Source organism: Symphodus melops, assembly GCF_947650265.1.
Source record: "Symphodus melops genome assembly, chromosome: 18".
Lineage (NCBI taxonomy): Eukaryota > Metazoa > Chordata > Actinopteri > Labriformes > Labridae > Symphodus > Symphodus melops.
The window spans coordinates 4,742,165-4,814,253 of record NC_136708.1 but is presented as its reverse complement, the minus strand read 5'-3'; the positions used below and the strand labels follow the sequence as shown (position 1 = coordinate 4,814,253).

General features: G+C 42.2%; 1 protein-coding gene across 5 annotated transcripts; it reads right to left on the bottom strand.

Annotated features, from left to right (window-relative positions):
- Nucleotides 1-35,319: 35,319 nt before the first annotated feature.
- On the bottom strand, nucleotides 35,320-71,334 carry phactr4a (phosphatase and actin regulator 4a). 5 transcript variants are annotated; one of them, XM_079368518.1, is made up of 17 exons: nucleotides 70,954-71,334; nucleotides 66,584-66,684; nucleotides 65,061-65,156; nucleotides 62,212-62,255; nucleotides 52,079-52,249; nucleotides 51,918-51,998; nucleotides 49,799-50,887; nucleotides 47,424-47,813; nucleotides 44,975-45,106; nucleotides 43,170-43,740; nucleotides 41,902-42,137; nucleotides 40,984-41,146; nucleotides 40,694-40,749; nucleotides 38,478-38,539; nucleotides 38,228-38,365; nucleotides 36,650-36,726; nucleotides 35,320-36,498 (listed from the first exon to the last, which is right to left on the bottom strand). In XM_079368518.1, exons 4-17 carry the CDS (start codon nucleotides 62,222-62,224, stop codon nucleotides 36,483-36,485), a joined length of 3,195 nt encoding a protein of 1,064 aa, XP_079224644.1. In that variant the 5' UTR covers nucleotides 62,225-62,255; nucleotides 65,061-65,156; nucleotides 66,584-66,684; nucleotides 70,954-71,334; the 3' UTR covers nucleotides 35,320-36,482. The 5 variants fall into 5 exon arrangements, with proteins under 5 accessions (XP_079224644.1, XP_079224643.1, XP_079224642.1 ...); XM_079368517.1 differs by lacking the exon at nucleotides 66,584-66,684; XM_079368516.1 differs by lacking the exons at nucleotides 62,212-62,255; nucleotides 65,061-65,156; nucleotides 66,584-66,684; nucleotides 70,954-71,334 and adding an exon at nucleotides 61,708-61,816.
- Nucleotides 71,335-72,089: the final 755 nt, after the last annotated feature.

Sequence of the window (72,089 nt, the reverse complement as noted above, 5' to 3'; positions counted from 1 at the left end):
TGTCAAACACCTGATGGTGTAAAAATGAGTAATGTGTTCAATTTATATTGTATATTAAATCTATATTCTGTTAATTTGAAGAAAGGCTCTTTTGTATTTTGAAACTGGATGGATTGTGAAAGACTGAGCTGTCAGCAAAAACTTGTCGGTAAGCTAATTCAGCTCATGGTTCTGGGTCTCTTCTTACTGCAGAGCTTGTATTTGTTGACAGTGATGTTGTGGCGCATTTCTGTATCAGCAGTACTTACCAAAAGGGTTTAGGAGACTGATGGTTTAGATGGTTTAGACAATCCTTGTTTGACTGATGCAAAATCTATTATTTATTTGGATACTCGTTAGCCACTATACTCTGTGGGTCTGTTCCTGGGGTCCATTCATGCAAACATGAAATAACAGATAAATCTCCTCAGTGTTGTCCAAAATGGAAGAGCTATTATGTTTGGTGAAACCCCACCATGCTGAAGCATCCGCTCTCCTCGAGTGAAAGAACCTCCAGCCCGCCTCTCCTTATTTTTATTGTCCTTGGATCGAGCTGCAGTTGCCTGTAGCCTCCATTGTTGTGTTGGCAGGCTACTGTTAGTGCTCCTTAGTTACATCGTATCTTAGCCTTGCATATAAATCTACAGGAAATGACTGTGAACTTAAAAACACTTCCATGACAGTGAGTATTTTATTTTTCTTCTCTGTAGTCCTTGACTAAATTAGTTTTTACGCAAGAGGAGTTGGACATCCTGCCCATATAAACCTGATGCACACACAGCTCAGGCGCTCTACTGAGTGTTTAATACAGCTTCATGGTGTACGTGGGATCATGTCAAAATAAATTACAGCCTGTGTTTGAGTGCTTAATAGTCCTATTGTGCTGCTTGTTGATTTGTTCTAATGTTTGGCCATCAATGAAGTATTTTGCACAGGGGATGGATATATTTTATATTACTGTAAGCAGTTTGAGATTTATGAAGTGCTATACGGTGAAAATGTATTATTTCTAATTATTATTGTTATTTCTGGCTTTTGTGGAAAGCTCAGTCTGTTTTTTCTTTAATGATAAGCATCTAAACAAAACAAACACAACATATTACCAAATGTATTCTTGACCAAGACCTTAAGTTTAATTTGTTCTTATGTATAAAAATGTGTACAATAAGTTTAAAGCGCAGAGAAAAATAAACTTGTGTTTCAGTCAAGGAATCCATGGAGGGAGAGAAGCTTTTGTCTTCCCTAAAGGGCATTAAAAGGTTTTTACAGAGGTGATAATCGCTTCAGTGTTTTATAACTGTAATATTCCAAAGCTGCAAAGGCCAGAGTCAATGAAACTTTGCTTTGAGGCTATAATCCATTAAAGGTTATTAGTATGCACATAAAAGAAATATATGTTTTGGTTTTGTTGTGGAATTTATGAAGGAGGTATGTAATGAGGTGCTTACCCATTATCAAAGGTTTTTTAATGAGTTTGGAAATCGTTAACCCTAGAACACTACGGCCGGTTGATTCACTTCAAAATCATTTCATGATTTTTATTATGTTGCGTTTGTCTGAGTGTCATGGGTCCCTCGGTAGATTCAGCATTGTCTTTGACGTATTTGAAGGTGTTTCCCTTCTCCAAAACATACTTTTCCTACAGCCACGTGTTAGGGTGATTTTCACCCACCAATAGTTTCTTTCTCTTGCAGCTGTTCATGTATCAAGCAGACTTCACTAAAGAAGTCTTGAATGTCCCAGGAATGGGTGGACCACAGTTTCCAGTTTCTAATTTTTTCTTTTTAAGATTTTTTTTTCCCCTAATTTTTTGGTAATTTTGGAGCGTGTTTATAGGGTTCCCCCATGGTACTTCTTTTCATTTCGTTAGGCATGGCATAGATAGTGAAAAAAAAAAAACACTACACTTATTTATTATGTATTGTAATATTTTGATATATTTTGATGTCACATGCTTTTTATTGGGCATATTATATCAGGTAAAAACAACCCAGCATTAGTGATAGTGTTAGTAATTTAATTTCATTCTTCTATTAAGTATATTTTCACCTCATAAAATCTTTGGAATCACAACATATTTTGTGTATAAATGAACTGGCAAGGCAGGAGGAAGGCCCCGGACTTGATTTAAACCTGTGTAACCAGGTGCTATAAGCATTACCGCCTGCAGAAGAGGCTGGGCCCCAGTAAGGCTCCTGAATGTGACTTCGCAGGATATCATTTGGGATATGACTGGGAATGGGGAACAGCTGGCTCATATCAGTTTTGGAAGAGTGGGTTTACATTTTGAAACGTGGTAAAATTGACAGAGGTGATGATAAATAAGAGGTAAGAGTGAATATTTAGATGTAAACATTTGATGCTTGAAGATGGACCATGTTTTCGCTTACCTCCATGGGCTCTCCCCATGCAACTGAGTCCCAGAAGGCTTTCCACTTACCCCCAATTATGGACAACCTTGGGTTTAGGGTATGTTCCAACACCCATCTTGAAAACAGCAGGACACACTTCAATTCCTGACAAAACCAGAATTAACAGGTATATGCAGTGAACATATGTGACTGCAGCTCTGATGATTATTAACAGCCTATCAGTGAATAATGAAAATGTGTGGCTCTTTGCAACAAATGTAGATGGCTGGCCTGTTAGCAAAGACATCTGATTAATGTAGACAGGAGGTAAGAAATGACTTCTTCACAGTCTGAAGGTTTTATCACGAGCCTTTAAGCTATGATAAAGAGTTTCATTTGTGCTGCTAATTTGAATAGCAGAAACACACATCAGTCAGTATATATGGAGTCATTTACCTTGGCACAATGCATTCTTTATTCTAATATGTCCCTGCACATATGGATTTAAAACAGCCTGGTAAGTGTCTAATGATTTTTCACTGTGACATATATCCATCAATTAACACACTAACACGCTCGGAATCCTTTAAACTAATCTGTCAGGTGTTGTCAGGCAGGTTGAAGAGGGGTTAATGCACTATGAGGGGAAAAGTATTGTAATGTACATTCACAATATTGTTATAAAAGAGATAACAGCATAAATGCTACATATAACGTGATAGCAATTAAAGCCCTTTCCACACATGCTCTCCTGAAAGTACATCCAGAGCAGCTAACCAGAGGAAGGTCTCAGGAGGCAAGGATAAGATTAGAATGACAACAGGAAAATTACAGCTTCTTCCTTTAAATCAGCACTATGTGTGTTTAGATGTATTCAAAGTTTAAAAAAAAACCCCAACAAGTTTACCACTTGTTCTGGAAAGCATTACATTCTGGAAAGCCGAAAAGAGTATATGACACAGCCTCATATATGATGACCGTACTAGTTGCTCGCCGGTCGCGGGATGAAAACATTGCAGAATTTTTCGTAATATTTTCTGCTGCTTTTACATGTTCATGCAGAAATGTTCCTCCTCTAAAAGCCACCTCTCTTCAATCACTGCCCCCTGCAGCCGCTTTGAATAACATTTGAAGATCCTCCATCATTGCAAAGGAATCATGGATGCATAAGCCCACTGCTGACTCTGTGTTTCTCTTCTTTACCCTATGTTCTTACTCTGTGTTTCTCCTTGTTCACTGACTTTATGTGTAATGGACCCTGCTTTAGACTTAGCAGACTTTCATTTTGCATCCTGTCTCTGAGGCTTGCATTTGGGTCCTCACATTATTTCACTATTGACACTTAAATGCACGTCAATGTTGGCTTCACGACATTGCTCTCTTTTATTGCAGAATAGCAAAAAAATTGCAATCAGTTCTTATCACCATCAGTTCCTCTTATGAGAAAAGAAATGAAAAATGTTAAAAAAGAGAAAAACAAAAGCAAAGGGAAACCCTGTAATAGTGTTACAACTTCAGCACAAATGTCAAATGAATTTCGCCTCAAGACCTGTAAAAGCTGTGCACACAGAATGTGTACAGTAGGAGAGGAGATGTTTTTAAAAGCTACCTGGGAAAAGAGGCCAGACAAACTGAGGGGATGTGCACTGAGCAGTTGCGGCTTCTTTAATAAAGGTTATGTGAAGGTGAACTCTCTGAATATGTAAACAGACGATCACAGAGAGATAATTCTTTGTCGTGTTCTTCCTTGTTTATTCCCAATTAACACATGTGATATAACACATTCACAGCACTGAAGACTTAATAGATGAAAGTTCACTTCAAAGCTCTCCTCTTGAAAGCTCTTCATTTGTTCCCTTGGTGTTTGCTGCTCTAATTATTATTCTGTAATAATCCCAGATGTATCACTGAGTGGAACCCCTTAACTTTTATGAAATGCAAAATCTTTCACCATTATTTTTCTCTTTTGCAACACTTACCCATTTACAGTAATATATTTTATGACTCCAGAATAGATTTACATGGGTTTTTCTTTTCTTTTTTTTAATCTCAAGAGATAGCAGATTTTAGGAAGGATTCACTTGTTTCTGTCACACAAACTGTGTCGGTCAGTTGCCCCATCTCACTTTAAGTGCAGATCACATTTCTTTTTCTTCTTGAGCTTTTGTACAAGATTACCAGAGCTTGAGCTGAAAAACCCCACACAGCAGGAACAGCTTGCCTGGCCCTGCTCTAGTGCCGGGGGGGTTGAATATACTGTTATTTCAATATATCCAGGCAATGGCGGCTGGTGTATTGTTCTCCAGGGTGGGCACAATTTCGCACAGATGGACCAGGAAGTTTATCTTAGATGGATAGCCTGATTCGAACACATAATCACAAATGCCTGTAACTGTCTAAGAGAATTAGCATTCATATTATTTTCATATATAAGATCTATTTTACCCAAACAAACGGCGCTATTTGAAAACTGCTGACTCATGCTGGTCTATTTGTCTTCATAAACAGCCTGTGCTCTGATCCAGTGACATGGCCCGCTCTTTTTGTTTTGACTTTTGTTCATTCATTGCATTTTTAGTGTATGCCTCCATTTGCCATATATTTTGTTTTTAAGAGCAGAAAAAGAAGCGTGTGCACCTTATAAGTCAATGGAGGTCCGGATCACTGAAGTCTATTTCCTAAGACTGGAAGTCACGCCACCATTCCTTAGACAGGCAGAAAGTTGTTGCTAAAAAATGTATTTAGTGAAGGTCTGAATTTTGAATTTTTCAATATGTACAGTTGACGAGTACACATCAATAAATCCCATTTAACACTAGTAGGAATTGAATGCTATTGAACTATCAAACAAACTGCAGCAGAGAGTTTTGACAAACCCCACAGGCATTAGGAATAATATCCTCAGGCTAAAAGACTAACCGCTGCTGTCTTTTCTGTTACATTAAGGTATCTGGGGAGCCCAGCAGCTCCCAAAGCCCTTTTAGCAGTCGTCCTCGGCATGGGGGCTGCAGCTCAGCACGCATGGAAGGTGAAGAGCTTATAGAGCTGGCAATGAGCCGCAATCGAGTCAGTCTGTCTTTTCAGTGTCCTTCACAGCTAGAGTAAATGCACCAACCCTGATGAAAGTAGGCTCAATTTTCTTTTTTCATACAGTACTGTGCGCATTGTATTGACCCTGTTCATGGTTTTAAAGTGTGAGCACATTGATCACCTGGAGGTAGAATGGAACAGGGCAGATGCTGATGAAAACTATCTGGTGAAAAGTTATTGTTTTTTTTATTAACCTTGTAGCCTAAAACTGTTGTTTCTGCTTAAGCTGATGAAAGAAATTTTACCTCAACAAAAATCTTGTTCCCTTTAAGTATCCCTTATGTTATGTTTGATGGTTTTGATGAAAATATTCGCCCGCCAAATGTTCCCCCATTCATTCTTGAAATCTCTCAGGCCAAGATAATCGAGAACGACACACACAAAACGCTACACCGAATAATTTTTTTGCTATCAATTTCTTGCCCAGATGATAACGTTTTGATAACAACTGTACGTGCACTCGCACTATATTCCCATCCTCTCTCAGCAGAGAGGTGAGGTGAAAACATACAGAAATGTCAAATGGCTAATTGCCTTTTGGCTGCCCTTTGCTGACGTTTGGTTGGATTCGGTAATTGGTGCAATTAAAGTGATAGGGCAGTAAATCAATACTTGTTAAATTCAGTAGCATGAACAGCACAAACAGAATTCCAACATTGTTGTTGTTGTCCACCTACATGTGCATGGCTATTTAACAACACCATAATGATTAAAACCTCAGCACAGTTTATAGAGAAACTGCATATTGTAAGTTTACACAAAGATGGTGTGCTGGTAAAGTTTACATTTTGTAACCTGTTCTTTAAGTTTCTAGCACCCCAATGTCAGTGCACTGTGTAAATGCACTGCCAAAGGTCATCGTTTTCAGCTGAAACCATCATGTGATCAGGTCCTCAAGGTACTATGACTTTCTCCCTGTTTGTCTACGGTGTCTCTAAAATGGATCATGCATAGATGTGCGTGTTAGACTGAAAGGATGTGTCAGCCCTGTGATTGACAGACGATCTGTCCAGTGTGTACCTAGCCTCTTGCCCAGTGACAGCTGGGATCAGCTCCAGCTCCCCCTGGGACCCTGAATGGGAGAAGTAGTAGTAGTAGACTGCCTGCTTGCTGAAGCAAACTCTCTGGCCTCTTTCATGTTTTTTTGCACTTAGTTAGTAGTAATCTATGAATATTAAACCAATCAATCAATCAGTCATCAGTGTTGATTCATAACAGGTGTTATCTCGAGACACTTTACAAGAGCAGGTAGAGGACCTTACTAGCAAACTGCATTTATTTGCAGTTTAAACTTTCATTACAAACTTACCATTCAACCAAAGCCAGTTTGTTTACACTTAGCATCGTGTTAAGTGTGAAAAACAGGGAAACAGCAAGCATGGCTCCATCCACGCATTTAAAGAAGCATGAATCCATCCCTTTAGCTCAAGAGCCGTTAACTTTGTCTATGAGGGAGAGAAATGCAAAGGAAGTCCAGTACCAGTCAGGCCATTTAAAGGGTGCTAATGATTAGGAGACGCAGGCTTATTTGGGAAGAAAACTTGTGCACTAACTTAAGGCTTGAAATTTTCGTTATGACTGGTGAGTCAGCGGATCATCTATTTTACAGAACTGACAGTTCCCTGGGAGGACTCTGTGGAGAACGCATGTACAAAGACAAAGCTTAAATAAGCAGAAGTAGGAGCAGAAGCTGAACAGAGAGAAAGTCAGGGCTTATCTGATAGAAGTGGAATATAGAGGTTTTAATTAAGAAAAAACTTTATATATCCCCAACAGTCAATTCAAATGATTCATGACAAGGTCTGCTTTGTCATAATGGGGCAGCTGAAAGTGCAGGGACAAGTTTCCAAAATTACAATCATATCATTTGCTCTTCTCTCAAAGGAAGCACCAGGAACAGTTTTGCTTGTTTAGTTTGTGGGGGACGTACAGAAATTGGGTCTGAGTCTGTTAAAGGTGGCTATGCTGTTTGGGCTGTGACGACCATGCCGTGATACGTAAGTATGGAAGTTCTGCGTGTGTGTCTGGTGGTCAGCGAGAGCTAGCATGAAGATATTTGGCTCTGTCCCTGAGCTGTCATGGGACTAATTAGACTGTAAAAATGGAGGTTCCAACTACAAACCCTGTGATGTTCTGGCTCTGGCTGCCCTTTGATCAACACAGTTGAGTTGTGTTGGCTAGATTGGCCATTTGGTAAAAAGTGACTAGAATCATCATTATCACCTGGCTGATATACAGAGTCGAGGTAACTGACAGGAAACGTATCAGAAATACCTCACAATGTTGAATTTTAAGAACTGTTGAATGTAAATGACATATTGAAGGCTTCCTGACAAACTCAATACTGCCTCATATGCAAAACACAAATATATACATATCAAAGCATATTTAAACTGGTGGATAAATGGACAATCTGTGTCTATATCAAAAATAAATGGAGGAAGTTATTCAAGCGCACAGGTTAAATGAGCCACATTTGTTAGTGGTTGTAGTTTGAGCAATTTAGGTTTGTTCATGCATGTACTAACTCATATAATGAAGCAGAGTATTTCTTTGAATTCCTGTTCAGTCCCATGTGGTTTTATGTTTTTGTGGCGATGACCTTTAACCCTAGTATTCAGTAATAACTTCTGTCTTGAATAGCTAGGAGGGGAAACCTTTTTGCTCTCCTCTTTTCATATTTGCATCTAAAAAATAACCAAGAATTACCACACTCTATTGCCTCTAAGGGCCTGATTTACTAAACGTTTGTGTGTAGTAAACTTGTGTGTGCAAACTTGATACCACCAGCAAAAAATGTGCTATCTGATTTACTAACAGCGTGCAGTGAGGATTGCGTCTTTCATATGAGCAAAATAACACGTATTGTCCAAATACGTTTGCCTTAATGAATATGCAACACGAGGCGTTTCTGCCTCTTCGTGCAAAATACTGGGAGGAGAAAATGCAAAGAAGTTAAGTTAGTACAAGCAATGTGATTTACCAAGCCAGGCAAAAATTGCGGTGATTGTGACGGTGTCTAAATTTAGCACCTTTGAAAAGAACGTGCTAATCCAAGAGCCCCAGTGTTACACACTGCAGGCTGCAGTTAGGAGGAGACATAGGCACAATAAAAGACGTGTTAATGTGTTTAAATGACAGAAAAATAAATGGTATGCCTTTTTTTTTTATCTTGCTTCAATAATAGTTTAAAAGAAATGCCATGATTAAACTATAACTGAACATTCACAGCGTCTGCATTGACTTTCAACATTGACACTTATGTCGTCCTATTTCCCTCTTCTCGCCAACATTACATTTTAAACTGGGCATTTCCTTTTCTCGGGCTGCGTGTCTCTGGTGAACTCCAGAGCGCGCTCGTCTCTTCACTCTACAGCCCGCTCCCCTGCTGCTGCGCTGTGGGACGCTTGAATGGGGGAGCTCACCATGCTTGTACCCCCAACTTCAGTACCTGTCGCCATGGCATTTATGTCAGATCAGAGCACCAGTGCCACAGAGGACTCGCACCTCCTGCGCAATGTATTACAATTCATTCAAAAGAGATAGGGAAGAAAAGAGAGGCTGTGTTTAATACCGAGATTTTCTTATAAGCCACGTTTTCGTTTTGTTATATTCATATTATTACTTGAAAATACTGGACGTTCATTTGCCTCTCACTAATAGCTATTTTGTGCTTACAGTCGTCCAGCTTTCCGTCCAAACTCTCTGTGACGTAAACCAGTAGAACACGCAAAAGCCTGACTAAAATACTACCGCCTCCACAAGGTTTGCACCTGACGTCATTCACGCAAATGTTCTTAGTAAATCACCCGCAAAACGGCCACAAGCCAAACGTGCAAAGTTTTGCAATGAACACGCAATTTAGTACTCTTTAATTGAGATCTTAGTAAATCAGGCCTCAAGTGTTCGGCACATTCACAACTATTTTGCACTTTGTTTATTGTGCTGCTCCCATCCATCCAGATCTCGAGTTTTTATTTTTATATTTTGAGATTTCCATCACTTCTAGGGTCTAGATTAATCAGGGATACGCTCCAGTGTGGCTCTTGCTGTGACTACTCACATGATGTATAATCATTTCATGATGAGATCTAATCACATCTGTTCAGCTTATATATCTTGCAGCTTAAATGTCACATAAATTCACTCCTTGCTCCAAGAGTATTTTTTTTTTGTTCAGCTTGGCTGATTGAAGAACAAAGAACTGTGATTGCAAGAACATTTCACAGTGTAATACAGTCCAATCCAACATGACCTTTTTAAGAGGGGAGTAAATCCAAAGTAGGTGTTTAAAGTAGCTGTTAAAGTATTAAAGTTGTTTTGAGGATCGACACCTACTTTCTCCTTAATGCCGCGGCTACTTGAAGAAGCCTTGTTAGTTTGTTCAAAGTGCTGATGCAATGTTTAAACCAGAGGTTCCCAACCTTTTTCCACCTGAGAAAACCTGAGTCCCTCCAGGAGCTACAAGTATACAAGTTTGTATTTCTAAAATGTTATTGATTGATTGATTGTTTGTCATTTCGAAACAAGTAACAAATAACATGAACAAAAATATATTAAAAAAGAGTGTTTATTAGAACAAGTCTACACACACTTGTTGTTACTTAAAGACCATCCCACTAAACTTCCTTCTATGTGTTTTTGGTCAATATGCTTTTATCTAATTTTCACAACCTAAGGGGGCCAACCAGGTTTTAAAAAGCATTATTCCCCTTCAACTAATGGAGAAGTTGGCTACCACTAAGCCTCTTCTTTATTAACTTTAACTTCACTGCCCAGCACTGTTGGAAATTATAGCCTCCTTTAAGCAGCCAAAGTGTCATCGATCAGTCAGCAATCTCTAATCTTGGTTGAGAACATGAGCAACAAAGTAGCCAGGTTTAAAGCCTATTCTTTTTAGGGGGTCACACTCATGAGAACATTATGCAGACAGATAAAAAACAGCCAAATTCTTTTGTAGAAATCTAAGAGCTGGAGAGTGCACAGCGGTGCAGTGATTGATCATGAGGAGTGTCGCTGTGAGCAGATGAGTAGAAACACCAATCAAGTCTCTGGCTGCATCAGTCTGCTGCGTCTCCACTCTCATTAATGTCACGCTGCTTCACGGCAGTCTGTCTCAGCTTAACTGACTGCACACTCCAGATAAGACCAGATGTTGAGGAATCCCCGTGTACATACATTGTATGTTAATTGGTATTTTTTTAATTTTATTTTTTGATTAAAAAGTGGCTTCTTGGCATCTGTTTCTTATATTCTATTTCTTGACTTATAAAAGGTGATAAAGCAAATAGATCTAAAACATTTTGGGTTGAACTGTCTGACAAAAGTTCAAGAATTCAAGGCCAGGTGGAGTCATGAACACAGTTTAATAGACTCACCTCTGAACTACTAATAGCTTAAGAATTTTCCCTGTGACTTCAGTGAGGAAAAAGTTTTCTTTTGCTCTGAGGTCACATTCTGCTGCCCACCAGTTTGTTGCATTGCTTTGCAGCCTTTGAGTTTGTGTCAGCGTGGGCTTCCTTCAGGTGATGCATTCTTCTCCCACAGTCGGGTTAAAGGTGATCAGCACCGATTTTTGTACTGCATTTATATAAAGTTTCAGGACTTTGGAGAAAATTAGAAGAAGAAAAAAAAGATAGAAATCAAAGCATCAGGTGCCAGTGAGAGACCTTTCAGGCCTTTCTATTGGCTACTTTTTTTTTTTTTTTTGAAGATAGGTTCAGGAACAAAGACCATGCCTTATAATCTTCCTATTTCCATGCAATATGTATTTTACCACACCTCATCTGTTTCTCACCCCTTTGATTCTGCATTCACCCCCTTACCCCCAAACCATCTCTCTTTATTGTATTCTCCTTCATATTCTATATACAGGATCCACTGGGGGCTCCAGACATCAGACCATGACGAGACGGTTCCTCAACACTGACTCTTTGTCGCGTAGGTCCTATCAACACCACCGCTACAACTTTGTTTTTTACATTTAACCCCTACCTTCTTCCCCCAAAATCTACCTTCATCCCTCATCCTTTATTCCTCAACCCCTATCCTTATCCTAACCTCCTACCCTCAACCCCTAACCTCATCTCCTCTTCCCTCTTTCCGTGACCTCTACCCTCACCCTTTTGTGCCAAGATCCCCACCCTTTACCCTTTTTCCTCATCCAGCGACCTCTACCCTCGTCTATTCATCTACTGTTCATCATTTCTATCCATGTATTTCATCCGATGCAATCTAATATTCAAAATCTATTCCTCAGGGGTGCCTGAAGCGCAGTGGTAGCACTCGTGTCACCATGTATGGAGGCTATAGTCCTCGCGCGAGCGGTCCGGGTTCAACCCCGACCCGAGGCCCTTTCCCGCATGTCATTGCCCTCTCTCTCCCCATTTCCGACTCTGTCCACTTTCTCTCCTCTCCCAATAAAGGCAGAAAAAGCCAGAAAAAATGATTTGAACAAAAAAAAAAAATCCATCCCTCACCGTGTGATGGGTTGAATAATATAACTGTCCCTAAAGCTGAATCTATCAACAGACTGGAAAATACTAATGCAGCATAATCACGGCCGTGGTTCTATTCTGACAGATACACTGAGACGTTGTGCAGGCTGAGGAATAGACGTTTATTGATTGGAGGTAGAGCCCTTATATACAGTACAACAGATGCCACAAATTCCTTCCCACTTTAGATACTTCTGTACATGGTATGAAGAAACACATGACCTTTACTCTTTAAATGTCATTCCTATATTTGAGGAACACTTTAACATTGAACTGTCTACTGAGGCAAAACCTTATACTTTCATGATACCTCGTGTGTCTCTCCCAATATGGTCATGTCTTCTCTAAATAGATCATGGTCTGCTCACAGCAAAGTTTTCTCTACAAGATATATCCAAACTGAACGTATCAACAGAAATTCGTACTATCACCGTGTTAGTGAATCAAGGAAGTAAGGATGCTGCATCACACATCTGTTAAGTGCAATATATTGAAACATCTTTTAAAACGACACAAACCCACTTCTTCATTCAAAGCCCTTAAGTGGCCATACAGGGAAAAACAAACACTGTTCTCTGAAGTTATTGCACCGAACAATCGAAATGGTATTGCATGCAGGAGGTAAATGCATAGAGTAGAAAAAACTGCGACCTTAACCCAAACTTGACCTGCAGACATCCATCTGTAAGTACATATGAGAGGGTATAGGGCGCTGTCCAAGGTGCTGATCTCACTGCTGGACGATGTACTGGACACAATGCTCCACAGAAGGAGAAACTCTAGATCAAATGTTTATCATTTAAAGAGTGTTCTTTAACACAACTTAAAGAGAAGAACACACACTCAGACAGATCTTCCAAGGTCCGATTCACGTGGTGTAGTGAGAAGCAATCGCAAATTAAAAGTAACGATGCAAGTCATGCAGATGATGATTATCATTGCGTCTCTTATTTATTTATTTTTGCATACTCAGATATCTCTTTACATGATGATTTACATTTTAATGAGCAGGAAAACTAATGATGCCTCATGAGCTAATTATAAGTTTAATTTAATAATAATTCAGACAGATTCGCTGCACTTTAAGCTCGTAATACATCACCAGCCGTCAATGCAGTGTGCATGTGTTTTTTTGTCACTCTGTGGGTCTCCAGGCTTTGTGCAAATTGCTGGCAGTTCATAAAAAGATCTTGGAGTCCCAACATGTGAGACAACCCTTGGGATGTCAGTATGACACTCTCAGATAGAAAAACTCGAGCCGGTTAATTATTTCAGACTGATTGACTGGATGAATTACCTGCCTGTCTCCTTCTTTTGCCCTCTCTGCACCCTTTCTGTGTGTGAATTGTGCATAAAGTCAAATTAGCAAAACAGACAAAGAAACAAAGAAAGGGAATGATTAGTCACGTAGCAGCTGTCATGACTCCTTCTTGTTTGTTTTTTTGTTTATTTCAGTGTTTTGATGGTATTTCCTGTTGTGTCATTTTCATTGTGCTTCTGTCTCTGTAAGGGTTTTAACTAAATGTCCCGAACGCTGAATCTATAAAACAGACTGGATGATAGAAGACGGCATAACCCCCAGGGATCTGACATACACACTGAGACTTAATGCAGGTTGTAAGACAGACAAGTTTAATGATCTCTGTGCATCCGTTAAATACCTTTCACAGCATGCGTCACAAATTCCTTCCAGCTTTAGATTCCTCTGTACATGGTGTGGAGAATCATATTACATTTACTCCAAAAATGTCAAGCATCAATTTAGAACAATCTCTCATTACATTGCTGATCGAGTCAGTACATTTTGCTTCAGAGACATTATATACGTTTCTTCAAGTATGGTCATAACTACTCAGAATAGCTTGTAGTTTGCTGACATCGAGATCACTTCTTCAGAGTGTACCCATACTGAACGAATACAGAGAGATTCGTACTATCAGTCTCCCTGTGTGTCTTATTATTATCTTCACATGTAGGGTTAGTTTTTGTGTTTTCTGATTCCCTTGTATGCAATTTTATTGTATTGTTTCCAAGATTAGTCCTCAGTACGTCCAGTTTTATTTAGAGGCAGATTTCTAAAACTCTTCTATTATTTCGAACAGTTTTGGCACAATATGGCGACACTGGCATAGAAAACGCACAGGAAATGTAGAGGAAATGATTTCTCAAATAATAAGTCAATCAGTCAATCAATTAATCATTATTTGTATCGCACCAATTCATAAGAAGTGTTACCTGAAGAGGCTTTACAAAAATACATAATGGGATAATATGCAGAAGAGGATTTCTCATCTTCTTCTTGAAATAAAACCTCTTTGACAGGACCAAGCTACATGTGTTAGACTAACTTTAAAAGCTGACTGACGTACAGTCCAAGCCATGACAAATAACCGGAGAATATAATACAAAAGCTGTCTGCATGACCGATAAAAGGCTGTGTTGAAAAGTTGGACTTCTTTATGAGACATTTATTTGTCTTAGTGAGGACATTTCCACTATAAACATGTATGAATAAATTTAGAGTTACAGTGCTTTTACTTTAGAAAGTAAGATCAAAGTAATACCCACTCTCTACTCTGAAAACTGGTCTTTCTTTTTTCACACATACTTACAGACTGACAATGGCTTTATCTCATTCCTCTTTGTGGAAAAAAGAAAGAAAATGGAGCAGAACCGAAGCAGTCAAGGAGCAGCTGCTAAGCTTCTGCAGAGTTAAACAAAACACCATAAATATGGGGGTTTTTATATTTCAGTTAAATTACACTAATCACCGCGTAGCTGGGTGTAGGCGTTTTTTCATGGAAGTTCATTTTCTAGAAAGTAATTGGTTAATCTGCAAGCCTCTTTCTCTTATTGCCTGAGTGCTCCTAACTGCTGATGTTTTTTCTCCCACACTGACTTGTCTCAATTTTACATAAAACATTCACATTAGCTGAAAAGAATTGGGAAGAAAAGCCCCATTTGAAATCAAATAGAGCAGGTACTGTTAGTTTAATCCACATTTACCTACATCTTGTGTAAAAAAAAAAGGAGAAAAAAGTAAAAATTTAATGAAGTTCAATAACTTTTAAAGATTTTCTACATGTTATTTCTCTGACTCAAACACTATCCAGTGATGCTGATTACAGGTTGCAGTCATGACTGCTCTGGTTACAAACAGTAAACAGTAAATGAACTTGAGCTTGTATAGAGCACTTTTACACGGCAGGTCACACCTCCACATTCACATACTGATGGCAGTGGTTTCTATGTAGTATCATCCATCAGACATTCATACCTCACCACAGAAGCAGAAGGAGCAGTGGTTAAGTGTCTTGCCTAAAGACACATCGGACCTGTTCCTCAACTGGGGAATGAACCCTCCTTGCAGATTTTACATATGAAGCTTTTTTTGCGAGACATTTTCATGAGGAAGTATTAACCATGGAAAATAATAATGTTGGTAGTTTAGGAATAAGTATATGTCAAATATTACTTTAGATAAAGGGCCTATGTCCAAAACATATACTTTTCTCTTAGTAGCTGTATGTATTATTCGTAAAGCAATTGTAAAAGAAAAAACTGAGACATTTTGGGTAACTCAAGTAATTTAAGTCAAATCAGCAGCCTTTCTATTTCACACAGTTACCCACAGTTTCTTCTTCATGAAGGGAGATCTGTGAGCAACATGCACCTACAGAGGAAAATAATGGGTCGTGTATTCAATCTAAAAGGATTGGTAGAAATACATTTCCGTTTGTGAAAGGCAAATTTTTCATTTCTGCTCTTTTAGGTTCACATCCAGCTTTGAGATGAAGTTAGGTGTGAAATTGATCAATCAGAGAGTCAATTTCATTTTCCTGTAACCAAGAAGAAAAAAAGTTCCACAGCAGAAAAAAATAACCATAATCCCTTAACGTCTTCTTTTGTTCTTGTATTGGTTGCGAGCCGCTGAGTGACTGAGTGCAAGGTGACCTAACAGATGAACTCCCACACTGTTTGACATTTAGATTTTGTCATTCAGATTTTTAAAAAAAGCCAATATTCACAAGAAATATCTTGTGTTTTTGATGTAACATCATTCTCCATGAACCGTCTCATAAAAGCTATGATGAGGAACTGTGTAACATGAATACCAAGCTTTAACGATTACACTGATGTGTAACAGCCCACAACGAAACTTTGGAATAAGGAAAAAAAACATTCTGAAAATTGTTTCTTTTTATCAAGATTCTTTATTATCCAAAAACAATCTTTGTGTCCCAGGTCAAAAAGAAAGTGATGGTTATTTCCATGAGCAAGGCAAATGATCACAAGAGCGCCCGAGAATACTACATACATATACTGTCTTAATTCACTCATGTTAAAAAAATACTTTCAAATCCCAGTCCTGGCTAAATCTCAGATGAAAAACTTTGAGCAGCTATGAGTCAGATTTCATGATTTCACACTATACTGGTTTGTCAGTTAAATGTGTGAGGCCCGTATTATTTCAGGCATGTTTGTGGACACTATGAACCCCCCTTATATATTATTTAAATATTTTTATTTTATCATCTTGTTCAGTCATACTGTTAGATATATCTGTACAAGGGCACTGTGATATTTTTGTTGGTATATATGTAGATCGAAGAAGTATGAAGTGCAACACACAGGCACTTTTGGGGTAGCTCAGGGGCTCTTTGATGTCATGTGTTGTTCAGTCGACCCAGATGTCCGAGAGTGTACAGCTACACTAAGTTGATGTGTTTCTGTGTCTCTGTTTCAGAGCGAATTAAAAGAATCATGGTCATTTGTGAACAAGTGTGCAACAAATGCATCAGTATGTTGTTTGATTTGAGAGAAAAGGGTGTCGAGAAAGGAAAACTCAAAGAAAGGAAAGTCCAACATGTTGGTTCATTTATAATATGTTCATAAAATATGTACAACATTGCACTTGCATATTTTATGAGGTGCAGAGAAACTTAAAATTCATCTCAGCAATTTTGAATATTTCTGCATTCTACTTTTTATTCTTAACCGCACTCCCCATGGTCTTGAACTTTTTTATGAGGTGGTGAGAAACTTTACTTGTAGCATATTTATCCATCTCTGTGAGGCATTTGATCATGAAACAAATATCCTCCATTTCACTTCAAATTCAGGGTTTTGTTGTGTTTGTTACAAATAGTTTATATACATTGTGTAACTGCTAGTTTATCTTTTTCTGAGGTTCTTTTTAGCCTAAAAGTTTGGGTACAGCTCTTCCAGAAGACACTTCTGTCACAGCATTAATAATTCAAGCCATCAGAGCCGGACCATGAAGGACCAAGTTCTGGGAGAGAAGAGCAGACGGGTTTTAAAAGTTGTTGTGGTACAAAAGCAGAAAAAATCTCCTGCTACATCGCTGGAAGTGATCTTTGTTCTTTATCACACTTTTATGACGCTTTATATCAACCGTGAATTTTCTATTAAACTTAAGCTCCTTATAAATAGAGAGGCATAATGTTGTTACAGCAAATGCATTTCAGCAGATGATCAGGTCCATATCAGGATTAAGTTCATTCTGGGGGCGCTGATGGCCTCGCGGTTTGGTAGCTCCCTATGTGCAGAGGCTATAAAACAGAAATAGTAAATGGACTTGAACTTATTTCATGCTTTTCTAGTCTGCTGACTATTTAAAGTGCTTTTACACCGCAGGTCACACCTACACATTCACACACAGATGGCAGAGGCTGCTATGCAAAGGGACCATCATTAGTAACTAACTGCATTCACATGCATAAGTGGGTGACGAAGCAGCAGAAGCAATTCAGGGTTCAGTGTCTTACCCAATGGCACATTTCTGCTGGAGCTGGGGATTGAACCCCCAACCTTCTTGTTGATCCACAACCGTAACATCCATCCCATCCTAAATTCCAACTTTCCAAACCCTCCAGATTTCAAACACACCATGGAGTGAGGGGCATTTATATTTGCATGTTCACAAGAGTGCCATCCTCAAACAGGAAGTTGACCTCTGACAGAACAAATACTAATAATCAAAGCAACCAATAAGAAGGAAACAAACGCTCAATAGATAACAAACACACACACAAAAAAATATGGAATAAATTAGATCCTTCAAATATGGACAACCTGTGCACAGCACTACCAGTCCTTATATTTCCGTACAGCTGATGGCAGGAAACAATCTTGACAGCAAATAAGAAGATTCACTGCACCCATTTTTATTTAATTAGATTCTTAAACCGACAATGTGTTTCGCCTGCATGGATTCATCAGGTTTGTAATACAAGACAATGCACAGGTGTCTGTGTACAAGTCTGTGTACAAGACCTTCCGGCATGAAAACATGACCATACATGGAAACTCTGCACTCACTCGATTTCTGCTCCTGCTGATTGGATGAAGTGCGGCTGCACCTGGTTAAAAATACCTGTGCACTGACTTGTATCAAAAACCTGATGGAGCCATGCAGATATGATAAGTAAGTAATTCAGCTTTCTTGTGAGCATTAAATCGTCTAATTTGCTGTCAAAATATCATAGATCCTAATAAAGCTAGCAAGTTTGTGGGCGGGGGGGGGGATGCTGCCTCATAAACAGTATTACCAGTTATAACAAGCTAACAGTTAAGCCAGATCATTAAACAATGTTTTTTTTTCCAGCTATCCTGTTTACAGCAATAAGTGCTATCCTACAGTACCTCATATAATGCTGTGTAATTTGTTTCTTTGCATTCAGCCTATGCTGTGTCACAATGTTGCAGTATTTATGCTGAGATGATATTCAATGCAGTATTGTCGCATCCTCCTCTCTCCAGAGGACTACAAAGACAGATTGTGCATCAACAACATTTATACATCTGTTTACCCCTTAGTGACTTTAGCACATTTTTGTTTGTTTCATTTTTGGTCCTTGTGGATTGAGAGCTCAGCAAAGCTTTGCTAATTAGTCGAGCTTGTGAGGCATGCAGTGGCATTCCTCTAATTACACCACAGTTAGCATCACGCCTGTTCGAGCAAAACTGGGCTCCTTCCTGCTGCTCCTCTGGTATTTTAAAAGATGGGGTGGGGGGTGGGACCATCAACAGCAACAATGTGCAGGCAGCAAACTCACACAGGGGGCCCATGGGTAAGGACTTCTGAAAAGAAGGTAATCAAAAGAATCTGGCATAAAATTGGAGGCTACCTTGTGAGAAACTTTGCTAACAGGTGAAATCAATCGGGGTTTTTTTGTACCACTGAAATGTTTTCAATGTGTGCTGGAGGGTAACAAAATGTTCCCTGCGTATCATCAGAGCTGCTAGGTTCTCACTGGAGATCCTTTTTGTTTGAAGCAGGACGGCCCGTATAGAGAGAGATGGTCTATATAAACACTTAGGCTGTCAGTGCTTCAGCCAACACTCCAATACATTATCTCTGACCCTCTTTGGGTTTCTCCATTTCTCTGCAGGTCCCCTTGCATCTGAAACAAGTGCAAAGGGCTAAGATTCAGCCTGGTGCAGAGTGGACCGGCAAAAAATATCAAGCAGACAGATGAAAGCTAAAGCAAATGGAAAGCCTCCAGCAATTTCCCTTTTTAATAAAAGCAAAGGATTTGAGCGATTGGCTTAATTTTCACTGTCGTTGTGAGTTTAAAGTGTGATGTGAGTTTCTATGAAACTGTGAGCAGAATTAAAAAGAAAAGGAAGAAGAATCTCAGGTTGTCATACAAATCTGTTTTCAGAGAGAGGGACCTGAGCATTTATGACACATGTGGTTTACTTATACACGCTAAATTTCCACAGAACCCTGTTGGGTGATATTGCAAAAATGTGCAAAGAAAAGCAAGATAACAGAGCCTCAGTGTCCCCAGGGTTGTAATTCTTATTTTAAGAGCTAGCTTTGCACTTTAAATTTCAAGTACAAGGTACAAGGAGAGATGGCAATTTGAAATGACTATGACTATAAGTTTGTTCAGCCACTGGAGCAGTGTCAAAAGAGGAAAAGCAGTGTTACATCATGAGGTTATAAGGCATCCAGTGGAAAAGAGATCAGCTACCAAACTGGGGGGGAAGTCTTTCACAAGTTTGCCGGGACAAAGAAACGATGGCAGGAGTTTGGAGTCAATTTATTTATTAACCTTTTCTCTTCATTGAATGAAAAAATCATTATCTCATCTTTATTTCCACCCAGAGATTTTCTGAAAGTGTGATGCATTTAAAGATCCAGTATTGAGCTTCAAAACAATCATGACTGTACTGATCATTTTGTACATGTTGAAGGATTTCCAGATAATTAAGGCTTTATGAGCCGAGAAGAGGTGGAAGGAGATTGTAATATTCTGGCCACTGAAGCTAATGCTAGCCATCACGCCACTGTTGACGCCAGAGTCTTAAATATCTGTGAAGTTTCCCCTCGTTCTTCAGTCAACCACATCTTTAAATGCTTATTATAAAAGTCCTGTATTCTGAGTTTCATATCAGGAGGACTTCAGGGTGACATGTTTTATTATATTTAGTCAGAGCAGGTTTTAGTCAAGCAGCAACCTCTGGTGCTGAAAAATTATCACAATGCAGAAGTGATCCACTGCACTGCACTGCAGGTTTGCACTGGGGGTTGGGGGGGATTGCAATTTCATCTGTGCTGTATGTTTAACATGGAGCATATTTGACAAATAAAGAACCTTGAACCTTGAGCCTTGAACCTTGAAGTGCAAAGTCTTGCAGTTTGACGAATGTTTGCTTGAGGCTGGCTGCAAAATCACCTGAAGCACCATACACACTAATTCTACAGCAGAAATGAACATGTTTCCAGCCTGGAACAAAAAAAATGAACGAGGTGTGATCTTGTACAACACTGTACGGGGAATGAACAGTTTGACTACTCGTCCGTTTAGATTCTATGAAGGACACGTGCTATTCACCACAAGGCATGTAGTTGACCTGATTGACAGGAGGGCATGGTGACACGGTTTGTTAAGAGGTTTATAACCCGCCTCAGGTCCAGCTCTCAGCTTGTCATTTGAAAGTCAGGCAGACTCCACAGTTCCCTGCAGTAACAGATGGCTGACGTCACTCAGACTTCATCTATTCATATTTACAGTCTATGGCTTTAGTCAGTCTTTTTTTTTCTTTTCTGCTTCACTTGAGATCACCTCAGGTGGTACAGAACGCCCTCTGTTACAAACATCTGTCTTAACTGCAGCCTTTATTAAGTGATATGCTGTATTTTTGCATCTTGCGTTGCATGCATGTTTAAGATTAGAGGTGCAAAGACTTTGTGGTCGTGTCATCTGACCTCCGGCCGTGTGTCTCGGACACTCGGGTGAAGAGAGGGGCTGAGCTGTCAACTGATCACCACCTGGTGGTGAGTTGGATGCGCCGGCAGGGGAGGAAGCCGGTCAGACTCGACAGGCCCAAACGTGTAGTGAGGGTCTGCTGGGAAGGTCTGGCTGAACCCTCTGTTAGCGAGGTCTTCAACTCCCACCTCCGGACGAGCTTTTCACAGATCCTGGGGGAGGCTGAGGACATTGAGTCCGAGTGGACCATGTTCGCCACCTCCATTGTCAAAGCAGCTGCTCTGAGCTGTGGTCGCAGGGTCTCTGGTGCCTGTCGTGGCGGCAATCCCAGAACCCGGTGGTGGACACCGGAAGTAAAGGAGGCCGTCAAGCTGAAGAAGGAGTCCTATCGGGCGTTGCTAGCGCATAGGACTCCTGAGGCAGCTGACGGGCACCGGCAGGCCAAGCGTTCCGCAGCCCGGGCGGTCGTGGAGGCAAAAACTCGGGCCTGGGAGGAGTTTGGGGAGGCCATGGAGGAGGACTTTCGGACAGCCTCGAGGAAATTCTGGCAAACCGTCCATCGCCTCAGGAGGGGGAATCAGTGCTTCACCAACACTGTTTACAGTGGAGGTGGGGAGCTGCTGACCTCAACTGGGGATGTAGTCGGGAGGTGGAAGGAATACTTCGAGGATCTCCTCAATCCCACCGTCACGTCTTCCACTGAGGAAGCAGAGGCTGAGTTTTCAGAGGTAGACTCGTCCATCACCCAAGCCGAAGTCGTAGAAGTCGTAGGTAGTTGGCAAGCTCCTTGGTGGCAAGGCTCCGGGGGTGGATGAGATTCGCCCTGAGTATCTTAAGTCTCTGGATGTGCAGGGGCTGTCATGGTTGACACGTCTCTGTAACATCGCATGGAGGTCGGGGACAGTGCCTCTGGACTGGCAGACCGGGGTGGTGGTCCCTCTTTTCAAGAAGGGGGACCGGAGGGTGTGTTCCAACTACCAGGGAATCACACTCCTCAGCCTCCCTGGGAAAGTCTATTCCAGGGTACTGGAGAGGAGGCTGTTAGTTGAACCTCGGATTCAAGAGGAACAATGCGGTTTTCATCCTGGCCGTGGAACACTGGACCAGCTCTACACTCTCCAGCGGGTGCTCGAGGGTTCATGGGAGTTCGCCCAACCAGTCCACATGTGCTTTGTAGATCTGGAGAAGGCGTTCGACCGTGTCCCTTGCGGCGCCCTGTGGGGGGTGCTCTGTGAGTATGGGGTTCGGGGCCCTTTGCTAAGGGCGGTCCGGTCCTTGTATGACCGGAGAAGAAGTCTGGTCCGCATTGCCGGCAGTAAGTCGGACCTGTTCCCGGTGCGCATTGGCCTCCGGCAGGGCTGCCCTTTTTCACCGGTTCTGTTCATTACCTTCATGGACAGAATTTCTAGGTGCAGCCAGGGGCCGGAGGGGGTCCGGTTCGGGGACCACAGGATCTCGTCTCTGCTTTTTGCGGATGACGTGGTCTTGTTGGCTCCATCGAACCTGCACGCACTGGGGCGGTTCGCTACCAAGTGTGAGGCGGCTGGGATGAGGATCAGCACCTCTAAATCTGAGGCCATGGGTCTTGACCGGAAAAAGGTGGCTTGCCCTCTTCGGGTCGGTGGGGAGTCCTTGCCCCAGGAGGAGTTGAAGTATCTCAGGGTCTTGTTCACGAGTGGGGGGAAGATGGAGCATGAGATTGACAGACGGATCGGTGCGGCGTCTGCAGTCATGCGGTCGCTGTATCGGTCCGTCGTGGTGAAGAAGGAGCTAAGCCGAAAGGCGAAGCTCTCGATTTACCGGGCGATCTTCGTTCCTACCCTCACCTATGGTCATGAGCTTTGGGTCATGACCGAAAGAACGAGATCTTGGATACAAGCGGCCAAAATGGGCTTCCTCCGTAGGGTGGCTGGGCGCACCCTTATAGATAGGGTGAGGAGCTCGGTCACCAGGGAGGAGCTCGGAGTAGAGCCACTACTCCTTCACATCGAGAGGAGTCAGCTGAGGTGGTTCAAAATAAGAGGTGTTCCGGGCATGTCCCGGAGGCCTCGGAGTCGACCCAGGACACGCTGGAGAGACTATGTCTCTCAGCTGGCTTGGGAACGCCTCGGGGTCCCACCGGAAGAGATGGAGGAGGTGTCTGGGATGAGGGAAGTCTGGGCGTCTCTGCTAAGACTGCTGCCCCCGCAACCCGGCCCCGGATAAGCGGTAGAAAATGGATGGATGGCGCAAACATCAGTAAAATTCCTCCTCATTGTTCTGAGGTAGGATTTGTTGTTTGGGTATGAAGGCTGGGAAAAGGGCCTTTATAATATTTCTATTCCCAGTAATAGTATATATAATAGTAGTAGTAGTACTGGTAATTGTATTGCATGAACAGTGAAAAACATCAAACTCCCACTCAAAGTACCCATCAGCTGAAAGAGTAGGCCTACTGATTGTTTTGTGTCTATAATTGGATTGATTCCTGCACAATGAGCTCTTAAAGCTTGAAACCATCGCAGTGTGCCCAGTCTAGAGGAGATGGTAATGTGCACATCAGGATGTACTCTACATGTACATCAGTCCCAAGAGGACATTGAAGGCAGGTTGAATGAGTGAGCACTTCAGTGATATTGTGTTTCATGAATCGTGGCTCATGAATTGATTGGACCTTCAAGAATAGATACAAATAATACCAAAGGTCATGTTAACCTTCGGATGACTGTCTCTGATTTTCGAATGATCTTGTTTCAATTTGAGAACTTATCTGCAATCTCTTTGTTTTGTTTGTATATCAGCCATGTTTTTTTAAGGTTTATTTTGGGCTTTATGCCTTTAATTGGAGACAGGACAGTGGAAACTGAGAGACAGAGAGAGGGGAGTGACAGGCAGGAAAGGAGCCACAGCAGGTCATTTGAACCAGGGCAGCCCACTTCACACACTGATGGTAGCAGTTGTTATGCAAAGTGACCATCTAAGTAACTAAACTGAGGAAGCAGCAGGAGCAATTCAGAGGTCAACCCTTTATAGGACACTCATTGAAATACTTTGACATAACACAGTCTGCAGACACCAATAGGTGACATCCATGTTTACAGGGTATGTTTAAGTCTGAGTGAGCTTTACTTTACACATTGACCTCAGTAAACAAGTTGAATAAACACTTGTACTTCCTGCTACATGAATCTATACTTCTACTTTAGTTAATTAGGCAAGTTCAGGTTTCAGCAACAAGCAGTGCAAAGTGCTTCACACAAGACATCAAACGAATCAGGACAAAGAGAAACAGAAACATTACTTGGAATTTTCAAATTGAAAAATCATTCAAAGGAACAGCTACCAATCACAGAGAAGATTAAAAAATGAAAATATGTGAAAATGAAAATAAGAAATGAAATGTAACATATATACACCAATTTGTTATCAGGTATTGTGTTGGCTGTGTCAATAAAAGTGAAAGATTACATGAAGTAATCAGCTCTGCACGCACACAAGAGCCTGGTGCTCGTTGTCGTGGTAACATACAGACTACACTTCATCATTTCACGCACTGATGGTGGATTCTTACATTAAAGATGTCAGCTGGCCTAAATGGATCGAATCTCACTCATTCAAACACACTTTCTCATACTGACGGCTTTGCCTTCAAAGGAAGTTTGGAGTTTAAAATTCTCTCCAAAGACCCTTTGACGTGTAGACTGTAGGAGCCGACAGTCCAACACATTAAATTCAGATTAAATAATCTCCCACTTCATTTCTTCAATGATTGCAACAAGAAATAAACTCCTCTATCTGTAAGTCCTCCTCTCTTATCATAGGATAATAGGATACGAGGAAAGGAGGTAAGGAAAGAATGATGTGCAGAATCTTGAATGAAGACGCTTTTTTTTTTTCAAATTAATAAAAGTATGATTTTTTATAAGAAATAGATGTCCGTGTCAACTTTCATATCATGACTCTACTTTGTTGCTTCTGACCTCTGGGAATATAGTTGGATGGCTTATTCCAGGTCTGTAACACAGTCTTTGTCTGCCTTTTTGTTTGTCAGAATTTAAGGCTGGGTTGCAACATGGATTCGCCTGTGGGAGAGAAAACGCCATTGAGTTGTATCACAGCTCAGGAACTCATCCTTCGGTACTTTGTCTTCAAGTACACATTTCCAGGACACCTTAACAACACAACACAGAGATTTGCCTCCAAAAGTATATTGCCAGAAACACCTCTAGCAACTCCATCTGCTGAGCACATCGAAACCCTGAAAATAACATAAAGTTTTGGATTAAAATATGAACTATAAACACACTGTGGCTTTTGTGCAGAATAATTATAATTCACACCTGCACATGCACTGATGTTTGTTGAAGTGTGTTTTCTGATCACCTTGAGAGAAATGTCTGATCAGTTTGGTTTATATTCAATCTGGTCATGTCATCACTTAAGTCAATGTAGTAAAACGTAATTCATTGTATTGAAATGTAATGACATTATAATTGTAATAAATGCTATAAAAACGCCACTTTAAGGTAGAAAGGGTTCGTCACTGGGCAAATACCCTCTAAAAGATCAAATTTTTACCATTTCCAACGTTACATTTTTGTCCCCAGAACATTAAAGTCCATTATTGTCCCCCAGAGCTACGTAAATGTCACCATAAGGATAACACTGTCAGGGTACTAACATGTATCCTTTATAAGGGGTACAAGGGGTTTACCTTTGAGGGTACTGCCCCAGTGACAAGCTGTTGTACCCCTAAAGGTACAGATGTAGCACTTCTCATTTTGGGCCTATTATCATTTACTTGGTACATTAATATTGATGTAAGATCACAGGGGAGGTTGTAATAGTGTCATGAAAGATCCAGTGCAATTATTACATCCCGAGCTTTCTGCCTCACCATCCTAGGTAGCTGTGGAAGAGAACCGTACAGCCTCCATGGCAAACTCTGAACGCCTGCCGGGAAGGACATGTATTAAATTGGTGGGATTTTTTTTTTTTGATGTTCTGTCTCACACCTTCTCTTCTCAACACAAAGCACCTCATCATCTGACAGAATGCATTCTCCTGATCTAAAGCCATGCAGCAGCCACATCCGTGAGCATCACGAGCCCAGTAAGACGTCCCCGCATCCTTGTGACATTGGAGCGTGGCAGCAGGCTTTGTTACATATTCACAACATATAATTACAGCCGTGCATCGATGACTGGCTTCTCTCCAGATGCCCCCAAGGAGCAGCTGTTTGGAGACTCCCACGGCTCTCTGATGATTCAGTGATGCCCCGCAGCCTTGTTGACATCCATCTCATGCGGCTTCACATACACATCTCTTCTGTTCTTTACATGAATATCTTCATTTGTGCTTTGTCAGCAGCACAACCTTTTCAAGGATAGCCCTTTGGTTTAGCTGGAATAACCTTGGATTTCATTATTGGACCTTTTAAATTGAGACGTAACTATTACACGGCAGCTAGTTAATCTTTTTCATGTTTTAAATAACAAATATGACTTTGCACAGAGATAATCATCATAGGTTTATGAACAAAGCGTTTACATGATAAAATAAAGTGGTTGGATGATGTGGAGCTACAGTAATAGAGGTTAGTTATCTAAGCTGCCTGCCTTTAAAAACTCAATGCATCGATTAGTCCCTGCAAAGACAAATTGGGCATAAAATTTTCATCAACCCAGTGCAGTCATAAATATTCAATGCTCATATTCAACAAGAAGTCGAGCACACAATTTCTTTTCTTTTTTTCCTGCAGGAACAGAATAACTCACCAAACTATGCAGCAGCCGCCAACATTTGGAATTCATAGCTCATTATATAATCAAGCAGGGCTGCTTTCTAAATAGTTTCTGATTTTGTTTTTCTTGCTTTACAATTCACACGGAGGCATATTGATGCAGATCCTATTCAGATTATTCTGCTTTTACATCGTTTCATATTACCTTGATATTTGGAAAAACATGAGTATGACTTGCCTTTCAGATTTGAAATTAAGGATATGAATCATAGTCGGTACAGAAATTGATCATACTTATACATTCATGACTTTTATATATTTGTATATTTATAAAGGAAGTAATGTAAAATTAGACGAAATGTCATAAGAGTAAAAAATATCCAATATCTTCAAATTCTGGAACCAAACAGGACGCAACAAAAAAAAATAACTTTACGAATGCCCGTATCACCGGTTATATTCCTCCACTGACTGTCATTTGACAGTTTTCATCCATGTAATCACGACAAAGAGCTGTACCTGTACAGCTGTTTTTCTTCTCCAGCTGCTTTAAGACTGATCAAAACGTTTAAGATGTCAGCAGCTCTAATTGGATGCTCACACCTTTGACATGGTGCTAAGTAACAAGCCAATTTAGAGACCGTCTGACAATCTGCCAATGAGAGGCTTCATGTATTTATAGGATTCATTTACACTAACCTGTCACCAGCCGGAGGCAACCTGTCAAGGCCGCAGGATGTGCTGGTGTGGTTCGCCTCAGGTCACATGCAGCACATCGCGTTGTCGACTTCGTCTTGGAAAGAGAGTGAGAATATTCAGCTGTCGCCTTCAAACGGAGCAGATCGTTCAGGAGAAGGAGGAGAATTAAAAGAGAGACATAACAATAGCATGGACTCATTCACGACCTTACAGAGTTCATATTCAATCATCACAGCTGACATGCAGATATTACTAAAAAAATACTCATAATGGGATTTAATCTATTCCCCAAGGCAACATTATTTATAATTCAGCCCCTGTTTTATTTGCCTTTTCTCCCACCTCAGGGGCTTTTTAAAATCTGGAATCCGGTCGAGGGCTGTCATGATACCAGATTTCTGACTTTGGTAGATTCACTCTACTGAAAATTAAAGAAAAATGAGACCCACCCATGTTCAGACCACAGCAACAAATACAAGTCCTAGATGTCCAATGTTAGGTGATTTTCTTCTTTACCAAATTTGCAATCAAGGTGGCGCCGATAGCGCAGCGGCAGCGCGCGCACCATGTTGCGAGGCTTTGCTCCTCGCGCGGGCGGGCCAGGTTCGCGTCCGGCCTGTGGCCACTTTCCCGCATGTCTCTCCCCACTCTCTCCCTGTTTCCGACTCTATCCACAGTCCTATCAATAAAAGGCAAAAAGGCCAAAAATAAACCTTAAAAAAAAAAAATTGGCAATCAAATACCTTCAATCCTTTTAAAATGCACAAGAAGGTTGCACATCGGTTTCAAGAAATTAAGACAGAGCTCTTTTACTTGCCAACTCAGCTACTTATTTATCAAAAAAAGTGAGTGTTGATCTGAAGTTTTCCTTTTAAACCTTCACAGCTTTTAATGATCGACAATATTGATTATTTGAATAACATAGATCGTATCACTTCATGTCAATATATAGTATGGGAAAGTATTGGACATTTAGATATGTTCCTCTTAGCCTATATTCCTCTTATCATTTTTTGGACATGCTCGAAAAACCATCATATTAAAATGAATTTATTTGAATTTATTGGTGGCAGGTGATTCTTTCATAGAGCATTTGTAGCTCTTTTGAAAAACAACAACTTTCACCTGGGTGTTCGTACATTGACTAAGAAGAAGAGTCTGTCCTCTGTGTCATTCATTAATGTTGGCTTTTTGTGAGTAATATAACAAAAGTGTCATGAGATTGATTGTCATCTCCACTCTACCCTCCACACATGTTCTGTCTCTCTCAGATATCATTTGTCACAGATAATATAATAAACATTGTTCATCATAAGCTTGTGGATGTAAGGACCAGCAGGTTATTATCACACACATTGGATCATTGGATCAGTGTGCAGAATTCATCACTCATGTTTAAATGACCAGTTTTTTAAACAGAACAGCGATCTGGCCAGTTTGTCTTCAGCTTGTGTGTGTGCATGCAAATGTCCGCCTTAAAGACAGAGGACCTCAGCCAGAACTGATACAATTTTATAACATTTTATAAAATTGTACCCCCCCCCCCACCTAAAGTCACGTGTCGACCCCTCGAGTAAATATTTGTTATTCCGCCCTGGGCTGACTGGCTGCTGTGTTCGTGTTCGTCGATCAGCACACCTCCTGAGACCTGAGAAGAATTTGTAACAAATCACTCAAAACACACGGCGATGTGGTCTGACTGTCCCAGCCCCAGGTTCTAATTTGGCCAAATTATAGTCTATTTTCCGAAAGTCCGATCCAATTTAGTTTCCACTGATACAAGAAAAATGAGTTCCACACTACTCTGTATTGAAGAATGCTCACCTATGTGTGAGGCATTGATCAAACAGAGCCCAAAGTTATCAACAAAGGAAAATTACAAATAGATATTAAATCAGTTTAATGAATAAGTGAGTCATCTTTGAGTTCACCAGAAACACTTTTGTGATTTGTAGCTCTATTTGGTGAGCATGAGTAATGGTGAGTCTCTCGTGTCTTATATGGATACAGGGTTCAACTGTGTTTTCCCCTCAAGTGTTCGTCTTTAAACACCCAACAGCCACAACATTAAAACCACTTACAGTTGAATAACATCGAGGATCTCTTAACAACAGCGCCTGTGACTGGATGGGATATGTGAGGCAGCGCAGTGAAAAATTTTTCCTCAACGCGTATGAGTTGGAAGCAGAAAAAATGAAAGGCGGTAAAGATCCGCGCAACTTTGACAGGACTGATATTGTGATGGTTCGTTCTCCGCCTGTGTCAGAGCAGTGGAGCCGTCATTGGATGATAGGCAGTGTAAGGCTCACCGGATAATTACAGTGTGGTTATATATAGACAGACAAGCAGTCACACTCACATACACACCTTTAGGTCCTTTACAGTCACCAATTAACCTAACGAGCATGTCTTTGGGCAGAGGAAGGAAGCCGTTGTACTTTGAGGGAACACATGGAGAACATGCAGACGGAAATGAGAAAGAAATTAGCCTCAGCCAGGGATTCAAACCAGTGGCTTTCTTACTGTGAGGTGACATCGTAAACCATCTCACCATTGATTGTTTTTGGTTCCAGGCTGTAAACGTACTTTTATGCTATAAAAACTGACTTTTTTCTGCCAAGCGCGTGTGGTTTCCCTGGAGCCAGCTTATTAGCATACCCTCAACTAACTACTAGGAAGTGATCCTAATGTTGGCTGATCGTTGGTTACGTACTGTAACTCCAGATTCTATGAGTATAGGCGCAGCCCTCTAAGGCTATCGCTATTGGGTTTATCCCTCGCGCGTATGCGCAGCACTGAAGAGTTGTAGTCCACGCCCACCCACGAGGTGGGCCCCTCCCACAGTCAACCTGCCGGTATATAACCGGAAGGGACCGTGTGTTCTGTTCCCCAATAAAGGGCTTTTCTTCAGCCGTTCACGGAGTCAGTGGGGCCCACCGCTTAGAGGGCTGCGCCTATACTCATAGAATCTGGAGTTACAGTACGTAACCAACGTTCTATTTCGTATAGGCTTCGCCCTCTAAGGCTATCGCTATTGGGTTAGAGGCGAAGCAGGATGTAGTCAATGCCACACTGGGTCCGGAAGGTACCACAAGCACAACAACACCCCGAATAACCATTTTTCGCCTGACAGTATCAGGGGAAAAACGGAACATCCCACTCTTACGCAGACAGAGTGCTGAGAACTGAGTGAGACATTGAGAAACGGGAGGCATCCCGTAGATAAAAACGCACAAAAGAGCACGGAGAGGACCACGAAGCTGCCGTGCAGATGTCGTCCACCGTCACGCCCCCGTGCAGGGCAGCCGAGGAAGCAACTCCCCTGGTGGAGTGCGCCCGAATACCCGCCGGAGGCTCAGCTCCTGAGGCGATATAAGCCTGTGTGATGGCGTCACACAGCCAGTGTGACAGCCGCTGTGTTGACAGGGGCTGTCCCACAGAATGTGCCCTGTAGTGTACAAACAGCTGCTGGGAACAGCGTATGGCAGCTGTGCGCGCAACATAGCATGCCAGAGCGCGCACTGGGCACAGCAGGTGGGAGGTCGCCTGCTCCCCAGATGTATGGGGAGGAGGGAAAAACCCCTCCAGCGTGATCACTCGCGACTTGAACCCGCTAGTGATGACTTTTGGCATGAACGCCGGGTTTGGCCGTAATACAGCCAAACTACCGTCCTCCCGGATCCTGAGGCAGGACGGAGCCACAGAGAGAGCTGACAACTCACTGACACGTTTTGCTGACGTCAGGGCTAAGAGCAAAACCGTTTTAGCCGACAGAAAACGTAGGGGAATCTGATCCAAAGGCTCAAACGGCGCCACAATCAGTGCGCGCAGCACCAGTGCCAAATCCCATTGCGGGGCCAGGCTGCGCACCACCGGCCGAAGCCTCTGTACCCCTTTCAAAAACCGCTTCACCAGCGGGTGGCAAAACAACGAACGGTCACCAAAACCTTCGTGGCATGATGAAACTGCAGCCGTGTATGTTTTGATAGTGCTAAATGCCAGATTTCGGTCCACTAAAAACTGGAGGAAAGAAAGCACTTGAGACAGAGGACACGCAGTAGCGGAGAGTTCTCTCTCTCCGCACCAGCGTTGAAACGCAGCCCACTTTGCGGCGTAAGATGCCGTTGTGGAGGCAGCCCGGGCGCCTTGAATAGTGCGCACCACATCCTGAGCCAGCCCCATACCTACCAGATGTGTCCGTTCAGCGGCCAAGCCCAGAGACGCTGGCCGATGATCGTGTAGCTCGTGAGCACGCCCCCTGCCTGCGAGAGGGCATCCCCCCCTCCAAGGGATTTCCCAGGGCTCGACTGACGTCATCTGATGTAGACACGGGAACCACATCGCATGCTCGCGCAGCGGGGCGATCAGGATGGCGCACAGCTTCTCCTTCCTCACTCTGTCCAGGAAGCTCGAAATCAACAGGACAGGGGGAAACGCATAAATGAGCGTCCTCGGCCATATCCGGTGCGAAAAGGCGTCCACCCCGAGAGGAGGGTCGTCCTTTGCGCTCAGGGAGAACCAAAGGGGGCACCGTGCATTTTCGCGTGCTGCGAACATGTCTACCTCTGCTCTGCCGAACCTTTCCCATAACTGGGAAACCAGGTCTGCATGAAGGGTCCAAGATCCCGGACGAGGACCCCCCCTTGACATGATGTCCGCTCCCCGGTTCAGTTCGCCGGGGACTCCAACCAGCATGGCGGTGGAGCCCCTCCGCCTCCTCTGCTGCCACCCGCAGACTATCCGCCAAGGCCCCGAATTGTGGCCCGAACAGCCCCTCACGGCTGACTGGAGCCTCAACAAGCTGCCTCCTGGCAGCTTCGGGGATGGGTGACCGCTGGAGCCAGAGGTGCCGATGCACCTGGGTCTGCCACGTTGCAATCCTCGCCGACGAAACCGCAATGGTGGCACACAGAGAAAGGGCAGCGCTGGATGCCTTTCTGATCTCCAAAGCCTCCTCTGGTGCCATTGTTGTGGACTGGACCGCCAGTCTTGACATGGAATGGGCTAATAAGGACAAATTATTAGCTGCAGCAGAGGCCTGGTAGGCACATTGGTGCGACCTGTCCGTCAGGCGCGCTGTTACCAGATCCTGGCTCGATGGAGGGACAGGACGTCTCCCCAAGCCCCCGGCACGGACCCCGAAAAAAGCCGTCAGGTTAGCCTCCAAAGGCGGCACTGGAGGGAACCCACGGTCTGTAAACCCCTCCACTTTTGTGATGGATGTGTAGGTCGAGACCGGAGCCCTCAGGAGCCTCGGATCCGCCGCTGCCCCCTCCTGATAGGGGATCAGAGCCGGGAACCGCGGCCACACCGGGTCCCGCCGGACCGGCCGGCCGCTGCGAGCGGCTCTCAGCCCCCACCGATGGTCCGATTCCCAGGAGAGCCTGGGCAATCTGACTCAGTGACGGTGTCAGGTGCATCCTCCAGCCCTCCCGGCAGGGAGAGGGGAGGAATGGGAGACCCTGACACCGACCCACGGATGGAGTACGGTGAATCCCCAGACTCCTCTCCATGGTCCAGCATGTCTATCTCCCGTCCCCCTGTGTATTCCCCCACCTGCCACACCGGCTCTGCAGCTACAGCGAAGGCTTCCGCTCTCCGCTGCAGGTCATCACGGGGAAGGCGTAGGCAGCTGCTACACGTCGCCCGTGAAGTTAATGCCAGGCTGGCATGCTCCGACCCAAGGCAGGCCTCACAGAGACGGTGAGAATCAGCCGGCAAGATGTACCCGGTCTGACATTTTGGACACACACGGATGGAGGCAGACATGCTTAATTTCTGTTTCTCTTGCAGGTGCTTGTGCATACTTACACGCTGAAGAAAAGAGGGAACAGAACACACGGTCCCTTCCGGTTATATACCGGCAGGTTGACTGTGGGAGGGGCCCACCTCGTGGGTGGGCGTGGACTACAACTCTTCAGTGCTGCGCATACGCGCGAGGGATAAACCCAATAGTGATAGCCTCGGAGGGCGAAGCCTATACGAAATAGAACAGTGTGTATGAAGCATAGATTTAGGTAGCCTACCGCGAAACCGCTTTTCGCACGGCCTATTTAAAAAAAACACGGCCTTGAAATTATTGCACGGCTTGACCTAGGCCGTGCAAATATCTACATTTAATAGACGTGCTTACTACACGGGTGCGCTAAATATCTGATTAGGCTACATTCTAATTCTGGCAAAGAATATGTTTGCCGAATACCGGTACTGTAAAGCTTAAACCTGATCCTGTTTACGTTTCTACAGCCACCTGTGCCCTATTTGGTAGACGGCGTGTCAGCCGGATGACGATAGCCGCTATGTAAATAGCGTCATATGATAGCAGCTAACCGCTAACAGCTAACCGCTAACTAATGAATTCAACAAAGGAGAAAAACGCAACATAAACAAAACCAACGCTGGAAGACATCCAGCAGTTCATCTTCTCTGTCACTGACATGTGACTCTTTATTACAAGAACTCAATCAAGCTTTGTTTCAGAGAAGGATGTGATCGGCGAGGAGAAATACACACGTAAACAATCAGCTGTGTGTTACAGTCAATGGTTTAAACGTTTAAACACGGCAGAGTTTTGTTTACCGACGTAACACGGGAAGTGACGATTTTTTCAACCAATCAACGGACTGCAGGGTTTAGCTCCACCTTTTCGGGTCAGCGCCACATTCGAAAATGCTGACAGATGATTGACTTATCAAGGTCTAGGGATCTATTATTACTGGATGACACATGTAATATTATGAATTTATGTGTTTGTTTGTTTTTTAAAGAAAGTGCAGATAGAGGTAGCGGGCCAACAAAGGGGTTAGACAACATGAACCAAGTGAGTTGCAGTCAAATGACAAAGGGGTGTGTCAGGGCAGGGGCTGTACAGTAAATCAACATTATCAAGCTTGGGAAAACTAAAATGTGTAACAATGCATCTTATTGAACAGAATGCACCATTAAGAGACTTATTCAAAACCAGTGTGTTAGGGAGCACATAACCTCCGCTCCGGCGTGCCGCGCCGCCGTGAGTGACACTGAAAAAAATTTGCACCCCCTGTATTTTTTTTTGCACCCCCTGTTTTCCCATTTCTGCCTAAATCACTGGTATGAAGACATTTGAGTGGTCTGATTTTTGAAGTCAAATGATTGGCGTTAGTTCAGAGCTGACAAAAGAAATGAATTAATTCACCACATCATTTGAATAATCTTTGAATTTTAGCTGGTGTCGGAATATGAAGTGGAGCAGAATGGTGTCACGGTTTCCTGACGCCATGTTTATGTACTGCTAATGTTAATTAGCATTAGTATAAATATTGGTAAATGGACTTGGGCTTGTAAATGCTTTTCTATTTTTCTAAGTGCTTTTACACATCACACTGATGGCAGAGGTTGCTTGAAAGTTACCATCAGAAGTAACCAATCCCATTCATGCACTGCCTACGAAGCAGAGGTGGCAATTCAGGGTGAAGTATGTTGCCCATGGACACATACCTGCAGGAGCTGAGTCACAGGAGGTTCCACTTCACATTTCAGCAGTCAAGGTTTAAGAAGTAAACTCTGAGAGAAGAAATGATCCTGACATCCTGTGATGTATTTGTCTTACCCATCACAAAGTCTGTGTCACTGTGACAAATCAATCAGCACATTTTATTTAACAGTGCCCTCATCTGGTCATTCCAGACAGCTATACACCGACTCCTCACTTTAAAGTGGGACTAAAGAGGGAGAAGAAGAATAATCTCAACATGCTGAAATGAAAATCACAGGTTGTTTTAATTTCTGAGTTGATTGTTCATTTGTACAGTGTGGCTTGAAAGAAAAAAAACAAAAAACATTTTAAAGATCTCTGTATAAAAAAAAAAAAAGAGAATATTTTGTACCATTACTAGTCAGAAAGAACATTAGAGAAATACTTTACAATTAAAATATGTCAGCATTACTATGGATGTACAATATAAAGTCAATCAAATCTACATGAATGATCTATACAACTGCAGCCAGCTATGGACCTGCATTTATAAAGTACCATAAAAGAGGCAGGAAAATAAAAATATGTACATTTTCCTGCTTGGATAATTCAATTATAAACAGAATGAAAGGCTCGCTTCGTTTTCTACACAGCCGATTCAGGAACAGAAAGTGCCTTATTAGAAGATGATCTAGTGATATGTGCTCGATGAGAATCAATTAACAGAGCGACAAAAATACAGTAAAATGCACAACTTTCATATTAAGTTAGAATCAGCGATATGTGGTTTCCAAACAGAGGTCAAATTATGATTCTAATAGTGCTGTAAGTGGTTATTAAATAAGACGCGGGTCTTTCACATTTTGTCTGAACTTTAAATTAAGGATGAGATCCTGTGAGGAGTAAGGCGGGTGCTGTGTGGCACCTTAAGGTGGACCTCTGTGGTACCTTTAATATATTAAAAAAAGTGTAGAAACTCTAGTTGGATGGTACCTGACAGTGTTAGAACTAACAGTCTTCTCTGTATGTGCACAGTCTCATTGAAAATCTAAGGTGAAGGCAGGTAAAGGCGCAGTGAGTGTTTTCCCTTCAGGGACACAGTGTTATAACTCTCCATCAATCCAGCTCCAGCAAACTATTTCTCCCGCCCCAGCAGGTGGACTTCTTAATCTTTTACTGTGGGCGGCATGAACCTCCATCGAAGTCCCACCGACACCACCGAGCCCTCCCGACCTGCAGTTTGTCTGTGAACTCATCAGTGGCGGCGTCTTCTTTTCTTTTTTTTTTATATCACTTTGGTTCCAGTTATGAGCGACAGTGGCGTCATCAGCTGACGCAGCTTAGCAAGCGTCAGTTTAAAAGGGACCAAATGAGTCACATGTTCAGTTCATACTTGGAAGAGTGGGAATTGCACCCGGGTCTAAGTGCTTTACTGGTCAGCATGGGCGGCTAAGGCCGGTGGAACCTGGTGAGAGGAAAGAGAAAAGTTCAGGAAGTTGTTCATTGCCGTCTTGAGGTGAAAGAAAAGTGAAACAGAACTATTCAAGTATTGATGAGTTGCTGAATAAACAAGCTCAACAGCTGAGGTGAATTATTGATGCGTTTATGAGCCTTACCGGGTATAGATCCTGCTCTCCTCGTGAACCTCCATCTCTGAACTCTTGAATTCATTGAGCTCCTTACGGATGGCAGCCTGAGAGGAGACGTTAGACACTTCAGTGGGGAACAGTTTAATCCATTTGACAGAAAGGCACAGAAGAAGAAGAAGAAAGGAAGTGTGGGATCAAAGCTACATAAACACTAGCAGTCAAAAGTTTGGACACACCTGATTCAAATGTATGTTATCATCTCAGAGACATTTTCATCCAAAGGCTATAGCTTAAGGGTGTATTCACACCAGAAAAGTCCTTCAGTCTGCTTTCTTTGGTTCGGACCAAATACAATGTTTCTTTTTTGGTTTGGTGCGGTTTGTTTTCACATTGCACTTTTCGCAAGAGGCCCAGAATTCATAAACAAAACCACATGTGTGCGAAGATTGTTCAATCATTGGATAAAAAGGTTTAGGGCGGGGTAAAGCCGTAATCGCAAGATGAAAGCAAACAATCATGGAGAACTTGCATGCTGACACCCTAAATCTTTGGCATGCGTTTCCAATAGAAATAGAAATAGTGAAGTAGATACCTCCGTTTGAATGCATTACTTAAAAATAAATAAATAAATTCAATGTTTATGTTCTATTGTTTTAATATCCATTATTCAATATCCAAAATACTAAAAATAAAGAACAAGTCTTCTATTACTAAGTTTAAAGTCGCTATATTATAATATACTTTATTATTAATAATACCGTTACTGTTGTGTGTCCAAACTTGACTGGTAGTGCATGTACACCTTCTTTCTGGACTGATGATGATCCAGGCTAACATTCATTTTTCAAGGTTTCCTCCTGCAGCCGTGCACACGTGGTGCCCTGGTGGCCATTTACAATATTTACATGTTCATTACTTCAGCACAAATTAATCCTATTAAAAAAAACACAGTCCAGCTAGATTTGCATTGCATATATGTTTACCCCTTCAAAATAAAAGCTTTAATAGCCAGAGGTTAATGCAGCCTGTGAATAAAGTCATGAAGTTTTATAGATAAGAAGAATGTAAAGATTAAGAGTTCAGAAACACAACAAGGTAGGTCGATATGAAGACATGACATCGCCACAGACAATACTGTCAGTCTATGTAGTTCTGCCTGATCATTTCTAATCAGAGCTCTATCACTTTAACATGCTCTCTTCAAGCATACATACATCATATGTATGTATATACATGTATATATGTATATACACATATATATATATATACACACATATATATATATACATACATACATACACACACATACATATGATGTATATATATATCTTGTGTATTTTCCGAGCTTCACTGGACCAGGTAATTCACTTGCGTCCGTATTGCATTCCTGGCATTTCTCCTCGATACTGAATCTGCTTGGAATGCAAATCCTGTCATGGTTGACCAAAGTAAAAGACATTGCTGTCAAAAACGCAAACAGATTAGGCTCGCTCGCTCTAAGAAGCTCTAAGCCTCGACAGCCCTGCTCGTACAAAGGGAGGTGTACAGTGTGTGTGTGTGTGTGTGTGTGTGTGTGTGTGTGTGTGTGTGTGTGTGGCGTCTCACCTTGTCGGCAGGAGTCAGCTTTGTCCAGGGTTTGTCGGCTCGCCGGTCGTAGTCGTGGGCGTGGGTGCTCTCTACGTACTCGTGGAAGCGCAGGATCTTCCTCTCCTGAAGTTCAGCCACAGTGGGTCTCTGGGAAAGCTGGAGCCAAATAGAAGCAAAGCACGTTAGAACTACTGCAGTAAGTAAGGACGAGCATCAAATAATCATAATCATACATGAGTGTAATCCAGCTCCTTGGTTGCATCCTGACCTTTCTGGTGAGCCTCCGTTTGATCTCGCATCGCTCTAATCGCCGATCTGCCTCGTTCTTGGCTGCAGGAGGAAAAAGCATTCCATGAGAGAGGGAAACACTGCGGCCAGTCAGGTGGCTTTCAACCGAGCTGCTGCCGGCATGCTGCAGTTACATGAACCTCTAATCACTGGCTCGCTCCCTACAATGAGCCGCTTTGTTTAACGGTGGGCACGAAGAGTCGGCTTGGCCGAGTCATTCTGGGACAGACAAGACGCCGTTTGGTGGAATGAGTCCTGGATCAGAACGTGCTGACAGATTCTGAATAAAACTATTTTGATTCTTCGTGTTGGGACCTCGAAACATGAATACTGCGGGTACCCAGATGCTGCAGGATGACACGATAAACTTATGCATGATACAAAAATCAAAGTCGTATATATATATAAAGTATTTTATATACTGAAAATAAATTAATAAAAGGAGAATCAGTGTTTCGGTAACGGAGGTTAGTCAATGTCTTTGTGCATTTTCAACAGTGATCTCTCTTTGTCACTTACAGCAGCTTGTTGTTTTTTAAAGCTTTAACAGCAGTCTGTAGACAATCCGTCAAGATATTAAGGAGAGTAAACCCTCAGTTAATAACCAGAGACATGTCTGTAATTGTGTCTTTAAAGCCTTTAGATCTGTTTTTTTTAAATACATCATATTAATCACATTCTCTTTGTGCACAGTTTTTCTGGGTTGTTGTTTTTTAAAGTCAGTTCAAGCGTGTGTGTGTGTGTGTGTGTGTGTGTGTTTGCAATTATTTTTCTTTCATAAAAAAAAAAAAAAAAGAAGAAAATCCTGGAAAATGAAGATGTGAGTACAGACAACCACCCACTGAATCTAGCAGGGGGGAAAGTTAGTGTTAAGATGTCATCCATCTGTCTTTTCCCATCTTTAATAATTCATTGTGGAGTCAGTGGGGTACCGCCGTGGTGTAAGAAGCACATCTGGAGTCAGCTGGACTGATCCAGATCTAAACTTGGATTCTTTTCAACCACTGGGCTTCCTTCCTGTTACTGCTTTATTATCACTAAATGATCCAACAACTCTCGACCAAACTACTGCCACACCTTCAGACTGTGCGTGACAGGTGTCCTGACTTCACAATGACAGGCCGAGCAGATGCTCAGCGCTCATTCAGACACTGAAGGACACCTAGTGAGTATGTAGGAGGCAGCGAGGCACAAAGGATGGTCCAGTGGTAAGAGGCTCGGCTCCCCTGTGACTGCTCGACTAACATCCTAACAAGTTAACCAGCGCACAGTGGATTTAGTCTTTCAATTCATGTCATCATTATAATATAACCTGACCTCCCTCTGGAGAAACGTATATACGATATGAAGCACTGTAAAAGCTGGAATATAAGACACACCTTGTTTTTGAAGGTCTCTCTGAAAAGTTTAATCTCTGTCACTCTTTTAGTTCTGTCTGTTTTCACGTTCGGGAGTTTACACTCCGGCGAGCTACAGTACAGGCCGGGTAAGTCTTAAAGCTTCAAAGCTCTCTGCCCGACTGCGCTGGTCACTCTTTAACTTTAATGTCGGACTCGTTCAGTCAGAAGAGCACTCGACGAGGTTTATTTATGGGAACAATAAACCACCTCTTTCTGTAAATCATTCCGACCTTGTGAGGAAGAAAAGACGTGAAAAAGTTGCACACAGTGTCACTAATACAGCACAGCGTGCAATCAGCTTTCAATGGGAATGTTTGTGTATCACGTCAGGTCACACACATTGATCGTGGCTTCTGCACCCGCAGTAATGGAGGTGCATGTGTCAGCTTTTTATTCTGGTATATTGACGTATAAGAGGCAGCCAGCTTTAAGGATGAAAAAATAGAGCGTTTTGTACACCGGAGTTCACAGGATGTCTCAATGATGACACCTTCTTCTTCTTCATTATTGACAGCTTATGTGCATCGTTTGGGATAACATCAGTACTGCTTCTTGAATAAGTCATCTCAGACATACTTGGTAAATTCTCATGTGTCTTTAGCCTCAATCAATACGCCTTAGGCAAGAAGTAAAAAAAAGCTCGCCCATTAACAAGCTGATGAATGCAGAATGAAGACTATTGATTCCAGTAAAGATGAGAAAACTGGAGTTTTGACCTTGTAGTGCAGAATAAACCAATGTGCATGTTGGAGGGAGAGACAGAGTGACAGATGGAAGGAGTGTCAAAGAGTCTTACCGACGAGGATGTTCCTCTGCTCCAGCTCCTCTGCCGACGGCCTCTGACTGAGCCGCCTGATGAAAAATAACACACGTGACTTCACATTTTTAAAGGCCGATATGGATCATTGGAACAGGACTGTAATTTGTCTGGAGACGCCTCTAGCTTGGTGATAAACTACAGGTGTGTGTGTGTGTGTGTGTGTGTGCACAGTGGATGTACAGCAGCTCCAACAACACGCCTCACACCATAAATAATGGAAGTCCTCTGTCAAAGTGTGATGGATTGATGCATGTTAATGTGTTTACCGTGTCAGCGTGGTGCCGATCTTGTTCCTCAGCGCCAGCCACTGCTCCTTGTTGTGCCAGCTCGTGCCGTCGTGGTTCTCCTGGCTGTTTCTCTCCTCTCTCTCCTGTCTCTCCAGCTTCAGGGCCAACGTGTCCTTCCTCTTGACTCGGCTCGCCAGCCCACCTGACACAGATGTGAAGATGTTATTTTACATTTGGAGAGACTTTGAAGGATTCCTTACTGCTTCGTATACGTCTGTTTTGATGCGCTCACTGGCACCCACTGTCACCCTAATGATCTTTGATGTTTCCTAATTCTACACACATTTTATGAACTGGCTCCTCATGGGGCATTAGGATACTTTCACATCTACAATTTATATAGAAACCTGAAATCAACACCGTTTCCTGTTGTTTGTTTTCAGTGTTGGTAGAGGACAGGAAACAAGACTTTTTTCCCCTGTATATCCTGAAAGCCATGAAAATAAACGGCATACTGGTGCAGGCGTTTCCTTTCGGTTTAAAGTGAGAGAGCAGAGCAGAGCAATCGACAGCCCCCGTCTGTTAACTCATTGAGCATCATAATTTACGTTCCTGCTTGGCAGTCAGGCAAAGGCAGAGAACCTTGATTGATTTCCTGCGCTGCTTGAAGCAGATGATACTCTGAGGTCTTGTTTTGCAGATCAATCAATGATGGCTTCGACAGCGCTTAATGGGAAGTGCAGGTGATCTATGGCAGACGTAGTTAGATTATTTATCTGAATCCAGGAGTGTAGTGAACAAAATATGCATCTTAAAAGGAAAGTGATGACTTCAAAGTGTCCCAGCATCCTTTTGTCTTGAGATATGTAATGCAAACATTAATAAAAGGTAAAAATCTATTCGCTCCAGTCGGTCCATTTCAGGCTAAATGTAGCAGTAAAGAAAAGACAAACTTACTCGTAGGAGTGTCCTCGTCCTCGTCATCATCGTCTGTGTCTCTGTACAGGATGGGGCCGTCGGAGTCCGACTCTTCCTCGCTGCCCCCCGGACCGTCACCCTCGAGGATGACGCTCACTCTGGAGTCTACCACTAATCCCCTCCTGCTACGGGCCTCCAGCTCTGCCTGGCGAGAAGGCCTCTGAGGATGGAGCTTCCTCATCTCCTCCTCCATGTCGAAGTCGTCATCTTCCGGCCTGAAATCAAGTACGGCTCTGTTATTTCCAAGAGTGGGAATAAACTGGTAATACTTGTTTTTCCAACTATAATCTGACGATCTAATCCAGTATGCAGACGAGTACGAATCGGTGCTGTCGCGGGAAATTTTGCAACCAACATGCCGGGTGCAAGAAAGACCAAATATTTGTTGCAAAGAATAAGGCACCGTTTTACATAACTCTCATTTGTCTGACTGCTTAGTGTTGCTCTCTAGAATCCTGAGCAGCTTCAAACACATGGAGTCCGATGGGTTTTTTGGGGTTTTTTGGTGTTCAGCCCCTCAACGCTTTAGACACTCATTTGTCCCCACAGCCATCAGGCTGTTCAACAGCAGGAGCTAATCTGTGTTTATATATATTCTCTTTATACATAGTATACAATATCATTACAATGTTATTATGTCACCTTTATTATATTATATCTATACTATCTATATTATATATTACATTATTACATTATACTCTTATAACTATATATCTATAATCTAGTCAAAACTGCACTATATTTATTATACTTAAACGTATTACTTATAACTGTCAACACTGTTTACATAACCTTCTGATCACAAATGTCACTAAAATTCTTCACTGGTCACTTTAACATGCCATTTACTGCACAGTATTATTACTATCTTTTTCATTGTCCTGCTGAGTCCGCCACACTATAGTCCTCTGTATATATCCCCCCCTTACTACCTGGATTGCATTTATGTTTATGTTATTATTTGATTTGATTTTGACTTTTTGTTTTGATTCTGCACTGCTGCTGCTGTAATGCAGGAATTTCCCCATTGGGCATCAATAAAGTTATATCCAATCCATCCAATCCAATTCTTCTTTACATCATGTCTTGCCTCCTTAAGGCCCTGACACCAAGCACGACTGGTGGCGTCGAAGGCCACCTCACAGCTGCACAAGACTACAGCCGACTGCCAAACGCGAAAGAGCTCTCCTTTGTTCTCTGATGCTCTGTTATGTGAGAGTGTCGTGAACAGAAAGTGGGACACTTACAGCCTGAGAGGTTCGATGGTGATGGGGAGAGAGTAGCGCGGGTTAACCCCGGCCTCAGTGACGAACTCTGGAGGAGATTCAAACAGCTGGGAGTGAGCCCGCTGCGAGCCGTCAGGGTTGGGCTGAGCCTGACCAGGGCTGGCTAACGCTCTCTGGATCAGGATGTGTAGGGGGATGGATGGAGGCTGGCTCTGAGGCTCGGTGGTGATGCTGGGGGGATCCTCTTGGAGAGTGGGCACAGGACCAGCAGAGGTGGAGTTGGGCGGCTGCAGTGACTGAACTCTCGGAGGAGACGGAGGTATGTGGGACGGTGGGGAAGGCAGAGAATCAATGAAGGCCTGGTGAGCCGCAGTGTTGAGCTTGTCGTCAACGTTCTCCCCGATCTGGACAGTAGGGGGCGTCTGGAAAGAAGCTGGATCAGCGGTGGGAGGCTCCGACACTTGACTTGGAGGAGAAGGGTCGACGGAATGGCGCTTGGTTACAGGGGTCATCCTCTTGGGTGGTGTTGGTGGCGAGCGCTTCTCTGGCGCCGGTACTATGATGACACCACTGCCAGCCTGAGAAAGTTCCGCTGTTAAATCAAAAACAAAACTGTTAAAATAGAAACATAGAAAACAGGAGTGTCACAACTCTCCAAAACATTGATTTGATATCACATTTTAATTTAAACCTCTCCACCAGCAAGTGTATTAATATGTAAAGAGGAACATTAGTCATTTGATTTGAGTCCAATAATTGATTACTCAGCAAATGTGGATGTTATGAAGCAATCTGTAATAATGTTTCCTTTTTGTGCCTGTAGTTCCAGACTAAGTTTAAATTGAGCAGCCTAAAGAGCGTGGGCAGAAATGAAATGAAGCATCTGTTGGTTTGACATTGGGTCTCTTTGATTTGGTTTGTAGAAGGTGTTTGAGGTTGGGATAGGTTGGCCCATGTGTTTGTTCAGGTGTTTTGGAGTATTTAGAATTGAGAAAATACAATATAAAAAACTAAAGAAAGCATCTGTTGGTATAATCTTTATATCTGTATAAGCCTTTTGTGTCAGTATGGTTAAGTATACACAGCTGAAACTAAATGTAGCGGAGATGTAGCTAAAAACTGTATTTTATCGTTAGTTATTACACTAATAACTAATAATATTAAGTTATCTGGTCTTTCTTACAAGAAGAATAAGATCTCAAACATTTAGCGTGTAAATGTCATTAGAACATTTGTGTTAAACTATGAAGATGCTGACAGCAGATTATCTTCCTTTTTTTGATGTAACAAAATAGGTACAGGTGTAAAGAAAAAAATACACAGAGAATTAAGTTTTCTAATTTTATACCAATCATTTTCACCTGGAGAGTCAAAATCATGAGACCCTTAACAGAACATTTCAAAATGCAGAACCTGCAATCAGAGAACATTTCCAGGCAAATTATGTAGCAAGCCAAGTTAGTGTAATTAAAAAACAACAACGAGCCATCGGGTCAGGAGGAGAATATAAACACAGTCATGTTACTGTTGGTTGCTGGGTCAGTAGGGGGATGACGCACACACACATACACACACACATTAACATACACCTCTGTAAGGTCATTCTTTGATATCAACAAAGCTAATTCTGCACATTCAGTGTGGCCATTGTACATGCAGTCTTTTCTTTGCACAGTCACGTTAGTTGAGCTGAGAACAGCTCCTGCAGTACTCATGCAATGCACTATTGGTGTTAAAATGGAAGTGAGCTATTCCATTAGCAATGATGGTGGTGAAGTGTTACGTCCAGTCTGCAGGCACTGAGATCTGGCTCCTTTGTAGGGTACCTGAACAGGTCTGGCAGGCCCTGTGCCGCATGTACACGGGTAGAGAGAGGTAGAGGCCGAGCTCGCTCTGGCGTCTCCAGCTGGTCCAGTAACAAGGCTGCCTGACCCTAGAGCCCCTGTTCAATGAGGAGGCTGGCAAAAATGAGTGGAGATGTCAGGGACAGGGCTGCGTTTACATTCCAAGGAGGAGAGACATTGTTGGCGATTTTTTGAGGGGGGGGGGATATAGTCTGCCCTGGTTTGATGCTGTCCAGAAGCAGAGTTACACGCATAGTGAGATGTTTAAGAACATCTGTGCAGATATAAGAGACGAGTTCTGAACACAAGGGGAACAGAAAGTTAGACCGCAGTGTGGTGCATATCCAATTGACAACATGCTTGAAGATTCTCGCTCAGCCACTATTGTAACAGAACTAATCATGAACTTACTTTTTATTTGTTTCACCTGCTCTTTATATTTTCTTTGAAGTGATTTTATAGAGTTGGACATTCAAACTAGCTCAATAACCACAAAAGGTGACAGTGGCCAATAAATTCAGCAGGTAGATGGCTAGTAGGTTTCCACTACAAAACAGTGTTATTGTCAAACACATCTCAACTTACATAAAAAAATGTAACACACTAAAGCGCCATAACTAAGAAAGGATATGTAAATGTCGTCTTTGTACAACCATTTTGGCAACCAAAAATGTAAACTGGCCACCAACTTTTACGGATTTGTAGCCAAAGTGACCACTGCTCATTGTTATACATCAGTAGATATCAGTTACTGCAGATTGTTCTTTCCCGTGTTTATACCGGCTGTCAAGAAACAAGAGACTGAAATAACAAATCGTCAAATTAGGTTCAAAACTAGGTCACAATGATTTTCTCCACCAGGAGGCGCCGACAGGACGATTTTTATTCTACATGATGTAAAACAAAGACAGTAACAACTCTGAGGGATTCATTGTAAATTGTTTTATAAAAAGTTAATATTTAAAAAAAGGGGGGAAAAAAAGAGGCTGATTTCAAATCACCCATCTTTTGATGATATCATTTTCTGGATCAGGCTCAAAATCTGTCTTAATAATCACGAAATGAAATTCTTTTGTTGTGAGGGTACTGAACAAAACCTGTAAAACAAGATTTTTGTACAATAAGTTGGAGTAATGAAACCAAGCGCCTGTGCGTGTGTATGTGTGTGTGTGTGTGTGTGTGTGTGTGTGAGTGTGTGTGTGGTGTGAGTGTGTGTGTGGTGTGTGTGTGTGTGTGTGCACGCACAGTCAAACCAACACTTTCCAATCATGTCAAAGTCCATTACCGAGTAATCTCAAACAGCCAATAAGAATGGCTGCCCTGTACAGGCACATACCATGAGTCTGTAAATGTGACAGTGAGAAATGAAATCCACTAACGTATGTATGGAAAGCTCGCCTGACAAATGGCGGTGGAATGCGTCCCTGCCACAGACGCTGAGATTGGCTGTAAACAACAGCAGCTGTAGCGAGCTGGGACAAAGGATATGAAATACTGAAAGCCCGTCGGTTTCTATCCAACCTTCCAGAGAAGTGCTGGCGTTGCATAAATGCAGCAAAGACAAGCCGGTGCGTGTTTTCTCCTCAGAGAGTGACGGCTGCACACACTGAACCTGCACAACAGCAACACACTTGAAAACACCTACAAGCTGCAGAATGTCTCTTACACCCTGTTTAGACTTTAAAAATGTAGTGACTTGGCAAACAACTGTAAAGACAGCAAAGTAAAACCATTTTAACATACACACTCCTGAAAATATTCAGATTATTTCTCCTGATCTGATTGTTCACACAAATGTATCGGGACATATCTTTGACTGACAGCTACCGTCATTGCTTTTGATCGATGGCATGCCGTGGCTTTGAAAAGAGCCACTGAGCTCTGTTGTTCCTTCACAAACAAAAGGGTCATAAACAGGTCTGATGCTTTTCTCAAAAGGTAACTTAAAGTCCTAATCTGGCTGGCGGAGGACAAAATAAGCACTTAAGGTTAATGGGATTTGAAGCAGGTGAAATTCCCCCTGAGAGATTACATCTCAGAAAATATAGAAAAACCTTTGTCTGGCTCTGCTATTATCAATCTCATACCATGGCAACAGCTAAGAAGAAATTACTCAACACCTGCCCTGGGGGACGCTATCTTGACTCAGTTGCAGCTAACTTGTGTGTTGTAACCTGTATTTCACCCAACAAGTCAATAAAGCCCTGACAAATGTGTTTTTTTTAATACAGCCCCTTTGAGACAATTGTTCAAACACGGTGTTTAACAGGAAGGTTTATGCCACTGTGTCTCTAAAGTTTTCATGAGCCTATTAAAATCGTATAAAGCTTATTTTGGAGGGTTGTTTGTGTCTTTCTTTGAAATCTGAGCCACAGACCAAAGCAGCTGTTTATAAAGAATCCTGTAAAACTGCAGACGCCGACAAACTCACCAAGCAGTGCAGGGTTGCTGTTGCGGTTGGAGGGTTTGGGTGGAGGGACGGGAGGCTGCTTAGCGTGAGGAGGAACAGGGGGCGGTGTGTCAGAGTCAGCTGAGGAAGGAGCAGCAGCAGCGCTGGGGGGTCGAGGTGGGTCGTCCACTATAAGGGAGACTGTCCTTGGCGGCTTCGCCACAGCTACAGCAGGAGAGGAGGTAGCAGAGGAGGTGGAGGAAGAGGAGGAGGAGGAGGAAGAGGAGGAGGATGGGGTTGGATTCCTGCCGGACTCGCTGGAGGAAGTGGTGGGAAACTTAGGGGGAAGCAGGGCCTGTTTGGGTGGGGGAGGTTCCTGCTTGGAGTCTTGTGATGGATGAGGGTCAGGGGTGAAGCGGACACCAGCAGACTCTACAGGGAGGGTTCATACATAAACACAAAGACACATAAAAGGAAGGGATTATTACAAATAGGTTTCTACTGTAAAAGAAACAACATACGAGAAACATAAACAGCTGATCACAAACACAAAAACACTGAAGGGAAAGCTGTCAGAGCTCATCCAGAGCGAGACTCTGATCAAGCTTCTCCAGCTTTACGAGGATGAAGGGTGAAATGAACCAGTTTGAAGTTTACACACAGCAGACATGGAGAGCGATCAAAGCAGCACAGAGGGGTCTGATGTGTTTCCCCTTAATCCATGAATCAGAGCCACATCTTTACTCTGGTTTGTTAAGACTTTCTGACTGAGATGTTAGCATCAGGAGGACCCGGTCTGACGTTCACTTTACACATCAGTTCACTTCAATGTCCGAACAGCGCTGTCAGGAAACTTCGGTAAGAATATACAGCACGTCTGTGTTTCAGCATTAAAACACTTTAACACGTGTGCGTGTGTGTGTGTGTGTGTGTGCGAGTGTGTGTGAGCAAACATCTCAACAGGCGAAAACAAATACAAGAGAGAAATGATTCATCCACCGACATCACAGAGTGTAACAAAGGAGAGAACAACAAAAAGCATTCACGTGTCAACCTGGAGGCCAGCTGGTGCTGTTTGTGCACATCAAAACGTGTATTGGATGAAGTCAACAGAAAACAAGCTAAAGAAGAGCTTTGACATGAACACACTGGAGTTAATGCTCTGGTGGCCCTTCATGTGACCACACACACATCCAGATGACTTCTTGTCATATCTGTCAGTCGAGTAAAAGATCCATCTTTGCGCGTGTGTCTCCTTCCTGTCAAGAAAACATCTGCTATGCAATCTTCTTTGACCAGAACTATTCATGTTGACATATGTTCACTTTGACGAGAACATTTGGTCGGGAAATTGCTTTGGGTAAATAAAAAAAAAAAACACATTAATTTCATGAAGTGACATAAAGATCCCAGAGCCTTTCCAAGTCTGCTAAAAATGTATTTTCACTGTCGACACATCTTCCAAAGATCACTAGAAACATGTCGTACGTCTTGCAGTCTTTAATGTAAATCCATATTACCAATATATTGAGGGGCCTGTCATGTTAATCACTTTAAAGGTTTGTACTAATATAAGAGGAGCTCAAGAACATGATTTTGTTTCCCCCAAGAACTATTTCTTTTTTTCAAAGAACAAACTAAATCTAACCGTCAAGTACATCTGATCATTATTACATAAAGTGTGCAACAATACTTCAACCTTATCACAGAAATAATCACAACTTCTAAATATCACATTTGGGTTGTTTTCACTCAAACACCTGAAAGTTTCCGAAAATAAATATGGACTTGTTATGGAAACTATCTTTAAAAAGGTGCTAAATTTTAATATTTTTAAATGAATTCCCACAAACACATCAGACCTGGTTAATAATAAACTAAAAAAGAAATATGTCTCTATGAAACCAAGACTTCTAAGGGTTCATCTGCCCACAAACAAAAAGGATCCTCGTACATTTTTATTTGCATTATTTCACCAATGATCACATTTGTGTCACCATTAGAGCTGGACAATAATAATAAATTAATGTGAGCCATCCTCAAAATTAATTGGTATCAATTTAGAAGTTCATTTTTTTGGTTGTTGAGTAAAACACGAAGAACAGATGGACATAAAGCTGAGTTGAGTATCAAATTCTAATATCATGATCTGTATTTATGTGGTTATTTGTATTTTAAATGATAGATTATTGCAGATGTAAAAGATATCACAATGTCAGTTTTCTTTCTAATATCGTACAGCCCTATTCACCAGCATGAAGTGCAGTGCAAACACCACTGGTGTTTCCTTTGGGAATCCAGTGACAAATACGTCAAGACAAAAAATAAATAAATCAGTGGTATTTCCTTGTTGAATGTCACAAAATAAAAAACTTGTTGCGTGTGCTGCTGAAACTCGACTTGAGAAACGTTCTTACCTGAGCGCTCTCTGAACTCTGCGGCTGGCATGTATCTGGGCAGAGTACTCCTCTTGTCAGACTCGGAGGCTGGACGCACTTTCTTGCTGTCTTCGGAGGAGCTCTTCTGTAGAGGAGGCCGCAAGTCCATCTCAGAAACTGGCCTGGCGAGGGGCTGAGAGTCGGCCACGGGCTTTTCTCTCCTGTCCTTCACGTCCCTCTTCTCCCTCTCGTCTCGCCGCTCTCTTTCGTCTCTCTTGGACCAGTCCTCCCGTCTGTCTCTGTCCTCTCTCCTCTCTTTTTCTTCTCGCCTGTCCCGGTCATCCCTCCTGTCCCCATCATCTCTATCTCCTCGTGTGTCTTTTCTCTCCCTGTCTTCTCTTTCTCGCTCCTCCCTCCTTTCCCTCTCGAGCCTTCGATCCCTGTCGTCCCCCCTGTCTCTTCTCTCCCTATCATCTCGGTCTCTTCTCTCCCTATCATCCCGGTCTCTGCGCTCCCTCTCGACTCGTTCTCTAACCTCTCTTTCGTCCCGGTCTCTACGATCCCTCTCGCCCCTATCCTTCCTATCCCTGTCATCACCATCTCTCCTCTCTCTGTTTTCTTTCTCTGTTTTTCCATCTCTCTTCTCTCGGTCATCTCTCCATTCACGCCTTTCTCTGAAGTCTCTGTCTTCCCTTCGATCAGCCCCACCATCCCTTTCCCTGTCCTCTCGCCTTTCCACATCTTCCCTGTTCTTCCTTCGACTCTCCTCCCTGTCGTCTCTGGGATCTCTCCTCTCTTCCCTGCGGTATCGATCATCTTGCGGAGGTCCTCTCGGTAAGGATCCAGCTCTTTTATCAGCATCTGATGGCAGCCGGCTTCTCCTGTCCGGGTCCACGGAAAGCCTTGCGTGAGAGTCCACATCCAATGGCGCTCGGTTATTTCGGGAGGCGTCAGATGGCGCTCTGCTCCGACGTTCATCGAGTAGAGGCAGCTTGAGGGGATTCCCCTTGATGTCAGATTCCCCTCGAGACACTCGCGATCCTGCTTCCGACAGTCTGTCAACGTCCATCGGCACTGGGTGCCCATTTTTCACTGGTGGAGCTTTAGAGTGGTTTCTATCATTGCTTTCTGTCCCAGGAACACACAAGCATGGAACACAGTTAGTGTCAAAACGGAGAATATTTATGTAACAAATGAAACTAAGGGTTAGAGCTGAAACGATTCCTCGAATAATTCGATTACAAAAATTCATCGAGGAATTTTCGCTGCCTCGTTTAGTTTTTTGGGGGTTTTTGCGTCATCAAAACTATTCTATGAGTCTAAAACATGTTTAATGTAGCTGCAAGTATCTGCTCCTCTCTGCTGCACTCTGACTCTTACACACAGACACTTCAGCGCTAACACACACACACACACGAGCGCGGCGCGCCCCTTTTAACTTTTAGTCAGCACACAGTTGATCCGTGATCCAGACGACCCAGTCGGGAACACGTGATCCGGTCAAACGGTCGGCTTTTCTCCGTTCACTCTCTCCGTGTTTGCAGCTAACATAACGATAGCAACGTCCTCTCACAGTCTCTGTCACAGACATACGTCTATGGTCTCTGTAGTCTGTGAGCGCGCTGAATGCACGCGCAGCAGCAGCAGACAGAGATACGCACACTTAAAATAATATACAGGCTGATTATTTTAAATCTCTAATGTCGTCAAAGCTAAATCAAGACAGAACTTGTTTGTGGAATAATAATTTAGCAAATATATATTTAAAGTTTCTCAATCTCCTGATCTGACAATGATTGATTCTGTGATTGATTCAACAGAACATAATGCTTTCTCAATTAAATACTGTAACAGATGTGTAGGCTACACAAAACACTATTTGTTTTTTTTTTTTAAAAACAGTTTTTTTGGGACCATGTCAGTAATATGGTGAGTGTCATTAGCTGTAGCGCAGAGGTGGTTGGTTGTAACTATGGTTGTAACAAGCAGGCGTTACCATAGTAGCTGCAAAGTAGCAGGTTTGTAGGGACAACCCGAGACGAGTTAAACCTTAATTAAGCAAAAGTATGATTTATTCGATTAATCGATCGGGATATTCGATAGAATACTCGATTACTAAAATATTCGATAGCTGCCGCTCTACTAAGGGTCAGCCTACCGTTTTCTGGGATGTCCTTTAGAACCCCTCTAGCAATCAGCTCCTGGCGACTCTTTCTGACAGAAATCTTTCTCTCCAAGGCTGAAGAAAAGAAAGACATGTCAAGAAATAAAGCACAGGTTAATGAAGACCACATGTAGAAATGACTGAAACCAGCATACCTATTGATGTTTCAGCAAACTTTTCACTTTGCTTCTTCTTCCTCCATTTCCAGGGCTTGAAGATTCGTCCCATCTTGGAAAATTTGCCTTTGCGTTTGCTAGGCGGGGATCCTCCACCAGAGTTTCCTTCCTCGCTCTGTGCTGTGTTGTGTTGCAGGTCGACCTCATCATCTGCATGGACGTGACACGGCAAAAAGAAGAGATGACTTTAGTGAGACGTTTTGTAAATTTGCATTTTGATTGATGGCGAAGAAGGTCAAACTGAAATAACAGAGGGTAATATCAACGGAGAGAAAAAAACACCCAAAACGACATTTTGTGAGCGCGTTCTTGAACTTGAGACGATTGTCTTGATGGTTGTTTTGTCACAATAATATTTTGTAACGCTTTACCAAAAAACCTCATCACTGCACTCAAACAGATCCAGTTTGCACTTTAAGCAGAAGAAAAGGCCAAACCATCAACAATTTAACACATTTTTAGATCAACACTTTTAGCCTGCTCTCGATTTACTCAGATTGTTGTACTAATGTAGACGTTACTGATACATCCTTGTTTAGCATAATGGAATTAGATGATCAATGCACTAATTGCATATAACTAACAGGGCCTTTGGCTACAACAAACAGTGCACTCCACTTATCTTCATTTGAGGTGCTGGATTAATAAGTGGACAGTGAAAGTAGTCTGACCTGCATTTCACCACTTCAGTCTCAGAACTGGATTTTAACCACACCATCACACACAGTGTGCCATGCTGTTGATGACCGTAGCTGTGCTAGGTGGTCATTAAAGACAAGAGGCTAACACATGTGGGAGTATTCAGAAGGATTCTGACTTTAGATGGCGACGATTCAACAAGTAACAATACTGTATTGCAATACAGAGATTTTTTTAAGCCGAACTGCACACAGATTTTCTAGGTGACATGACGTACACCAACATCAGTATGCATATGCATTCTGCTCTTGTTACAACGTGATGAAGGAATATCTTACAGCTTGATACATTGCCATGCGACTATAGTCTGATAGCTTGATTCAATGCAGCTCAATGTCAGTCAAAGAGTAAAGTACAACACACGGGGAATCTTTGCCAAACATGTTTCAGCAATCCCCTTCTCTAAGAAGTTGGTGAAAGCAGTAACAGCTGTTTAAAACACCTATATGGAAAGAATGAGTGTAGTATCCATTGCTTTTGTAGGTCATACTAATTTCAGTCTGGGGCACTGATGGCCTAGTGGCTAGGTTGGCCTATGGTCCTCTATGCTGGCAGGCAGGATTGTGTTGGACCTACATTTATGCCACACACACACACACACACACACACACACACACACACACACACACACACACACACACACACACACACACACACACACACACACACACACACACACACACACACACACACACACACACACACACACACACACACACACACACACACACACACACACACACACACACACACACACACACACACACACACACACACACACACACACACACACACACACACACACACACACACACACACACACACACACACACACACACACACCTTCTCTATTCACTGACCTGTCCAAGTAAAGGCAAAAAGCCAAACAGTAAGAATGTTGGTATACAAACAGCACTTCAGTCTGTTGTAATGAGCATCATTACAGGTTGAAATACCGGGACAGGCCTTCACCAATAAACAACATTTCAAATAAAATAATTCCCTCTTTGGCTGGGCACAGGCACACAGGCCAGGGTTTGAGCTCCACACTATTGCCCCAACCATCTGTCAAAATAAAAAGGACTAAACCTCATAACAAGGTTGGTCCAAATTCCATTCCTGCTCAGCTGTCTGAGCTGTTGCCATAGAGCCAGACAGTGAAATACGGGCTCTTACATTGTGATGTGAATGAATGCGATATTTACCACAGCTGAGATGCTGATTTCACCATTTAACACCCTCTGCATTATTCAAGGTTAGCAATGAGTCAAAGTTGGACTAATACTGAAAACCCTCTGACAGCTACGACTGGGTGTGAAACCACCGGTGTAATTCTTAGGTGATGAGTCGTGCAGCACAAGTTGCACAACAGGGAGCACAGAGCCATGCAGAAGGTCTGTGGTGTAAGTGCAGGTACGAGGAAAGTGGGCTACTGGAGACCACTGTTCCACCAGTTCACGTCAGACAGGAGCTCAATCTCACGTGTGTGACATGGAGCAGGTGGTTCCACAGAGGCTTAATAACAGTTATAAAGGAAAAGAGTGCGCTTTTACACAGGTGGTTTAACCCTTAATTGTACCTTAGTCTTATTTAATGACAGCCATTGAATGTTTGACTAGAGTGTGCATTCTTAAAGGGACAAAAGAAGAAAATTAAGCTCCCAAACGTTCTTCTTTAAATGTATTCACACATGTTCTCCCCTCAGTCTCCAATCTACTGCTTCTCTTCACCGATGCTGGTCCAACACCAAACTATTTCAAAGCAATTTCACTGTGGCAGACAGTTTAAAAGACCTCTATGATGGACTCTGATAATCGTCTACATTTTCTACAAGAATGTGGATCATCATAAGCCATTTTCCTTCCTTTCTTAACATCAATTTTTTATCCATTTCAATGTCCTCCGGGAGCTCAATGGGACATCCTCTCATCAAAAACCCTGCTGTGCTTTGTGAAATAATAACTTGTGAAATAAGAGGAACTTTGTTAGACTTCAAATCGTCAAAAAACTTGTGTGTGTTGGTAGGCCTTGAATCATTTTTGTTGTAGAGAAACACAGATTCACTTCACTGACTGCACTTGTGATGCTGTTATAGAGCAAAGCCGTCATTAAACTCCTGTAACTACATACTGAAGCACGTCTTTGAAAAAACAAACATCATCACAGTCTTAAATATCAGTCATGTACGACTGACACTGCCTCATTACAGAATCAAACCAGTCATCAGAAAACAATCATTCACACATCACTACACTGACTGTGCTTCATGTAGGTAGTGCTTAAAAGGTTCTTAAAGTAAATAAATCACAGTGGAGGCAAATTGAGCTTTGAGTAAAGCGTGTATAAATGATGGACACGGTGTCAGTGTTGTCATGCATTGGTTGCTGAAGGGGAGTTTTGAAGACAAAATGGCCAAGAATGAAAATGTCATCACAAACTAACTTTTGACTTTTGGTTTAAACTATTAAGAAACAAGAAAAGAGTCAGGGTCAGTCCGGACAGTCACACACCTAAATATTCATCTCTTAACCTTAAAATGATCAAAGCAGTTCTTTATGAACCAGGCAGTAAACACGTCTGTCAAATCTGGCATTTTAACTCGGGTGCTCAAAGGACTTTTTACAGCCAAGTCAAGAGGAAACTTTCAGAGGGTTTTTTTTTTTTTTTCGATGCCTCACGCACTGGCTTCTTTTTTCAGCACCAGAGGTTGCTGCTTTAGTGAGACATGAAAAACGAGGCCAAACAAGGTGAGAAGATTGGATCCCTGATTTCCCTCATGGAACGCCATGACAGAATGATTTCAGCAGAGCAATAACTGACGAGAGGAGACTTACTGAAGTGATGTGCTGCAGGATTTTTCATCAGCTACAGTAACACTAACAGAATAAAACATTTATCGTTATGTTACACAATCACTATAAAACCTGAGACTCAAGGAGGGGTTTTTAAGGTCAGAGACAAAATGTGTCCTTGACAAGAACCTGAAAGTAAATCTTTGAATATTGAATAAAATCACCAACTACAATTTGATCCATCGCGAACATAAAAGCTGACATTACAGATCTTCACACAGAGGTTCTGTCAGAAAAGTTTTAAGCTGGAGGCATCTAATTCATTCACAGTGGAGATTAATGTGTTGTACATACAGCGAGCAACATTAATCATACCAGAGGCTGAGGAGGACACAATGACAAGTTTTCCAATGTCAGAAAGGAAAGGGTACAACCTAACTCTTCATCCTATCTGATCAAAATACCTTCTTATAACATTCCAAAACAACATTATAATAGTAGTGATTCTCAGGGAGAACAGCAGGACCATCTGTCCTCTCCTGTATGTTTTCACACCTCATAACAATCTGTGGCCAAAGACAAGTATCACAGTTGACACCTGGCTAGCTTGGCAGAGTTTCCTCTCTGATTCACATGCGGATGGTCACTCTCAATAACTGTAACTTATTGTGTGAAAACCTTCAGTGTCATCTTTTTCAATACTTTGTGAAATGGTAATGGATTCACAGTGTGGCACTGACACTTTGACCTGTGACCAAACAAAGACAAATCAGCTCACACACACATAAATGCTCAAACTGGCTTAGTGCACTTCTCTTAAAAGTAGTTTTCACCAAGTCGGCCAACAGCTGCACAGCTACTTTACTTCCTGATATCTGCTCTTTCATACTGTATGCCAACATTGCCACTGCAGCTATATCTCACTGGTGGAGATTACAACACGAGAGTCACATTTTGTAGTTCAATAGTAACAATGTATAGAATAAATGTGAAGCATTTCGAGAGCACACAGAGCTACTCTGTTTCATGACTCTTACGTCAAGATGGAGAGAAGTTTCAGTCTTCAGCCTTGACCTCCTTTCTAATTGCTCCTCTGTGTCTTTGCACTTCGTTTCATTTCTCTTCAGAGGAACAGAAACTAGTCACACTCGCCAATCACCTTCATTTGTCATGATGTCAAAAAGCCCCATCACTCGGTGTGTAAATGACTGTTGTTGTTGTTCTTCTTCAGATGATGATGTTTGTTTGTTCCACATGCATTTAAGGGAACTCCCCGTGTTTTTCAACCAGGCCCTTTTGTCAGACTTTAGGTTCTACCTGACTCAAAGTTAAGAAAGGTTTTGGAATAGTTCCAGTATGCCGCTCAGATCGCATCGTAAAAATTGCATCCACTGTGGAGTTTGGATTTCTTTCTGACCATATGAAAGGGTTCCTGTAGATATACTGTACAAGAGAAACAGCTGCTATGACTCTCTTCAAAGCGCCACGACTGCACACACAAAGTGGTTTTACCTTAAAGAACACGTCAAGGAGTTGATGATCTACAGCTTCCTTCACTCATGAGTGTGTTTGTTTTGTAGAGAGATTTGGCGATTTAAAGGGTCAGCGAGCATCCAGTGACATAAACAAGCTGTCCTATCAAGGCAGCAGAAGACAATATGTTTTGATTGGTTTGTGTGTTGGATCCATAGCGGAGTCTCTAAATCATCACAGTCTTTGAGGAAAAGAGCTCCTTGTGGCTTGTCTTTCATGAAAACAAGGCCTTTGTGCAGAGTTAATTTGATGGGGAACAATTGCCCATCAAGGCTGCCGGCTGAAGCTCCTCCACTGATTCCTCAACTTTTCGCCTCTCAGCCTGGACCCCAAAAAACATCTACAAAGAGCCAAGGTTTTAAAGAGCAGGATTTCGCAATAATAAGTTGAAAATCTCAGAAAGATGTATCAAACAGTTTTGCAGGTATATTGACGGATATGTAACAATTCACTTCGCCAACGCTCTTATCCAAAGCCACGATCCTCAGAGAGTAAGTACAACACTAATGCATTCATAGTGCAGTCCATGTTGCCCATGGACACTTCACACATGCTGCACATGTGGCGATTGAACTCGACCTTCCAGTTGAGAGGCAACGGCTCTACAAACTGAGCCAGAGATATGCCTGAAGCTGATTACATATTTGAAGGTGAATGTATATTTTGGTTCTGGTTCATTTACTATCAGCCTGTGCCATCTTTGTGTTTCTCTAGAAAATGTTTTTTTTTGGTGTTGCTGGCTGTATGAAATAAGGCAGGCCTTTGAATGCATGTGTGAATTCTCATGCATAAAAGCAGGCTACAGAGGTCAGTGAGCTCACAGCTATTCCTGACACATAACACACACCCCAGTGGGTGTTAAACTGGGATGGGTTGGGTGGTAGTAAACTGGGAGAGCACAGACGTGGTTTAGCTTTGACTGGATCAACGTCTGATGTGGTGACATAAGAAGAGGAGACGGCTGCTTTCACAGAAGAGAACAGCTGTCAGACACAGGCTGAAAGACCCGTCCTCAGGTATGTTTTTATAAACCCACTGCTGACTGGAGAGCTTATTCAAACAAAACCTGAGTAACCACATGGGCTTCTGGAAATGTCCAGCCAGTCAAACTCAAAACAAGAAACCGACAATCTCCGTCAGCCACTGATGCAACACCCTGCAGCCATTTGGTCAATCTGTCCATATGACTCATGCCAATCACATGACACCATAGGTTGACACCAGCTTCACAGAGTGGCACTCCAGAGGCAAAAATACACACAGAAAGGTGATATCCTGTTTTGTTTTTGGGTTTTTTTTGTTTAAGACGTGTCAAAAAGTTTAAGAAGACTGAAACTACAAAGCCCACAACTCTCTTTCTTTAAATCAAAAGGGAGTAATCAAACAATCTCCAAACAGGATTTCATGACATTTAAGACGTCAGCAGTGATACTTTGGACATGTGTATCTGGATGGACCTACTTTGTATTTTCAAATGGCATATCAATCAGACCTTTAGACAAATCTCCCAGCTCACAAACAGCATGCCATGAGCTACAGCAAGGTGTCAACACAGGATGTGAGATTCTGCATGAAAGACGTCGAACAGACAGCAGGTGACCTGTTGTACGTCGACTCTGAATTCCATAAGCTGCAGGCTGTGTTATTATGAGTAACTGTCGGTGTGCAGGAGAGACGGGACCCTCCTTTTGACAGCACAAAAAACTGGTTTTGAAGTGTTATTAGCTTAACCAAAGAAACGGACAGACCCGACTACAAAACTCAAGGGGCTACACTGAGACTTGACAAAAAAGAACTATGGGGAGGGAGAGTGCCAAGCAGTGCCTTGAACCCCCAAATCTTGTTTTCACTACAGCTTCTACAGAGACATGCAGCTCTGCATGCAGGCAGAGAGAAGTTTGTGTATTTCACAATCATCACATTCCATCTGCATACATTCTTGTACACCAGTCTGAGCCTGTCGCTTTCAGGTTTCTCTCTGCATTTAGAACACCTGGTCATGTTTATCAGACCCCCCCTTTCTGCTGAATTAACAAACAATCAAGCTTCAAAACTCAACACAGCGACCGTTCAGTGCTGATCCTCTGGACTCTGACTCACCCGTGTTGTTCAGGGCGAGTTGCTGTGGCACGCTCTCACTGCTAGCACTCTGTCCCATGCTACAGCTCCTGTCCCAGCTGGCCTGCCGGGCCCTGCCACTCCCGAGGCCCACGGCAGGAAGGGAGAACCTAAAGCCACTTCCCTCCTCTCAAAGCAGACATCAGAGCTCCGGTAACTTAAGACAGTCTGGACTGCTGACTTGTGTTGTTCAGTCTCTCTTCCCTCTCTAGCCTTGCCCTCCCCCTCTCCCTTCAGCCTGCTTGATATGGTCTCTTCCTCCCTACCTCCCTCCTTCCTTCCTTCCTTCACTTTGAAACAAAAACACACTCACTAATATCTTAGGTCCCTCCCTTCTTGCAGCTCTGACTTCATATATGAGTTACGCCAATAAGGTAATCCTACAGCCTTGGATTCCTTTCATTCCTGAGAGCAGATTTTTTCGGGGGCAAAGTTCGCAGCAGGCAGGCTTTGAGGTTTGGCCCAGCCAGTCATCAACCCTTGAAGGGGATGCAATGGGCCCCCTGCTAGCAACATTTCACACACACACACTACCAAAACACTACCCCCTGAAGGACGTGGGGCGGGCAAGAGGCGGGGCCGAGCCGAGGGGGTAAAGTAACTTGAGAAGTGGAAGGTGAGTCAAGCCAAGGTGGAGCGCCGAGCCAGAGAAGAGGAAGTGACACAGCCCAGGTGTCCAGTGACTCTCCAGGGAATGTCCTTTTAAACTTTTAAATAGCTGCCACCTAATAACATTTTTATTGACAGCTCGGTTTTACACCTAGACAAAATCATTAATTATACCTCCTTTAAGTTTGGTTTCAAATATTTCAGAACAACTTAAATGACAATGGTTACTGAAATAATTAGTATCTCACTTATCTGTTTACACCTCAGCAGTGACAAAGGACCAAACTTTGTCAGGAAGTCTTGATCTCGTACACCTCTATGCAGGACTAAAGCATGCAGTCTGTGCCTGGACAGTCCTATCGGAGCTCTCTGTGATAAGGCCGTAAGTAATCAGTGGGATGGAGTAAGACGAGCTCGTCCGTGTATGTCAGGCACAGCAGTGGAAAGTATGAGCTCACACAGGATGTTGGATATAGAAAGGTGTACAAACCTACTCACCAGTTGAATGTAATAACCTGCCCACCACACATTTATAGCTTTCTGTTTAACGTTTAACAGAGTTGTTAAATACCATTTGAAAGCACTGCTAGGGGCCACACAGGATCATTGTTGGCATTGTGATTTACAGGTTTTGACACTTTGCAGATTTGAGGGATTCTTAGCATTTTGGAAGCAGCAGCGGCTCAGTCTGGAGGGACTTTGGTTGGGAAGCGGAGGGTCACTGGTTGAAGTCCCAATGTGGACCAAAATATGAAAGTTGGTCTGGTAGCTGAAGAGGTGCCAGACCACGTCTCGAGCACTGCCGATGTGCCCTTGAGCAAGGCACTGAACCCCCACCAACTTAGGAGTCGGCTCCAGTGGGGGCAGCCACCGCACTCTGACATCTCTCTATTAAGGCATGTTGTCCACAGGTCCTGCTTGTGCATGTGTGTGAACAGTGAAAATTAGAATTTCTAAATCAAACATTAAAAAATAATTACGATAAAATAAAAAATAAAAAAATAAATAAAAATTAAACTAACAATTTGATGACAAACACTAATGTAGTCTGCACATTCATTCTTGTAACCAAGCGATTACAAAACATCCAACAAATCATAAGAAGCCAAGTCATATTGTTTGTCTATAATATATAACCTCACAACACACGGTCAAGCATAATGAGCCAAACTCTGGAAAGGAATGCGAGGAATGTGACAGGAAATATCAAGACAACAGTCCAGGAACGCAGCCGATCACCCTCCTCGTTCTCACTGTACATCATGAAATCCTGCTCAGTGTTTCCACGGAGCGGCAGCAGATGGAGACAAACTCTTTCTTTTGTTTTTTTTTTTAAAGATTCAACGTTCAACAGGACAACATGAAACCCAGCTGAACAAAAGACAAGATGACTCAGAAAAATACCAATCCAACAGCATCATGATGACTAAGAAACACTTAAAATAACTCCTCACGAGCACACACGCTTGATGACTTGGAGGACATGTACTGTGTACTTCTAGTTGCTTAACATTAATCGTCTTTTTATCAGGAACACGAGATAAGAGTTGGACAGGAAGTCCAGTTTATTTGTACTGCTTGTCCATGAGTGTGGGCAGGGATGAGTAGATCAAGCTTCTACTGTATAATCTCATCCTGCCATGGCCTGGTTGTTTATAGATTGATCATGGAGCCAGGCCCTGACCTGTATTGGCATTTCACTGAGCTGAATTGAAAAACTAATCTTTTACTTTGATTACATTATCAATCATTTTATAGCAATTACTTTGATGATCAAGATCTTTCCATTCAAGGCAGAATCACTATATTTAAAATGTAACAACATCCAACAACAAGATAGGAAGCCAGATAACTCACGGATATATTCAGATTGAACAGCCATCTCAGCTATTTCCCAAACGCTCTGTAACAGTTCAGATAGCAGGAACAAGGCTCTTCTGCAGCGGCCTGTACTCAGTGCTGTCAGTGATCAGGTTCAGTGTTGAAATAGACACGAGGCCATGAGAGAAAGCAGCTCTGCTGACAGACAGGTGTGTCCTCTGGGAGAGGGACCAATCAGATCGCTGCAGTGTCACCGGAATGATGTGTCACAAAAGGACTGATTCACAGCCGACCTGCACTTTGTTTGTTGATGCAACACTCTCAGCCGTCACGATACTATAGATGAGATTACATCAATCTCACTTCAGCAAAAATGTACTCAGAAAAAAAAAAAAGATTATAAACGCGATTGTTTTCGGGGCAGATTGCGTTTTCCAGCCCAGCGGACAAGAACAAGTCTGACAAAACCTTTGACAATGAAACTACAAACTATAAATTCATGAATATTTCTATGAATAAAATACAGAAAGATGTTCTTACCAGGATTTTCCATCACAGTGTAAAAACTCAGCAGCAGGCAGCTCCTGAAACAAAAGAACAAATCGGAGGATTAAGAAAACTTCTCTGAAGTTGTAAAAATAAATGCTGCTCTTTTTTTCCCCAAACACATCATAGAAATGACATATATTGTTGTTGTATAATCATTTATTTAGTACTTATTTACTAATTAATCTTCAGTTCATTATTTCCATGTTTCATTTAAAACCAGCTGATGGACATATTTAGCCTTTGTGACAAAAGCACAGAAAGAAATGAACACCACATGTTAAAGAAGATTAAAACACAAGTATGTTTAATATGTTTGTGCATATGAATCATTTTACTTCTTTCACTACTGTCCCTTCTTCCTTATCACTCTAAAATAAATCAAGTATGGTTCACAGCTAACACAAACACAAATTTCCTCATAAATGGATCAAAAGCTGGAGCAGTGGATATAATATAATAATAATGATAATAATAATAATGATGATAATAATAATAATAATAATAATAAGATATAATAGGATATGAACTATGCAGGACATCACTTTAGTAACTCGGCTGAGTAAAGACTTGAGAACATCATTATAACTCAGTAAGTCAGTGAGAGACTCTCTGCAGCAGACCGAGCGCTCTGTGCAGCTAATGAGGGGCCGGAGCGAAGCTCAACAAAAGCTCTGTTGTGTTAGCTGAGGCAAAAAGAGCGCATTAATTAGCTGACAAACTAACCGAGTGGAAAACACATCCTGAATTCTACTGAAAATAAAATCTCTTGGTTTCATTTAGAATTGCATTTAAAGACACGTTAAAAAAAGGGACATGATTAAAAGATAATCACAGGTAGAATAAAAATGTTCGCTTTCTCTATGGGACTCACAAGAACGGGCTGCAGTGTTTCAACAAAATGAGATGACATTCTTCCCCCGAAAGACTCCAGGGATAAATAAAACAGACGTTTTCTTGTTATCATCGATCGGATTTAATCTCCCACTTCCCACACAGCATGAGTTAAATAAGACGTCTTAGTGCTGAACGTAAACACAGCAGATACGTGTATGAACTTACAAAAGGATCGATTCAACACAACAGGCCAGTGAATAGCAAAACGAGCTCAGGAGTGATGTGGTGGTTTGAAGCAGGGCGAGCTGCGAGTGCCTCCAACATTGTGTTTACTAGTTTATCTTCCTGCAGCTCCAACAGAGAAACATGCCCACAAGTACTACTGCTTACCATTTACAAGTCATGTGAGGGGGCGTTACCAGCTGAGAGATGACTTTTCAGTAAAATAACAACAAAGTGTTTTCAATAAAAGGAGGTTGCAACTGTGCTTAGTTGTCAAGAAACAGTGGATATAACTTTATAAATCCACCCAGGGTTTCCTGTTCCAGCCACCGGTGCTTTCACGTCGGCAGGTGATGTTTGCCACCATTGACAAATCAATAACTCCCAAACTATTCCCAGCAGTTATTGGCACAGATATAAAATCACTACAGCTCACAACAATGTGTCCTTCAGTGTGAACCACAGTGTGTGAAACATGTGAGCAGGCCGTGAGCGGCTGGCAAACAGCCAGCTCATCCAGGTCCCCGTACAGTTTCACTCTAATCAAGAAACAAGCTAGAAGGCAAAACCGGTTTGTCCCAGGCTGTCAACATTTTTGTTGTAAAAATGCCCTGATGAAGGCACGAGCCGCACAAGGCTACTTTGTTGTTAAAGTTGATTTTCATACTGTAAGTGTTGCTGGAGCATATCGACCTCTTCAGGCTTTTCACTCTTCAGTTGTTGAGTTGTTGATAAAAATGCAGAAGAAGCTTCTTTTTTTTTTTTTTTTAAAGTTGTCTCTATGATGCTTGAAACCCCTGTATGCTCAATAAAAAAAAGGAATGAAGAAAATCCAAATAAAAAAACTGTTGGGTCGGTTTCATAAACTCAAAATCTGTGTGTAGGCTTTATATACGTGTGTGTGTGTGTGTGTGTGTGTGTGTGTGTGTGTGCGCGCTTAGTGAGCTCCAGACGTCGGAAATTCTTTCCATGTAACATGTCATCTGTGTGTGTGTGTGTGTGTGTGTGTGTGTGTGTGTGTGTGTGTGTGTGTGTGTGTGTGTGTGTGTGTGTGTGTGTCATCTATCCCCTCTTAAAACAAGAACCCCGTTAACAAAAGAAGAAGGAAAAGAAATAGGTCATGACCATTATCAAAGAAATCAATCACATTTTGAAGATTTTTTAAACATTAATATTAAACATATTGTTTGCTTTTCTTACAGGTGCATAAAACAGAACAACATAATCTCCTACTAATTACTAAATACTTATGTGTCAGCTACAAATTGTGCAGGGCTAAAATGGTGCAGAGACAGCATGTTTATAAAAGCGTGCATCTATCGTTGTGTCGAGGCATCAACAGCGAAACGATTAGTTTATGAATGTAAAGTGTTTTAATCCTGTAGCTTTAAGCCGAGAGGAGGGTCAAAGTGTAGAGATAAGGATCTCAGATAAGCAGCTGAAACTGAGACGTAAGGACGAGATGAGGTGAACGTCTCCTCCAGTCGACTATTCAGATGATGGCCCTGCCCCTTATTGGTCAGATCCAGGAGGTGCAGCTGTGTGCTGACACTGACAGCGAGGCTCCGAGCACAATCAGGCTGCACTTTGGAAGGTCAAAAGTCCTTCGACAACAAACTGAGGAGATCCCGCCTGTGTGACTTAACAAACAGACGATTGTGTACACTGCAGTGTGAAAAGGAGAGTGCAGCCTGGCAGTGAAGTATCTGAACTTGTTATGAGGCGGACTCTGCCATGACTCTCTGAAATAAACCAGAAAATGTATTCTTGTTTGGGCATCTTACCTCTATTGACGCTCATTGATCACTGATCAAATCTCCCCCAGAAACAGAGTCCCTGCAGTTCGTCTGTGACTTGGCAGCCAAGTAATGAGGGAACTCCTGTAAAATACACACACAGACAGATAGAGTAAACAGTAGGTCATCCTCCTACACTTTTCCACAATCTTTGCAAAGGTTAAGCCTGAAAACACACGTACAGTAAATCACAAAGCCTTGAGTGGAAGCGGTTTTCTGAGATCCTGATTTCAGTGGAGTCATCAGTATAAAATATAGAACCAAGTCTTCATCCCTCGACTTTTAAACTTAAACAGAAGTCTTAAACTTCTAAATCATCCAGCTCGTTTTCTACGGAGCGTAGCGCTCTGCCTGGTCAGCTTAGGCTCAGCTCGTGCTCAAAAAGCTGCAGACAGGACCACGACTCTGTACTGTATACCATCACTTTAAAAGTGTCTTCACTTCTGTGTGTGTGTGTTACCACTGATTTTTGGCTAAAAGTCATTTTCAAAAGTGAAAACACAAGATGAAGACATTCTGAACAGTAACGATATAATATATGGTGAACAACATGTTTGTTTGAATGCTAATGCAGTGTTCAAGTGCTCAGAGATTCAAAACAACGCAGGCCACGGGCAATCGCAATAACTGTGTTTAATTATTGTGGGTTCTAATTGATATCTCCTTCGTGCGGACGCGAGTGGAGAGGGTTTGGAGGTGTGCTGCTGCAGGAGAGAGGAGGCGTTTGTTTTGTTTTTTTTTGTGTTTTTTTGTTTCGACTGGATCAAAAGTTGTCCACTCCTTTAGGAAACAATGCACATCATCATCACATGTCCTTTGAATTCTGAAGGCTGTCTCACGAGTTGTATTTTTTATCATACCAGATTTGTAAACTTTGATATAGTAAGAGTCATTTCTTGTCTACAATAAAAAAAAAAAAAAAAGCTGCAGACAAACTCTTGCACACGGTCTAAATTGCAGAAATACTTAAACCGAGGGGTTGCCAACATCTTTGTTCAATTCAGACAAGCACCCTCTCTCTTTGCTCATGGCCGACTTTGCTTAAAGAAAATAATGAAGATCTCATTTCCTTTGTAAGCTTTGTTGCTTCTTGATACTATTGGTCAGCTGATTATTACAAAAAAAGGAGATTCTATCAATTAAAAACGAAGAATCAAAAAGTACTAAAGTACTGGAAGTGTTGACAACCAAGAGCTTCTCCTGTCAAAATAAAAGTCTCTTCATTTATCCTCATTAATGACAAACAACAGACTCAAAGGTTGGACTTCCTCGTTTGATAAATAACTGAAATGATTAACGAAACTGTTGAAGATGTATTGTTTTCTAATCCACTCATTGATTTGATATCTATTTCAGCTTAACTTCTAATAAATACACGTGAAATCAATAACAATACAGCACTGGACATATGTACAGCTGTTTGTATGATAGGAATATTACTTAATCCATTTATTATTCATTGTTTTCAACCTGTGCGTAGACAGAGAGAAGTCTATCATGCTGGAACTTACAAATAATTGATCAGATAAAGTTCAGCACCACCACCAAACTGTAACCTGATGCTCTCAGATATCCTCCTGCTTTTCTCTGCTCTGGAACTTACTGGGGAAGACTGGCAGCAAAGTAAACACAAAGCTAAGTTAATGTGCAGCACTTTGTTCACATACCAGCCTGTAAAGTAGAGCAGCTGAGCTCGTGGGCTCAGTCCCTGCATTGTAAAGCTGGAGCTGCCAGGACATCACGTGAGCATGTGCAAACAAGCACACACACACACACACACACACAAACACAAACACACACACACAGGTTCACACACACACAGGTTCACACACACACACACACACACACAGGTTCACACACACACACACACAGGTTCACACACACACACACACACAGGTTCACACACACAGGTTCACACACACACACACACACACACACACAGGTTCACACACACACACACAGGTTCACACACACACACACACACAGGTTCACACACACACACACACACACACACACACACACACACACACACACACCTGTCATTATTTGACACAGAGCATAAAAAGGTTTAGAAGGAGAAATCTGAGCGTGGCTTTCAAGTCAATGCAGCCAGGTCATCTTTGGAGGATAAAGCCCATGTGGACAGTCTCAGCTTTAGCAAGCAGTGACTACAATTATGGAACAGTACACAAATCAGCAACCTGATTTTCAGGTTTGGTAACAGGATCTCACTGCAGGATTACAGCTGTACATTTCACGTGTGTAGGCGTTTGAGGATTTTGTATTGAGTTCGGGCCTCTCGTCTGCCAAACTTTAAAATACATATAACATGACAGTGCTGTGGAAGCATGAGAGCAATGACAGGAACAAACAGTGGGGGCTTAATACACATAAACATAAACACAAACACACACACACACACACACACACACACACACACACACACACACACCCTGCTGGCTCTGACGTTTTACAGTGACATCGTTTCACCGGTTAAGCAATCAACAACTTCACCCAACCAGTACATGTCTCTGACATGTGCACGGGCGGCGAAGTGTAACGGGGCGTGCCACCTTGAACTGTTAGATTCTCTGGTGTACAAGGTTTTTTGTTTTGGAAAAATTATAAATAATTTAAAAAAAATAAAATAAAGAACTGTTAGATTCTATGTGACTTTGTCCAATATGGAAACTTTGCTTTTGTACTTCAGATCTCTGCTGATGGTAGTCATAACAGCAGCTGTAGTCTCTGTTGTCCAGTTCAGTTGTTTAAAATACAATTGGTTTACAAACTTCTGTATTGCTCGTCTGTCCCTACAACCACCAGAAACACTTCTTTTCCACTAACAGTTACCGCATTGAGCTCCTCGAAAATAACACAACATACAATTGGTAACTGACCAATCATAAACGAGCATTCAGCATTGCAGTGTAATGCATGTGTCAAATGTTTCAATACTGCTTTTCAAAGTGTTCAACCCGCAATTCACTGAGCGGACGCTTTTATCCAAAGCCATGCACATCAGAGAGAAAGAACAACACAAGCAAGGATCTAGAGGAGGAAACAATGTCAGTAAGTGCAAACGAACAGCTTCAAATCTGATTGGACGCGCAGGTGCTGACAGACACTGCACAGAGGTAAAGCACAACACTGACTGTTCTTCACGGCTGTAATCACTATAGAAACCACCTCAAACCTCTCGTCTTGTATAGTTACCTCAGAACCCACCTTGCAACAAAAATGTTACATTACATATTCTCAGACAATCATTATGTAGTCTGACACGTGGAAGAAAAATAGGCCTTGCTTCATATATAATTCATTGGAACAAAGCCATCGTTCTCCAGGGCACAGCAGTCCCTTGACATGAATCCATAGTAAATCAATGCACGCTCCGGAGAGCCACAGAAAGGTTTTCGAGACCACCAACAGTAATTGATATCGTGCTAATTGGATAAGCCTCACAGCCAAGAAATGTCGCTCTCTCCACAAGCGCTAAATTCTCAGTTTTTACTGAGTATGTCTGAAGCCTTCTCTGGATTGAAATAAGCAGTTTGTTCATGTAGTTTTCATTTATTCTAATGGACCATTAGTGCCAGTTTGAAAATGACATAAAATCCGGATATGTCTGCATGAAGAATGAAACGCTTGTGTAGTGAAAGGGGTAGAACTGGAATGTTAAAAGATTTAATTCTTTTGGAAAGTCATCGTTTGAACTCGACTGAGCTCTGATCGCACTGCACTGAAACTTTTTAACAATCCTGTTTGTTCGCTGTAAGCTCCCAATTAGCTTATTAAGAACTCTCAGTTCATGGGATAAAGGGAAAGAGTCTAATCAGCCGCTGGTCCGGGTTCATTCTGCGGACTCTGCAGAATCTCATTGAAGAGCTGAGTTGGGGTTTGTTAAGAGAGCGAGCTGCATGGATCTCAATAAGCCACTGTCAACAGATAATGACACACACAGCTGGTTATATAAGTCCCACACAGACCCACCATGTCCAACTGCTCCAACAACTGCGGTTGTTTTCTATTCACCACACAAAGAGGTTTGTCTTTCCAAATTCAAATCTTTACATAATGCTGTGAAATCTCAACACAATTAAACAATTAAAGTAGATGATACACTTTGGACATATTCACTCCATTTGAATTGATCAAACTGAATTTCAAACAGAAGCCGACAGTACGTCTGCAGCAGTGAAAGAAAAGGGGAAATACATTTGGATGTCTTTGTTTAAGGAAAAGTTACAGAATAGTTCCTGATCTTAACCACGAGCACAACTTTTTAGACATTTAGAGTTTTCCTGATTTAAAGCATGAACAGTTCTCCTGAAAAGAAATACAGTCGACGGATAACTGAGCTCCTGTGAAAAACCTTGTGAACGACGAACACCTCCGGAATCCTCATCCAAAACAAGCTGAGCTAATGTTAATGCAGCTGCAGCTCCAAACGCTTTCTTCCCTACACTTTAAGATTTTCTTAAATTAAAAGATAAAAAAATCAACACTGCTCAAAAAGGAAACAGGCTTATATTACTAGTTATATCTCGCAGCTTACTTTTAATCACAATGCACAACACATAGCTCTGCTGAAAGTGCAGAACAATGTGTGCAAAAGCGAGATAAACCATGAAAAAAGGTTTGAAAATCAGATTCTTTACAATCACAGAAACCGGAATAAACTTCCTCTGCGGTGGGGGTAAAACATGCCTAACGAAGACTGTTGGATATCTGCCGAGCACAGTGTCATTGTAAACAAGATTACAGTTAAGAGCCTTGGTAAGCGTCCATTTGCCACCATTTAAATCCTGTGAAAATCAATGCCAACACCCAGGAAATTGTGCCTTCACCACCAGCCACATTCCTACATGCTACCAACCTTTATATGTATTCAGAAGAAAGTGTCCAACACCTCTTCCGCTCTAAATGAAGATGCACTGAAGCAATGAAGATGGTTCTCTGTATACAAAGCACAATAACATGACCGACCTGATTACGATGTGGCCTATCTAGAACAAATACAATAAAGCTGCAGCTCCTTTTGTCTCCTCTCTCTGAGTCTGTGTCCTCCTGTAGGGCGTACAGCTGCTTTCAGCCGGCACTAAAAGCTTGTTAGAACAAGTAGTCGGGCCTGTGAAAGGAATGCAGAGAAATGCTTCACAGACAGGAGGCATATTTTTTTGTTTTTTCCCCACTGGGAGAGAAATGTTGTACACCTGCAGGCTCCCTCCAGTCATTGAAATATGATTTAAGTTAATGCAGTACTATAAGGTCCGACGCCCGAATGCAAATGCATGAATTACTCCATTTAAATTGATTTATTTAATAGGGATGGACAATGCAATTTAACATGGTTTAAATTCAGAGCATTAACCTGATGTGCTGCTTAAAGAATATAGCTCACACTAATGTCCATCTCGTATCAGATTTAGAGGGATAACGAAACAAGAACACCATCAGCACGTTTGTCAACTTCTTGCAGCTCTAAAGTAAAAAAATAATAATAATAATAGCATACTAGGTCCTGATGGAGGTGCTCTGACTAAACTGAGGCTTAGACAGGTAGAGGGAGCGGCTACCTGAGGCTAATGTGGGAACATTGAACGACCTTAACACAGTCATTTACACTGTCTTGTTATTCTCCATATCAATCTACTCCATTCAAAATGACCCGTGAGCTAAAGATAGGACTGATTACAACGAGTAGTGCCATAATGTTAATCCTGCTGCTGCTGCTAGCCAAAGTAAACTAGAGGCAGCAACAGGTGGCTAACTTAACAGATAACTGCAGTATTAGCCCTGTTAGCCTACAGACAACAGCTACCACTTCATCTTCCAACTTAAATCAACCCTTATAATGTGACGTAGATCGACTACTCACCTTCGAGCGTCAGTGGAGATATATCCAGAAGTCAGGAGACGTGTTTTTCCTGTGTCTCTTTGACCTCTCGTTACTTTTGACACTTGTCGTTGCCGTCCATTCAGAGGCGGAACTAGCTTCCCCTTTTTATCTTTTGACCCAACTAAACTCACACAAGAAACTTTTCTGACAAGCAAGATGAACAAAAAAGCGAACAAGTGTCGTCTGAATGGTTCTCCAAATGCAAACAGAGACGTGAAATGTCCAAAAAGAAAAAACTTCTTTGTCAACACTTTACTGCCAAATAGGTGTTGCAAGTCAACTCGATAGAAGATTAAATGCTTTAGCGCATGCGCAGTGCTCAAAAGGGTGCTGCGCCCCCACCTGAAAGGAAAAAAAAAAAAATGTAGCAACCACGTGACCAACTGAGCTCCCCGGAGTGTCATAACGATAACGAATGACATTTCATGGGAAGGATTTTCAAAGACTTCGGCAAAAGTATAAAAAAATAAAATAAAATAAATAACCGGAGCATGAATCTGAAAGGTAGATAAACACAGCAGTTAGAGTCAACTAAATAAAGTCGCTTTATTTGCTGGCGAAAAAGAGGATATACTCATATTAAAAACCACAACACAATTACATAAAAGAAAAAGAATCAAATGATTGACCGTTAATTGAGTTTGCACAATACAGAAAAATAAGATTTTGAAAATATAACCTTCTAGGCGACCTCACAAATTTGTGTTTAATTTGAGGTATACGGCTAAATATCTTGTATTGAGTTTTTAATGTGACCTTTTCAAATCAAGTGTCGTTGCATAATTGTGATTGTGATTTTTCCTATTAACATACTGCCTTTGTAGATTAAATAACTCATACATTACCTAGTTAAAATTGAATTGTACAAAAAAGGTATAAATTATGGGGGGGAAGAAAACCTGCTCAGATTATTTAAAAATATTAACAAAACGATGTGTGAAGATTCTTACCGAAGGGAGAGCGAAAGAGAAAATAATAATAATTAATAGGACAGGTGTCTTTTAGCATTTTACACTCTGCCAGTGTTTAATTACTTGATTGAGTATTAATGCCAATTTGAAACAGGAGCCAATTTGAAACAACAGTTCTTTTACCCCATAAAAAGTTAGAATATT

Coding starts and splice junctions, on each gene's coding strand:
- phactr4a (XM_079368515.1), bottom strand. CDS start 59,281: ATGGGACAGAGTGCTAGCAGTGAGAGCGTGCCACAGCAACTCGCCCTG. Junction 52,250..59,223: donor ACTCGCCCTGAACAACACGG/GTGAGTCAGAGT, acceptor ACGTCCATGCAG/ATGATGAGGTCGACCTGCAA. Junction 38,366..38,477: donor AACGGAGGCTCACCAGAAAG/GTCAGGATGCAA, acceptor ATTTGGCTCCAG/CTTTCCCAGAGACCCACTGT.